Consider the following 72,089-nt stretch of genomic DNA (forward strand, 5'->3'; position numbering starts at 1 on the left):
CAGACCCAGCTATTCCCCTTCTCAGTCTATTCCCCAAAGACCTAAAAAGAGCATGCTACAGGGACACTGCTACATCGATGTTCATAGCAGCACAATTCACAATAGCAAGACTGTGGAACCAACATAGATGCCCTTCAATAGATGAATGGATTAAAAAATTGTGGCATTTATACACAATGGAGTATTACTGAGCACTAAAAAATGACAAAATCATGGAATTTGCAGGGAAATGGATGGCTTTAGAGCAGATTATGCTAAGCGAAGCTAGCCAATCCCTAAAAAACAAATGCCAAATGTCTTCTTTGATATAAGGAGAGCAACTAAAAACAGAGCAAGGAGGAAGAGCATGAGAAAAAGATTAACATTAAACAGGGACGAGAGGTGGGAGGGAAAGGGGGAGAGAAGGGAAATTACATGGAAATGGAAGGAGACCCTAATTGTTATACAAAATTGCATATAAAAGGATGTGAGGGGAAAGGGAAAAAAACAAGGGAGAGAAATGAATTACAGTAGATAGGGTATAGAGAGAAGATGGAGGGGGGAGGGGGGATAGTAGAGGATAGGAAAGACAGCAGAATACAACAGTATGGCAATATGTAAAAATGTGGATGTGTAACCAATGTGATTCTGCAATCTGTATATGGGGTAAAAATGGGAGTTCATAACCCACTTGAATCAAATGTATGAAATATGATATGTCAAGAGCTTTGTAATGTTTTGAACAATCAATAAAATAATAAATAAAAATAAAAATTAAAACTAAAAGTGCTGAGATATGGCTCAGTGATAAAGTACCCCTGGGTTCAACCCCAATATCCCCAAAACAAAATAAATTAATATGAATGTTGGAAGAGACATTCAAATGATAGCATATGGCTGAAATAAAGAAGCCAGCCCCCATGCAAAAAAAGAATAACATTTTGTGATTTAATTATATAAAATTCCAATAATTTCAAATCAATCTGCAATGACAGAAAGATCAATGACTGCTTGAGGATTGGGCTCCAGAGAAGGATGGAGGGATTATAAAGGGAAATGAAGAAATTTGGGGGACTTGTGGATCCATTCACTATCTTAACAGTAACATTGATTTCTTGAATGTAAAAATGTGTCAAAATTCAGCCAATTTTATACATTAAATATGTTTAATATCTTATGTGCTAATGCATTCAACAAAGCTCCTCTTAAAATCCCTCTGGCTCACTCCTTCTTTGCCATTCCATTGACACCACCTAGGTTGAGGCCCCCTCACTGTAACTCACCTCTGCTATACTGTTTTGCAATTTATGTGTGTGTGTGTGTATGTGTGTGTGTGTGTGTGTGTGTGTGCTATAAGGATCTAGCTTCACTTGACTATATTCACCTTAGTTATAACCACCATTTTGCTCTCAGGTGACCCTGGCATGCATCCAAGACCCTATAGGACAAACCACATCATTAAGATACCTGAGCATATGGTGCTGGCCTCTGATGCCTGAATTATTTTTTAAAATGATGTTGTATATTTTAATAGTTTTTGAGAAAAGACTGGTGCATTCCAGTGGTCATGGCCTCTCTTTGTCTAGCTTAGCATTTCCCCCTTCCTCCTGCCTTGGGATGCAGGGATTTGCCTGCACTGCTTCTACCCCACACATGCTTCTGTCCATGAATCCTTAATAAATTACCTTTAGTGCAACCCTGGATCTGTCTGCCTCTTTGTTCTCATGGCATCTTCCACCTTTGGTAGCCTGTTGTCATACACCGGGACTAGGTTTTCCTGAAGTACACATACATGCATGCGTATGTATATGGGTATATCCTATATGTATGTGTCTATGTGCTTGCATATATTGTGTATCAGTAGTTCTTGTCCAAGGTGATTTTGCCCCCACACCCTTGGGACTCTTGCAATTTCTGGACACTTTCTTCTTTGTCATAATTGGTGGCAGATGTGCCACTGACATCTATTGGGTAGAGCTCAGGAATTTTTTACAAATCCTTAAAATGTTAGACTCTGCCTATAACAAAAGGTGATCTGACCCAAAATGTTAATGGTGCTGTGACTTAGAAACCCTTTTCTAGTGAAGCAGAACTGTTGATGCCTCTTCCCTAGAATGCTTGTTTCTACCATGTGTACCTCCTGATAACCTGCTGACCCCCTAAGTCCCCTCTCAAAGTCCTGCTCCATTTACATCTTTTTTTAAAAAAATTTTTATTGTTGGTTGTTCAAAACATTACATAGTTCTTGATATATCATATTTCACACTTTGATTCAAGTGGGTTATGAACTCCCATTTTTACCCCGTATACAGATTGCAGAATCACATCAGTTACACATCCATTGATTTACATATTGCCATGCTAGTGTCTGTTGTATTCTGCTGCCTTTCCTATCCTCTACTATCCCCCCTCCCCTCCCCTCCCCTCCCCTCTTCTCTCTCTACCCCCTCTACTGTAATTCATTTCTCCCCCTTATATTATTTTTCCCTTCCCCTCACTTCCTCTTGTATGTAATTTTGTATAACCCTGAGGGTCTCCTTCCATTTCCATGCAATTTCCCTTCTCTCTCCCTTTCCCTCCCACCTCTCATCCCTGTTTAATGTTAATCTTCTTCTCATGCTCTTCGTCCCTACTCTGTTCTTAGTTACTCTCCTTATATCAAAGAAGACATTTGGCATTTGTTTTTTAGGGATTGGCTAGCCTCACTTAGCATAATCTGCTCTAATGCCATCCATTTCCCTGCAAATTCTATGATTTTGTCATTTTTTAATGCAGAGTAATACTCCATTGTGTATAAATGCCACATTTTTTTTATCCATTCGTCTATTGAAGGGCATCTAGGTTGGTTCCACAGTCTTGCTATTGTGAATTGTGCTGCTATGAACATCGATGTAGCAGTGTCCCTGTAGCATGCTCTTTTTAGGTCTTTAGGGAATAGACCGAGAAGGGGAATAGCTGGGTCAAATGGTGGCTCCATTCCCAGCTTTCCAAGAAATCTCCATACTGCTTTCCAAATTGGCTGCACCAATTTGCAGTCCCACCAGCAATGTACAAGTGTACCCTTTTCCCCACATCCTCGCCAGCACTTGTTGTTGTTTGACTTCATAATGGCTGCCAATCTTACTGGAGTGAGATGGTATCTTAGGGTGGTTTTGATTTGCATTTCTCTGACTGCTAGAGATGGTGAGCATTTTTTCATGTACTTGTTGATTGATTGTATATCCTCCTCTGAGAAGTGTCTGTTCAGGTCCTTGGCCCATTTGTTGATTGGGTTAAGTAGCAGCCACAGGTGTGGAGGGGACAGCTTCCGGGTCTCGGCAGCAGAAATACTTTACAGACTGGTCAAACCACAGAGGAAGCCAGTGGCCACCATCTTGGAGAGCTGACGTGACCATCCCTGTTTTCGACTGACCGCAGCTCAGTCCATTTACATCTTGACCTCATCGAGAGCTATCCTAATTCACATTCTTGACCCTTGGTTGCTTTATCTGGCACCCCATTTCACACTTATAACATACTTTGAGTTACCACCATTGGTAACTCAAAGAAGTTGTTTCTGTCTGAAATTTGCAAAGAGACTGACAATAAGCTCTTTGAGGACAGACCCACTTCTTATTCATCTTTGTATCTTTTTTGGATCCTGGTAATTTAACTAAAATATGAAGCATACCATGAAAAGTGCTATAATAACCCTTGTTTCTTGGCTCATTCTTATCAGGAGAGTTCTCCCAGGAGATAGTATTGAGGATGGCTGTTATTAGTGAATTTTTTCTCTGACATAAAGTATCAACCTTTCAATTACAATGTGTAAGTGTTTAATTTTTTTTTTTGTAAAAGGTTAAGGACCACACCTAAATTACAGAGCATAGCAATGTGCCCTAGAGATTGCTTGAGCCTGCATCTGTTGGTAATAAATAGCATTGACAACTGGGAATTGTTGAGGCCCATGGCATCAACTACATTATGATCATTGTGAAATATTCCCTGTGTATCTCAAAGGGTCACTCTCTCATGGATTAAGAAAAGCTAACACCTAGGACAGTTGGCAACCTGCATTTATGTAATTGTTGCCTCTCTATAAGTTCTTAAAGGTCCCAGAATTATTCTCATCACACTGCTTGTGAGTTTTCTTCTTTCAAAAAACTCCAAATTCTTTCATGAAAATCCTAGCAGAGAATAAGGGGAGAGAGTGACAAGTCAACTCCCTGGTTTGAAAGCTCCCAACCATGCCTTATCTCTTCTCAATTACTGTCACACAATGACACTTTACCCCCAAGCTAGACACTTGTGTGACCCTTTGATTCCCATGTCTGCAGATTCCCAGGTGTCTCAACCACCACCCATCCTCATCCCATCATGAAAGATCCATTTTCTCTGTTGGCATATGATAACATCCTATTCAACCCCACATTTTTGTCATAGTTTATTTTAGAATTTTAATCTGATCAGGTTTCTCTCTCTCTTTTAAAAAAAATTGTTCTAATTGATTATAAATGATAGTAGAATGCATTTTAACACATCATACATAAATTGAGTATAACTTCTCATTCTTCTGGTTGTACATGATGTAGGCTCACACTGGTTGTGTACTCATATATGCCAATAGGTTTTTAGTGTCTGATTCATTCTGCTATCCTTCCTTTCCCCATAACCCTCCCCTTCCTTTCACTGCCATCTGCCTAATCTGAAGTATCTCTATTCTTCCCCAGCCCCCTTCCTGCATTGTGAATTACCATCCATATATTAGACAAAACATTCAGCCTTTGGTTTGGGGGGGTTGGATTATTTATTTAGCATATTCTCCTGTTCCATCCATTACCCACAGATGCAATGATTTCATTCTTCTTTACGGCTAATATTCAATTGTGTATATATACCACACTTTCTTTATCCATTAATCTGTTGAAGGGCACCTAGGTTCATTCCATAATTTAGCTATTAAGAATTGAGCTGCTGTAAACATTGATGTGACTGCATCACTGTAATATGCTGATTTTAAGCCTTTTAGGTATAAACTGAGGAGTACAATTGCTGGGTCAAATAATGGTTGCATTCTAAGTTTTTTGAGGAATATCTATTTGGCTTTCCATAATGGATGTACCAATTTGCAGTCCCATAAACAATGTGTACCTTTTCCCCCACATCCTTGCCAACATTTATTGTTGCTTGTGTCCTTCATAATTGCCATTCTGACTGGAATGAGATGAAATAGTTTTGATTTTCATTTCTCTAATTGCTAGAAATGTTGAACATTTTTGCATATATTTGCTGATCAACTATATTTCTTCTGTGAAATGTCTGTTCAGTTCCTTAGACGATTTATTGATGGGGTTATTTGTTTTTTTGGTGTTAAATGTTTTTTGAGTTCTTTATATAGCATGAAGGTTAATGTGGGCTGGGCATGTGGCTCAGTGCTTAAGTGTACTTGAGATCAAAAACCCTGGTAAAAGCACAAAACAAAATGAAACAAAGAAACAAACTAACAAAGCCACATAGAAACCTAGATTCTGTTTTTATATCCCGAGGATTAAATTATCAGTTTTGAAAACACTGCAAATAATTCCTCTTAGTTATAGCCAGCATAATTACACATACATTTCCTTTTAGAACATTTGTCCTTCACAGACCTGCAACCTGCTTAGACTATCTGCAACTTATTTAAACTTTTAGCTTTTGAGCTTTTGGCCTATTTTTTTTTCCTATTTTGAAATAATCCAGTCATTTTACTTTAGGACAAACATCATAATTTATATACAAAATCTTTCCTAATTCATAAGCACTTTCTAAAAGATATATCCTCATCCTTTTAACTTTCTTTGTATTTTTCCCCTCAACATTTTGTTTGAAATAAGAGAAAAACTTGTTCTGTCTTTTTTCTCTCTTAAATTTAAATTTACAGGTTGAAACAAACCATATAAATATTTAAAATTTAGAGAAATTCCTATTTTTAATAAGATACAATACCACATTTTTTCATATTGTCATCAAAATGCACGTTAAGAGTGTAGGTCTTTCTCTCTTTCTCTTTCTTTCTGTATAGAATTGCAGATGTTAATTCAAACATTAACTCTTAAAAGCCCCTTTTTATTGAACCCAGGGACACTCAACCACTAGCCACTAATCCCAGCCCTTTTTATATTTTATTTAGAGAGAAGGTCTCAGGAAGTTGCTTAGGTCCTTGCTAAATTGCTGAGGCTGGATTTGAACTTGCAATCCTTCTGCCTCAGCTTCCCTAGCCACTTGTATTACAGGCAGGTGTCACTGTACTTGGTAAAGCCTTATTTTTTAAGTAAATATCCAGGAAAGAGCAAAAGTAAGTTGTTTTCCTATATATCAATCATTTATAAACATATATTTAATAGATATTATTATCAGGAAGCTAAGACTACTTGAATTTACATTTAGCAATTGATTTGTCATTGTTGATATATATATAAATGATTCAGATGTTTTGTCTCCATTTATAAACTTTTACCTTCTCATATTTACCTAATTTGCCTATTTTTTTAATTACTCATGAAAACCAAGATATCAGACCAGCATAGTTAAGAAATTATTTCTTTGTTATACCTAAAAGTTGATATTGTATTTGTTGGCATTGCCCCGGCTCCAAAGACTAACTTCCCCATCCCCCAAGAAGAGCCTCCCAATAGTGAGCCCTGCTGGCTCACATGATCCTTACCCACCAATCAGACTAACCCTGCTGGCTCACATGATCCTTACCCACCAATCAGACTAGCCCTGCTGACTCACATGATCCTTACCCACCAATCAGAAAGCACCCCATGCCAACTGACAAACCTTTCAACCATTAAACTGTCTTAACTGTCAAACCACCCCCGGCTCTATAAATATGCAGAGCTGTTCCTCAATAAACAGGCATTTTCTCTGATGACAAGCCTTGTTCATTCTTTCATTGGTGCCAAAACCCGGCAGGGGGAATGCGTCACTGCTCGAGGGCCCCCTCTCTCAAGGCTTGCCATCCTCCTCCACTTTTTTAAGCACTGCTACTACTCACACAACACTGGCTCTTCAATAGGTGAGTTCCTCTATGGGATATCCAACTTCAGTCGGGCTACACAAGGGCTTTGACTGTGATCATCCAGCAAACCTCTGACACCCAACCTGGAGGAGAGAACGCACCCCACCACGACCTTCATGGTCACGGTGGACTCTCTGGAGCCTGGTTCATGAGCAGGAAGTACTGAAGGGTGGAAGAACAGGTACTGCTTCCTCTCTCTCTCTCTCTCTCTCTCTCTCTCTCTTAACCACCCTTGTCCCTCTCCTGACCTATGGGGGCCTCTTCTTCCCTCCCTGCAGACTGCCCCTTATTAAATTCTGCACACAAGATTGGCCTTACTATCAATTAGATAATCAAAGACAATGGCCCCTAGGAGGATCCCTAGATTCTGCAATTCTCAGAGATCTGTTTAACTTCTGTGAGCACTCGAAATAGTGGAAGGAGATCACCTATGTTGAGGCTTTTTCTCTTCTTCATTCTCACCCCGACCTATCTGGCAGATGAACCCCCTTCCTACCGACCTCCCCCGTCGACTCTGTCCAGCTTCTCAGGTGCTCCTCCTAACTTGGCTGACACCTTTAGTCCCCTCAAACTAGGTCCCGCTCCCTAGTCCCACAAACCATGGCCCCCTTAAGAGAGGTTGCTGGACCTGAGGGCATTATCTGGGTACATGTCCCGTTCTCTATGAATGACATCACGCAACTCAAGTGAAGGTTGGGCTCATTCACCACAGAAGAGAGTTTCAGTGGGTCCTCCAGGCTTATAGCCTCACTTATATGTTATTGGCTAATACTTTCCTTCTTGAGGAACGTACCAGAGTCTGGGAACTTGCCAGAGCCCATGCGGATGAAACTCACTGAGTTAATCCCAATCCCCCTCTGGGGCCACTTGCTGCCCCAGATCAAACTCCCGACTGGGATTATAATATACAAGCTGGCATACAGAGTAGGGACTGATTCTCTGCATGTATTATTGCTGGGCTCAAAAAAGCATTACATAAGGCCATCAATTTCCAAAAATTACAAGAGACCCCATCGGAATTTCTGGATTGGCTTATGAAAGCCCTTCAGCAGTAACCTAGATCGTGAAACCCCAGATGGCCGTCATGTCCTTATGACATTTTTCCTCTCGTAGAGCTACCCCGACATCCGGGCCAAACTAAAAAAGCTCAAACAAGTTCCTGCCACCCCCAGACTGAGAAATTTCAGATGCTCACCCAGGTCCTGCAGGATGCTTCCTCAGGTCGCCGCCCATCACTAACCCCCTCCCCCCCGGGTGCCTGCTTCAAGTGTGGCAAGGAGGGACATTGGGCCAGGGCAAGCCCTGCACCATGCACTCCATGTACCCCATGCCCTAAATGTCAACAACAAGGTCATTAGGGCTCTGACTGTCCTAGATCCTGTAGGAGGTCTATGGCCAGGGAACCCTCCGACCTTCTGGGCATGGCAATCAATTGATGGCCTTGGGTCCTTGTCCCTGGCTGTAACCATCAATAGACAGGAACCCAGGGTGTGGATTCAGGTGGATAGGTGCAAGGTTGACTTTCTCCTTGAAACCGGGGCTACCTTCTCAGTCCTGACAGAATTCTGGGGCAAACAGAGCCATCCACCTCTCCTATTGTCGGGGTAGGAGGAAAGACCATCTAACCAAAAAAGACTCCCCTATTACTCTGTTCCATAGACAACTTCCCATTCTCTCAGACGTTCCTACTTATGCCCCAATGTACAGTTTCTTTGCTCAACCGAGATATTCTCTCTAAATTCAATACAACAATCAACATCCGGGCTCCTGGCATCAGTCAGGCCCCAGAATTTGCCTGTTCATCTTTTCTGGCCCTTTTGGCAGAAGACTGGCCATTCTGCTCCACTTGTGAGGCTGACATGAAGCACCATACTAAAAAGGACCCTTTCCCTATGAACCTGGTTGACCCGATTGTATGGGATACCCACACCCCCTCCACCATTTCCTGCCCACCAGTTAACATTTATCTCAAAGATCCTAACACCTTCCCCAATCAGGCTCAATACTGCTTGTCCAGAAAAGCTCTTCTGGGCCTACAACCTATTATTCAGGACCTTCTTAGCAAGGGGTACCTCCATCCTTCTCATTCCCCTTACAATATTCCCATACTCGCAGTAGAAAAGCCCAACAGGTCCTATTGCTTAGTTCAGGGCCTACGACTCATCAATACTTCCATTAGGCCCATACATCCTTTGGTTCCCAACCTGCTGTCTCAGATCCCCCACACTGCCACCCACTTCTCAGTCATAGATTTAAAGGATGCTTTCTTCTCCATTCTCCTTGCCCCTGAATCACAAGATCTTTTTGCCTTTACCTGGACAGATTCCACCACCAGACATTCTCAACAACTAATCTGGACTGTCCTTCCTCAGGGATTTCAAAATAGTTCACACCTTTTTGGATAAACCTTGGCCTCTGACCTCCAATCTTTTCACCCCCAGTGCCCCGAATACCCCTCTTGCAATATGTTGATTATTGTCCAGCAAATCTCTTTGCCTACCTGCAGGGAGGAAAGCATCCCACCACAGCTTTAAGGCTACCGTGGCTCTAAGGGACTCCTTCCTTGGGCAGATTCGAAAGTCCCAGTCCTCTCACCTTCAAGACTCGGCCGCTAGAGAGACACTTACCCTCCCCTTCCTCTCTCTTGCCCTGCCTCTCCCCTCTTTCTGGTCCTGGGAGTATCTGGCCTCTCCAGGAGGGGTCCCAAAAAGCCTTGGCCAAGGTCTTCCATGGCTCTGGCTCCGTCCAGGATGAGATGTTCGACTGCCAGGATTCAGTGACGACCAATCTCTGCAGTTCGAACCTGCCACTTAGGCACTCCTGATTTTTTGGCTCTAGCAGGGATGCACCTTTTGCCAATAAATCAGTTTCCTCCTTCTCTGTATCCTCTTCCCTCCTCCTTACATGGGTAATGTGTCCTCTCTGCCGGTCGACTCTACCCTACAATCCCTCTTATATCAAATATAACACCCATACCTGGCCCACTTATCCCTTAGACAACCAAAGCAGATGGACCCTTTTTGGGTCCCTGGATCTCTCCATTCTAAGGGATCTCTACAATTAAAAAAATGGGTAGAGATCACTTATGTCCAGGCTTTCTTCTTGCTCCAATCCAATCCTGCTCTCTGCACCTCTTGCAAATCTCTACAAATTCGTCTAGCCCATCCAAAGGATGCTCAACAGATGATACAGTTCTCCTACTTTCTTGGCCTTAAAGGGATATCGGGCCTCTACACAAAAGGCACAAATAGCATGTAAAGAGGTCACATATCTTTCAAGGGAAAAAGGCCATTACAGTAGACAGAAAACAGCTTATTGTGTCTATACCTACACCAAAAACCAAAGATGACATACTCTCCTTTTTGAGTTTGGCTGAGTACTTCAGGGCCTGGATTCCTATCCCTCCATTCTAAGGGAATTTATCCCTCCTCATCAGGCTGCTATATAATCTGGCCGAGGGCCTCCAAGATGAACCCCTACTCTCAGTGGTAGAGAAGCCCTTTAAAAAGACCCTCCTCCAGGCACCTACCCTGTATCTCCCCGACCTCTCCCAACCCTTCACCCTCTATGTACATGAGAAACAGGGACAAAGTCTGGGCATTCTGGGTCACAATATGGCCTCACATTTGCATCAGTGGCCTACCTATCCAAACAGCTCGACCCCACCATCAGGGGCTGGCCCCCATGCCTCAGAGCCCTAGCAGTGGCCCATGACCTCCAGAAAGAAGCATACAAGCTTACCTTTGGCTCCCCACTAACCATCTCATCTCCTCACCATCTAAAGCATTTCCTCACTTACAAGGGGCTACAGTCACTTCCTCTTTCCAGGGTTCTACCCCTCCTTGTCTCATTCCTTGAAAATCCCTCCATCTCTTTTAAGTCCTGCTCTCCATTAAACCTCCCTCCTCCCATCTTCTCCCTCACAAGATCCTTTCCACAAATGCCTGGAAATATTAGAGATGATTTTACCCTGCCCTACCACCATTTCTGAGGGACCTCTGCCCTCTTTGGACCTCGTCTGGTCCTCAGATGGTAGCTCCTTTATATACAAAGGGGTTAAAGTGGCAGGGTATGCTGTTGTTTCCCTCTCATCCATCATAGAGGCAAAACCTCTCCCACCCAATACCACCACAAGCTGAACTCATAGCTGTCACAAGGGCGTGCGAGCTAGTGGAGGGAAAAACCCTCTCCCTATATACAGATTCCAAATATGTCTTTCATATCCTGATCTCCCACATAAGCACTTAGAAAGAAAGGGGGCTATTGACCACCAGAGGGATGGCAGTCATTAATTCCACACTTATTTCTGGCCTATTACGAGCCTCCAGGCTGCCTTTGCAACTGGGAATAATCCATTGCAAGATCCATCAAACTGACTCCTCCCTTACTACTATGGGGAATTCCAAGGCTGATCAAGTGGCTCGATCAGCCGCCCTACAGAGCTTTACCCACCAATCAGACTAGACCTGCTGGCTCACATGATCCTAACCCACCAATCAGACTAACCCTGCTGGCTCACATGATCCTTACCCATCAATCAGACCAGCCCACTGGCTCACATGATTCTTACCCACCAATCAGAAAGCACTGCATGCCAACTGACAAACCATTCAACCATTAAACTGTCGTAACTGTCAAACAACCCCTGGATCTCTAAATATACAGAGCTGTTCCTCAATAAACGGGCATTTTCTCTGATGACAAGCCTTGTTCGTTTTCTCAGTATTTAAAACAGAAAGCAATGGACATTGCATCTTAAACACCTAACAGAGATAAACATAATCCTAAATGGCCAGCAATCTGGGAAAAATATTAATAATTTTAGACATTTTATTAACTTATTTATTTATTTGGAGGGGCGGTACCAGGGAGTGAACTCAATGGCACTTGGCCGCTGAGCCACATCTCTAGCCCTACTGTTGTATTTGAAACAGGATTTCACTGAGTTACTTAGTGTCTTCCCTTTGCTATGGCTGACTTTGAACTCAAATCCTCCTGCCTCATTTTTTGGAGCCACTGGGATTACAGGTGTGAGCCACTGCTTCTGGCTAATTTTACACATTCTGAATTTAATGATATCAACAAATTTAAATTAGACATTTATGAGATGTCTACTTCTAATAAATTCTACTTATGAGAGAATAATATGGTAATATATACTTACTGACTTATAAAATGAGAATTGAGAAAAATTACATTCACGAGAAACTGAATCAAGCCAGGGTCATCTATTCATATGACTGTTGTCATTTGGATATGGGATGTTCCCAAAATTCTCATGTGTCTGTTGACTCCATTTGACCAATTTGCACCAGTTTTATTCATAATGATAGATTTAACAGCACTACAAAACTTATTTTCTTGATGAAGTTTAAGATGCCTTGAATTGGGTAGGAGATTCTGTACTTAGAAAGTAAGAACTCTAAGTACCTTTCTACATTTTCTTTTCCTTTTAAAAATTATTTTCCAAAATGCCTCTTCAGTTTTATTCAAGGGAACATTTACTGTTGTACAATCATGCTCTGGTGGTCTACTTGTTTACAGGATATTCAAAAATAAAGGGACTTTGAAAGGTTTTCATTGAGTATAACCTGCCATAATATGATGCAAACTATGCTTCTCTATGATAAATATAATACACTTTTATTCCATGCAGCCTATACAATAATGCAATTTAGTCTAACACACTTGACCCTAATTTTTAACACTTCCATTGTTTAAAAATACGCATGGGAATAAAACCCTATATACTTACAATGCACCTAGAGTGCTTTAATAACAACTATTTTTTTGTTTTAGATTTTTTACATATTTGTTATTCTCATTTAGTACCCTCTTTAACCAGAATCTCATAACTCCTTCATTTTTGTAATAACATTTAATTTCCTTCTTTTACATATAGTGGCCCTGCTAAAATAGAATATAACATCTTTCATATGATAGGAACCAACAAAGAAATTTTTCTTTAACTCCCTCTTTACATTTTATGGTAAGTAGCCAGTGGAAAATGCATTTATAGATCATTTCTAGGAAAATTGTAAAGCTAGTGACTGACTTGTTTCTGCCTATATGCAGTCTCTTTGTTTTATTAGCAATGGGCAAAGTTACTATTCTGTATTTAGTTGCATCCATACTACATATGATCAAATTATTTATTACTGCACTATATCATGTAGAATATAATCACAAATCTTAAAGACTTTAAGGCCTAGTCAAAAGACTAATAATAAAAATAATTAATAAATAAGCAATGAAACTATCATGGGCAGTTATTGTGAAAGTTCAAAGATTTACATCTGGTTATGAAAAATGGGAAAATGTCTTGAAGAAGATGACATTTGAACAGAACTTTAAGGGCTAATGGCATTTAACTGTTTGGGTTGGAGGTAGAGAAATGCACAGGCAAGGTATCCTAGCTGCAAGGGGGCTACATGGTAGTTCAAAGATATTCAACTGTCAAATCCGATTGTCATAAACAAATCCAGTTGGGAACACACATTAAAGAGCATGTGTCAAAGGACCGTGACTCTATCTCCTTGTGTTCCTAGTATCTATTGCAATGAAGAACATATATGGTGAATGGTGAATGGCAATGATAGACAAAATTAAAATGTGCATTAAAGGTTTTTTTTCTTTTAGTTATAGATGAACATAATATCTTTATTTTATTTACTTTATTTTTTATGTGGTGTTGAGGGTCTAACCCAGTGCCTCACATGTGCTAGTCAAGTGCTCTACCACTGAAACACACCTCCAGACTAAAATTGTTTTCTCTTTAAACTAGAATGGTAGTAACAGTATACACCAACATTTATTATTATTGAGGCATTTAGGCTAAGGCAGGTGTGTGACAAGTTTGAAGTTCCAGGAAAGCAGGAATTGCATGTGGAATGAGTGGGAAATGTGTTTGGGGCCATCTAAGGGAAAGTTTGCAAGCTATCATATGGCCTCTATACTGCACACACCCTAAGTACAACAGGGAATAGGACATCCTAAGTACAACAGGGAATTATTGGCCATGACCTAGTTCTATGGTACAAATGAGTGGGCAGTATGGGGACAGCTCAGTGTGGTGCATCATGAGATCACAGTGGCAAGTGGTTCAGAAGACTTAGGACCCTGCCCTCATTTTTCTACTTGGTGTTCACCTAAAGGCTCATCCTTGTGAACTGTAGAGGGAATTGGGGGGACATGGAAAGATGGAAATTCTCCATGGTGGGGAAGTACAACCCTTAGGGACATGAGAACCTGCCACAGAACAGAAGAGTGTTGGTTCTGTTATGCCTGATGAAGAAAAGGAAGGGATGGTTAGCACAGAATGTTGGTGAACATGATGTGCAGTCAAACACTTCGTCTATGTCGATGGCTGCTGCAGCCTCAGTGCCTTCTTCATTCACCTCCACCACACTTTTGTGCAGAACTTTGGATAGACATAGGTCTGTCTCAGTTGACATTGCAGAGAAATCAGCCTGGCCCTGTTGGAAGGCATCAACCATTCCCAAATGCTGAAGCACAGACTCCATGTCATAATCCCCCTGCAGTTTAAATCTCAGAAGGAGAACTTCTAATTCAATATTCTGCAAAGAGGCTGCCTTGGTCCAGGCTATGAATTTCTCAAAAGTAAGGTTATTTTCCACCTGAAAGTCCAGAATCACAGGTTCATATTCAGACTACGGCATGTATCTATGGAAACACAGACATTTCCTTGAACACTCCATGTTGACTGTCCACACAGTATGGGCAACTCCTTCAGCTGCCCAGAAGCTTGTGAGGGTTCTGACTTGTCAACCACCCCGTGTGCTATCCCATATGTGATTTCCCTGCAGGAAGACTGTGGCTGCCCCTCCTTATCCATCCACTAGCAAACCATGTTTATTGTGAAAGTCATCTAGACAGGTCAATGATGCTTTTCTAATTGTATTTATTGGTTTGAAGGAGGCTTTAAGTTTTAACACAATGAACCATTGCTGGCAAGCTAAAGAGACTGGGAAAAGGAAGGTCTCTCAGTGTGAGTCATTCCAGGAGGCCTAAGGTGGAATGAGGCACTGTTTGTGGAAACTCATCATCACAGGTAGGGACCTAGAGAGAGGGAAAGCCCATGGGAGCTGCTCTGCTCACAGAGACCCTTTAGGTCATCACAGTGCACTGCCACCCTTGAGAGGACAGTTGACTCTCTTGCAATAAGGATCATACCACAAGGAAACAAGGAGGACAGGAATGGGCCATTTGGGCTTTGAGTTGGAGATACTGTGAAAGAAAGGGCATGGGGTATACCTGATTCTTCCCACCAAAATTCTGAATTCAAAGGTATGCAGCCCCTCCTGACTCACCACACTGAGGTCCATGTGCTCATCTGGAAGCAGGATGATCATGCTCAGCATCTTGACAGCATAGAGCAGCTCCACCACCTTTGTCTGGGCCTCACTGTTGTAGATGAAGTTAAAATTGGCTTCTGGCCACATCATCTGAACTGTCCTTTCCTCCTCCTGAGAAGAATGACCACATGAGCACAGCATTTATAACAGTATGAAAAGGAGAAAGAAAACTCTCAACTTTTCTGTGGTCCAGCACTGTTAGAAATTAATAAATAGTTATCTGAAACATGCCTTATAAAGAAGAGGGGAGTTTAATACATACAAGCTTCCTTATTGTATTACATTGTATTTCAAGGGATTAGAGAATTTAGTAAATATTATAATATCTGTTTTAATTAAAATTATAGCTCACAGTTGACTAGGGCCTTTGCTACTCATGTTTAATGATACAACGCGGTGAATGCTGAATCAATAATTAGTTATGATTAACAATAATTCAAATGTGAGTTTTTTTTTAAATATATTTTTAATTGTAGTTGGACACAATATCTTTATTTTATTTATTTATTTATATGTAGTCCTGTGGATTGAACCTAGAGACTTGCATGCACTAAGAGACCACTATATCATTGAGCCACACTGGTTTGATGTTTGAAGCAGTCCCTAAATTCTGATTCAGGAAGTGTGTTTTCACACTCCCTGTTTGCACCCTGCCTTGTGTCTGATATATATATATATATATATATATATATATATATATATATATATATGTAGCTTCATTTGCTTTCTATGTAAGCAACTTGTGTCTATAGGAAGATATTTGTGTCCAGAATGAGATTTAACCATTACATGTATGAGAGTTCATCAGAGGCAGTTAGAGTGCTAATAGGATGTAAAACATAATAGATAGCAAGTATTATTTATTTGCATCATTTTTTCAATGAGTTTATAATTCATTAAAAGAGATAATAAGTTTTAAATTATTATTAAACACTTATACCTTTGCAAAGTTAAATTTTCTACTCAATTTCTTCATCAGACAAGCATAATTTTTGAAAGTCTCTCCCTACCTGGTTTATTTGAAAGCCATTTCTTCCATGCATGAGTTGTCAAAAGGCTTGTCCCACATTCCTTGGAAGTAGATGGCATTGACAAGAATAAGCCTGACCTGCTCATCAATCGAGTTCGCTGGTAGTTACTCTGGAATTTTACCTTCCAAGACAAGCACAAACTCTCTCAGTTGGTTCTTCTGAATCCATGGTGAATAATCATGACACGATGTCTTGGAGATCCAAACATTCTGTTTTCAAATGTGCTGAGTTTGGATGATAGGTATAAAAGTCAAAAATCCCAGCTATGAGTGGTATTCATGATGACAGACACTGGAATAGCCACCAAGTTGATGATGGTGAAAGACTTCAAAGTCACTGGAGGAAAGCAGGTTGGGACAAAGCTGAAGCTTGACACAAGGTTAGAAAAAAAGACAAGCAGCAAAGGAGAGAGGGGCTGGGTAGGAGCTGACACTACCTGCTGTGGTTAAGAGCAGCTTCAGGTCTAAGGCCCTTTGGTCAGGGCCTAACATTGTACAGCTACAGTTCTAACATTGTACAGCTACCTGCAACATTCCTGAGGCAGCCAGAATTGAATAGCTCCAGATCAGAGACATAGGAGGAGTTTCTGGAAACTACAGAAGAGATTTTATGATTGCACCCTCCTGGCACCTGGAATCCCTGGAACAGATAATGATTAGGGTAGGTGAAGGTATGTCCTTCTTTCCCTGTATATCAAGTGGTATGTTTCCAAGGAACTAAGAGCATCCCTGCCAATTAGCTGTCCCTTGAGGGCATAAAAATAAAAGTTTCCAAGAGGAAATACTGGAAAGAAGTATCTGTATTTTTTTTACTATCTCATATGTTAGCTAAAATATGTTCCTGTTGGTGTGTAAATGCCTGGATAGTTCAAACATCAAACCATTATTGATCTTGAGGACCAAGGTTAGAACTTGTCACACTCTAAAACATAAATGAGTATGTTTAAACCTCACAAGCAGCATGTTTTCAATCTGTGGAATGGATCAGCCCTGAGAGAGGCTCTGTAGTTGACTAATCAAATCTAGGCTTCTCAAGTCTGATGAAGGGCACTTAAGTGAGAGATAGGAAAGAAAAAGTAGGAGAAGTCATATTAACATGTAAAAGTGGGAGAAATGAAGTACAAACTGACCCCAGGAAGAAGAGGGCCAAGGGCATGACTTGGGAAGATTTGGCCATTGATCTGTTCCCATAGAAGACAGTCACCTGCTGTGTGAACAATACAGGCCAGTGACATGTAAAGTATTACATGGGAAATCTGACCTATGAGTTTCTGTTGACACTTGCATCAGCCATTCTAGCCCTGGGAAAAACAGACAGTATTAATTGTCTGGTTTTGAAAACCTGAGCATTGATCAGATCTTCTGTGAGACACTAAGGTTCACAGGCACCAAGAAGCTCAGCCAGGCAACCTTGCTCTGATGGTTCTGCAACACAAGTGACATTAGCAGTGAGGAGGAGAGGTAGAGGAGAGAAGCAAAGAGAACAGAGGTGGGGTGGGAGGAGAGTGAAATAACTTATAATCCTGACCTTTTGTCTCTTTTGAGACCCAAGTATTTATATGCTCCCTGGACTTCTCTGTGTCTTTGACAAAGGACAGCAGTTCTAGCTCCGAGTGGTAGATCTGAGGACAGGACTCCTTAAATGTCTTTGGAGAGAAATAATTCAGGTGGCCAGGTTGCTCAATAAAATGACAGTGAGCTTCAAAGCATTCTGAATGCTAGCTTTAGGCTATTCTTAAAATTAAAAACATGATAAAATCTTAAGCTACTTGATGGTGAAACATTTTAGTTTGTTAGGATGTATTTTTTAAGCCTTGAAAAACCAGAGATAATAAATGAAATTTGAGACATTGCCTAAATTGAAATAATATAAGTTATGATTGTAGAATTGGGGTCTTTACCAAAAATAGTTTACTGTGAGTTTCTCAAGTTCTCTAGAATATTGTTCTTTTTTTTTTTTGCTTGATTTCTCAGTACTGGGGATTGAGCTCAGGGCCTTGAGCATGCTAGGCAAATACTGTACCACTGAGCTATGTCCCAAGGCAGTTTTCCATTTTTTTTTTTTTGGGACAAGGGTGTCACTAGGTTGCCCAAGATGGCCTCTAACTCCCCATCCTCTTGCCACAGCTCCCAAATGTGTTATCCTGTCTGGTCTCTAGGGTCTCTCTTCTGGGTTGTACATTTCCAGGTATTTTAAATACCACTTTTATTGTTCTGTTGACTCAACTTGATGAGAGGAAATCATAGGTCTTCTCTCCAAAGAGCCTGTTGGCTGTTGTAAGCAAATACTTTGAACCAGGGTTGTTCACTTGATTGAGAAGCATCTGGAAGCCCTAGGGATGTCTTCCTCTGTGTTTAAAGACATTGCTTATGAAGGAAAGCAACAAAATTCTCTCAAGTTGGATCTTGGTCTCCAAAAGAATTTGTAAGCATTTTTTTTTCTTCTCAAATACTGCATAAATTTATCCTTTGAGAGGAAGTTGATTCTAATTCAGAAGTGTCACTGGTGGGATAGGTGGAGAGAGGGGCCAGGAGCCTGCTGAGTAAAAGATACAGGTTTTGCACCTGCACAGAGCTCTCTGCATAGTTTAAAGATGAGTGATAGAAAAAAAGTACAATGGGCAAGAGAGATTCAGAAAAGGGACTATTCTTAAATCCTGCATCCCACACACACCATAAATTAGTCAGAAGTAGAGAAAAACTTGCCTCTATTTATGTGCAAAAAGATGCAGTTCAAAATACTAAAATAACTTGCCTCTATTTATTTACAAAGAAGATGCAGTTCAAAAAACTAAAAGTCCAAGAAAAATTTGGACAGGAATGCAATCACCATGATAATATTTGAAAGGAAATGAAAGTATAAAATGAGCAATATGATTGATAAGAATAAATAAGTTCTTAAACAGTATCCTAGAGAGAGATATAATATATGTATTATATGATATTTATATTTCAATAAAGGTCATATTACGTCACAAGAAGAGTTTCATTGACTCTGAAATACACAAATGACACAATTCATATTCAACGACGTTAGTGATGGAAATAAAAAATCAACAACACTATAAATAAAACCAACAACATGGAAATCAACCTACTAACTAATTATTAAAAACAATTTCTAAAGAAATAACTCTCTATGTAACAATAAAATAACTAACATGCTGTCTATTTTTTTCTTTAGGTTTGCTCAGTACTAGCTTTTGATATTGTATAAATAAACGACAGAGCAACACAACTTTGGGACTCAATCTTAAATGACAGTACTAAAAAAAGCTATAAAACTAACTTTTCTAGAATTTGTAAAATGACTTCCATTTCCCAACATAATTAAATTTAAACTACATATATTTTCTCAGTCTTCCAGTTGGTCAGCATACCTGCTTTCTTAAGTAGATATTGGCCAGAAAATAACAAGAAAAGGCTTATCACCTTGTAAAGATGTACAATCAAATTGCCAAACCTGTTGTATCAGCTGGACTGCCCTCTGCTGGATTATATAAGGCATTCAGCTAATAGGTCAATGTGACTTGGTCTGACAAGTTAATTCAACAGAAAAAAAAAAAGTAAATATCTTATATCTCACACAAATTTTAGTTTCCTGAATAATTTACAACCAAAAGGAAAAACCTTTTAGTAAATTAATTTTTACCATGAAAGAAATTGGCAGAATTACAATTCTGTAAGTCACCAATTTGAATCATTTTGGAAATTGGTAATGGAGGTTTTTGTAGTTTCAGTCTTTTCAACTTTGGAGGCAGATCTGGAACAACAGTAGTAACAGGCAGAAGCAACAGGCATAATGGAATGGCAATCTTTTGGTAATTTTTGTGTATTAACATACTCATATTTTTGTTAGTCTATTCATTCCATAGATGTTTTCTCATGCATAAACATGAGTCACAGTGGACACATGCGGAGTAGCTCATATCTGTTAAGTCTCTTGTCACAATAAGCATTAGAACTTTTTGCTATTTTGAGTAGCAAGTTGTTTTTCCTCTGTGGCTCATGCCCAGGCCTGAGATTTGCAGTACTGTAGGACCAGTTTACCATCACTGCCCAAACATCCCTCATCTGGGGGAGGAGCAAAGGACTGATTTCCATAAGTGAACAACTGTTCCAAGGCCACAAGTTTAAGGAACTTCTTGATGAGTCAATGCATCCTTACATGGTTCAGGTTCTCTCTACAACCCACATTTTGTTTTCATTATAGGGATGACCCATAGCCTTTAGTAGGATGTCCATTTTTATCTTGTTGTCACAGGAAGGCTCCTCTCCCTGAAAAGACTGCAGCAGAATATGGGGGCTCTGGAGTGGTTGTATCTGGAGTGACATCCATATGTCCTTCATGCCAGCAGCAGCAGTTGAAGAGAGTTTCCACACTGACCTTGATGATTCTAAATAACTTAAACAATAAAATGTTTCTTCTCTTTTAAAGAATGATTCTAAGTAAATATTTAATATTATATTTAAATATGTGACTTATAATTTAGAAAATAAAATGTTCTATTACCAACCCAAATAATTTCATCAAAAATAGTCAAACAGCATTAATTATTATAATGATACAAAGGAAATAATGATATAACTAAATTCCCAATGCACAATGTTAGAAAAGAGCAAGAAAAAATCCTAAGGAATTTAGGGAAAAACGCAAAATGCTCAATGAGTCCAAGACTTGATCCTTTCAAAGAAAGCACACATATCTACCCAACATAGACAGATAGCAGCAATTTTAAGACAAAAGAAACAAATACTTACAAGAAAAGTTATAAATGAAAAAGGGATTACACAGTAACCCCTGCAAACAACCCACACAACATCTCACTGGAGGAAACTCCTCACCTCTCTCCTTCCCTTCATTCTATACCTCCTCCCTGAAATGTTCCAGGCTCACCACTCCTTCCTTACAGACCAGTCCCTCCTTCTCAATGACAGGCAGGCTTACCTGAGCCATCTGGACCTTGGTATTGCCCTTTGCCCTGAGGAGGACCATGGCCAAGGCAGAGGAGATGCTCAGGGGAGGAAAAAAAACACATTTTGTGAAGGTCTGTCTTGACACAGCATCTTCAAAACCTGGATGGCAAAGGTGCCATTTGCTTTTGAAAGAGAATCCATGATGCAGGGTCTGGGGGCAAAGAAGACAGAGAAACACAATGAAATGGGGCTGAGGACACTGTGTGTGGTCTCTGCTCCACTTTCATTTTTCTTGTGAATTCAGAAAATTTCTGAGTACCAGCAAAAGCCATGGGAGTAGATTAGACATGTGAGGAAGGGGCTGGTGTCTGTAGAACATCAAACTGTCAAGGAAAAGAAGAGCAGAAAAGCATGCAGAGAAGAACAGAAATTGACAGGTCAAAGAAAGAAGAATGGATGACTAGTCAAAGCAAGAGCAAGGAGGTGCTACTTGTAGACAGAGAGAGAGAAGTGTAAACACCATGGGGCAGCTCTATGCAGTGAGACCCTCTCTCACCAGGGGCTGGCCTTAGATCCTGGAAAACCTCTCTGACAACATCCCATTTCTCAGAGATCCCCCAAACCCATGTCCAAGCCTGCCTTCAGCCCCCTCCCAAATTATTCTACCCCACTCCACTTCTCCAGCCCCTGTAATCCTGTGCCTAGTACAGACCACATACTTCCTCTGCAGAGCCTCCAATGTCCATGACCCTGAGATCCCCAGTACCATTAGCCCCTGCTCACTAAAATGAAAACCAAGTGGGATGGGGAGTCTAAGAACATGGTCTTCCCCCATCAGGACCCCAGATGGATAGACACACAGAATACTGAAAGGGAAGATGGAAGTGCTATCTTGATCCTTTAAGCTCTCCCTTAAATCTCTAGTGGCCCTGGGGATAAGCTCAAAAATGCCTTTCTAAATGACTTCCCATCTGCCTGGCCCCATACCCTGCTCCAGCCTCCCACCTCTCACAGCCTTCACCTCTACCCACCCTGACCCTGTTAATCACCTCTGAGCCTTGGTAAACAGTGATATCCAACTTAAAAGGCTCCCTACTCCATGCCTGTCACCAGGCTCCAATCACTCCCTCCTCCCTCCTAGGCTCAGCACCAGGAGACCTCTGATGTCCTAATCTAGTTCTCCCTCCTCCCCAACCCTGACTCATCTCTCCTTATTATAATTCCTTGTCTCATCCATTGTTGGATCCATAAGACTGGCTGCTCTTTGCAGGAAAGGTGCCTGGAATTCTGATTCTAAGCACCTGCAAGTATGCTCAGAAAACAGCAAGAGCTCCATCGATTAGGGGGAATTCTCAGATAAATAAAGGGTGCACTGGTTTTGAACTGGACTCTGGAGATTTTAAAAGCACAGAGAAGAGGTAAGGCAGAAGTCATGCTGTGACTCCCTGAGGAGAGAGGAGAGGTGAGAAAATAGGGCCAGTAGGTGGGAGTGGTGTTGGAGCATGAACACCCACTATGGTGAGGGCCAGGACCAGCCAGGGGCAGGAAACAGGTAAGCAGAGAAGCCAGGATGCTGTGCAGCACATTTGTCTTCTTGGAATCCTACTAACCTTCTCTGCGACCATGCCCAAGCAAGGTCCAGCAGCACAACTGACTCCTATGATCTCCCAAGAAGCTGTTTTTCTAAACACAGAAATGACACTGCCTTTTGGGATTCTCTTTTCTCATCTCAGCCTCTGGCATCCCTTCTCCCAGTGGTGGCCTGAGGTTTCTTACACTTGCCTGTCTTGGTCCACTGTCACTTCAGCCCCTGCACAGAGAAGTTCTCACCTGCCACCTCCCACACAGTTCTCTCCCTCAGGTTTCAGTGTTGCCAGCCTGGTGCTGACTTCTGAATCACAGGACCAGGATCTACAGCTGTGCCTCTCTCATGTCCACTCTGGGGCCTCTGCACTCCCAGAATCCTTTATTAGGCATGTTTAGCTGTCGGAATTCCTACCTTCCAATCAGCGAGTCACTGCCCCAGGGAAGAAATTCAGTATGAACTGGGTCATGATGGGATATGGTCGCCTCCCTGCCCAGGGATGGGTCACTAATCCCCCTGTTCTTGTTCCCCTAGCCTGGCCTATGTCACCCACTGGTTTGCACTGAAACACCAAGGGAGACACAGCATGTTTTCTAGAGGATTCTGAAAGTGAAAGTACTCTAAAACTGACCACCAAAGGCAGGCTGCAAGTCTCCTGGGAAAAACACAGTAGTGACTGGGGAAGGACACAAAACCTACAAATCTGGGCTTCCCTACTGACAGAAAGCAAAGACAGAATGACAGGCTCAGGTTTTAGGGGAAGAAAGTCCTGTAGGTTTGTGTTCTGAGCCTTCTGCCTGACACAAAGGAGAGATTCAGCTAGGTGGAATGTGTCCCTTTCCCTTATATGCTGTTGGTGGGAATGTAAATTAGCCCCATCACTGTAGAAAATGGTAAGGAGTTTCCTCAGGAACTAAAGGTAGTGCTACCTACCACATGATCCAGTTATACCACTCTTCTTTGTGTACTTGTGAAGGAATCAAAGTCAGCATTGTACAGAGACAACTGCATACCTATGTTTGTCCCAGCACTGTTCACAAAAGCCAAGTTATGGAATCAGTGTAGGTGCTCATTAGGAGATAAATTGATCAAAATAAAAAATTTGGTAAGTATATATTTAAAATAGAGTTTTATTTAGCCATAAAAAGGAAGGAAATGGGATTTGCAGGAAAATTGATGAAACTTGAAAACTTCATGTTAAGCAAAATAAATCTCAGAAAAACAAGTATCTCATGTTTTCTTTCATATGTGGAATCTAGGGAATAATACAAAGTGACATGAAAGTTGAAGATGGACTAATTGGGAAGGTAATGGAGGGAATTGTACAAGGGGGGACAAGAGGGTGTTACAGGTAGGGTGGATTCAGTTAGAGTACTTTATATGCATGCATGAAATTGCTACAATTACACAACTTTTTTGCATAATTACTGTGCACTCATAATTATTTAAAAACAAATTTTTAAAAATGTTGTTTCCAAAGGCTGTGTATATAACTTAGTTTTAATGTGCTTGCCTCATATGCACAAGACCCTGGCTTAATCCCCAGCATCACAAAAATAAAAATATCAACTTTGTTTTCCAGTTTCTCCACCACTCATTATTACCAGTGCAGCACCCTCATACAGAACACAGTGTCCTAAATCTGAGCAGTTGATCTCTTTTCCAACTTCTGGTGCTTAGGCTGTGGAACTGGTGTATAAGCAGTCCTACTCCTCATTGACCATATGACAGAAACAGAGACTGAATCAAAATGGCTCAGGACCTCAAGTGTGTCCATCAGCAGGTTCAGAGGCAGGGACCACCTGGAGCACATTGGTTTAGTAGTTCATGTCATCCAAGGTCCACACTCTTCCCCAACCCTCTTTGTACCAGCTTCAAGCACTTAGAAATACTACATGTTGACATGTTGTTCCAAGAAAGAGAACAGACCAAATGTCTCTTCCTCTGAAGCAGGGAGATTTTCCTAGAAGCTTGTCTATCAGCAGATACCTTTTTTTCAAATTAAGAAAAATTGAAAGTTAGTTTTCTCTCCTGAGTGCCTGAATTAGGGTGAGGCAAAACATTTATCAGGCACACTTTCTTAGGTGCTAACCCTCCATTTACATGACCCCGAGAATAAGGGCTTCTATAAATTTTCACTGAAGGTGCCATGGCATTTTTTAAAATAACAGCTTTATTCCTTGGCACATACCTGTAATCCCAGCAACTAGGGAGGCAGAGGCAGGAGGATCTAGAGTTCAAACCCAGCCTCAGCAAATTAGCAAGACACTATCTCAATAAAAAATATAAAAATGTCTAGGGATAAGTTTCAGTTTTTAGGTGTCCCTGGCTGTAATCCCTGTATACAAAAGTAAATGAATGGATAAACATGCAACTAAAGAGATAAATAATGCTTGTCAAAAGATAAATATGTATAGTATAATATTGATAAGAGAAGGAATCTGAGACATTCTAAATACAGTTACCAGCAGGATGGAGGAAAGAAATGATAAGAGTTTAACTGATAGTTTCAAGCTAAATCAAGAAAGAAAAAAAGAACTGCAGCATATTTCTTTCCCATATTTTTAAGACCAGCCATCTAGACAAAATTTTATTCTGCTTATAAACTCAACCAACCAAGAGGTTATAGAAATGTGTCTCTATTGACTCTCTTCCTATCCCAGGTCATATCCCTCTTCTCTCTATCCATTGTAGATTTAATGAAAGTAATCTGCACCTCCTGATCCCTGGATTTTTATGACAAAATATCTTTAGATCCAGTGGACATTTTTCTAGTGTCTTAGGGAATTTGCCCTATCACCAGGCTAGCAACATGCACAGCTTGACAAACCCATGTATTTCAGAGATCTCTTCATCTCAAAATTATGGTTTAACAGTATTCACCCCTTTAAATCCTACAATTCAGAATATTCACAGAGCTGTACAACTGTCACTACTGTCTGAGTCCAGAACATTTACATCACTTCAAAAACAAATGGGATACTCATTTATAATTATTCTCCAGTCCCTCCTTTCTCCCTGCCAACCTCTGGAAACCACTAATCCATTTTTGTTCTCTATATATTGGCCTATTGAGAGTATTTCATGTAAGAAATAATGTAATATGAGGTATTTTGTTACTGCCTTCTTTCACTAACCTGATATTTTCGAGGTTCATCCTTGTTGGTTCAAGGTATGGGCATTTATCTCTTTTTGTGTTGGAAAAATATCCATAATAATATTGAATGTATATACGTTTATTTTTAAGTTCATCAATTGGTAGGCCATCAGGTTGTTTTCATCATCTATCTGTTAAGAATAATGTTGTTATGAACATTTGTGTACAATTTTTTGTAGACCTATTTTCTTGAATTTACCTTGAATATAGACCTAACTCTGAAATTTCTTGTTCATATGATAACTCTGTATTTACTTCTGGTGGAACTACCAAACTAATTTGCAAAGCTACTGCACACATTTAAATGCCCACTAGCAATGAGAGTTTTAGTTTCTCCATGTCTATTATCTGATTGTTGCTATTCTCGTGGGTGTGATGAGATGTTTCATTAAAGCTTTCACAATTGTATTTCCCTGATTTGTCATGATGTCGAGCTTCTTCTCATGTGCTTATTGGTCTATTAAATATCTTTCTCAATGAAATGCCCATGCAAATGCTTTTGCCTAGTTTTAAGTTGGGTTAATATTTATTTTACTACTGAGTTTTTGAACACCAAATTTTTAACTACATGAGTTCTGGTTACTTCCTCATCTCTGGGTGAGTTCTAAATTTTCCCAAGGTTAAAATATTTATCCACTATGTAACATGTCAGGTGACTGTACCATCTCTGTGAGACAGAGACTGATGGACCCATCTTTTCCTGACTCATGCACTTGAGATGCCCTTCCTAGATTGGGTGTCTCTTTTTCTACCAACTTTACATGTTAAGGAAACTACTTCTTTCACATTTCCTATTTAAGATCCCTTAACTGGACTTGAAATAACTAGATTTGGTAGATTAACTGCAGACTCTTTCTCAAGATTGAGCAGTTCTACAGACTAAAAATACCCTTCTTCTGGGTTCAAACCTCATTTGTTTCTTTTTCAGAGAATGACATGTTCTAATTGTGTCCCCTGAGATTGATGATGGCCTGATGTTTGAACCATTTAGATATTCTGCACCAGTTGTACTGAGTACTATGTCTTAGTCCAACTTCTGTTGCTAATAATACAAAAACATACCGTGTTTGTTATGAAAAAAAGAGGGGGTGTACTTTGGGTCATATCTGATCAGGGGTCAAGTGTTCTTATGTGGTTATGATGTACTTGCTGGCAGAGTCCCAGTGCAATGGAAAATGTCACAGAAATAGCCCAATATATATGATGCATTGATTTTTGGCCAAGTTGCAATTGTAATTTAGGGGAGAAAGAATGGTCTTTTCTCACATGCAAGTACTAAATATGTATAATTACAAAATCTAATAATAATATTTTTATATGTAATAATAAAAATGCAATGAGAAAACAAAAAGATCTGATAATTGGAATTCAGTAAAATTATCAAAGAAGAAACTTGAAACGCAATGCCTACCTCATTTTGACGCACTTACACTCCTTCTCCCTTTGCGTGTGTATCCTGCTCTATTGTTTGCTTCCTTTGAATAAATCTTCCTGCTTTCCTAAATCATTTTCTACTTGTTTGTCTTTTTATGCATCCTGAAATTTCTTTCTGTGGTGTAAAAAGTCAAGAACCTGCCTGAGCTGAGTTGAGGTCCCCTTTTCCCTGATGGGGATATTCTTAGGGCTTATCCTGTGACAGTTGCATGATTTCTGAAAGTATGTGAGTGGGTGATGCAAAGAAGGTTGGACAAAGCAATTGCAAAGAAGGAATGTTTTGAGTGTAATAAATATACTCATTATCTTGATGGTGGTGAGGGTTTTATGGAGAATGCAATGTTGAATTTTGTGAAATTAGACATTTAAGTGTTTATCATGTCAATTATACCTTAATAAAATTTTAGGAACATGTTTTAAAAATTAGAGAAGAAAATGAATTAAAAACTTTGTTACAAGCTTTGTGGTTCTGTGGATTTATTTCTGCCAAATCTACTTGGCTGTCTTCTCTAAGTGCTTGAAATGTGTGTACCCTAAAATGAATGTGGTCTAAGTGGGAACATGGTCTAGCTTGGTACATTTTGAGTGAGAGCTGTGTTATGAATGGCTTATTTAACAGGTTGTAAACTGTGAGTCCAAAGTAAGAGCCAGGAGCAGATACTGCAGAACAGTTCAGGAAAAATGTCAGGCTGCTATTAATAGTGTAAATGGTAGTGTCCATGGGAGTGAAAATTGGTACAACATTTTGGAGACCTGCTTGGGAGAAGCTTCAAAATGTACCCAATTTTTATCTCCACAACACCATTTTCAAGAATATTGTTTTAAAAATGGAAAGGATATGAGAAAATATTTAGAATATTAATAATGGTCTAGCACCTAACACATTGTAATTAAGTTTTCTATAAGTAATTTATAGATGATGAAAAATTAGGAGGAACAGAGGAAAGTGGGAGGAGCCATGAGGAGAGCTAGGAGGTCCACTGCTCCCCTCTTGTCCTTCCTGCTCCCTGTGCCAGAGACTTCAAGCATGTGCCAGCAATGTGTTAAAACATTGTGTTGGTAGGAAGTTCCAGGTGTGCAGAGACATGACTCAATCAAAGGTATCCAGAAGGCATGTCAGAAACTGGCACTAATGTGACATCCAGATAAAAACCCTGAGAATAAAGAGGACCTAGAGAGAAAATTCCAACAAGTGGCTGAGACACATGGGGAATTTTTCAGATGCTAAAAATGAGACATGTATGTCAAATGTGGCAAAGAAGGACATGGTGGAAATCATTTTCATAGTTCATTTGAACTTGAATTTATAGTTTGAATCCAGATGCCAACTTCAGGCAATATTTTGGTGGAAGGGACCCATTTTTGTTATATTCATTTGAAGGCCATTTGAGAATTTAGGGGGGAACAAAAAGGCTGCCTTGGAAAACAGAGGCCACATTGTGGCTGGTTTTTTTCTCTGCTTTTAGGGGATTAACACCATTTGTACATGGGTTTTTATGGATATTATACAGCCTATATTTCACTTGGCTCTCTAGGTCAGGGGGACCTCATTCATTTGCTTCCATGTCACTTGGAGGCATGGGATGGGCAACTTCAAATTCATATCAACTCCTGCAAAACTAATAAATGACATGATAATCACCACAAAAAGATTTGTAAAGAATGATGAAGAAAAAGTAGAAGTTAGAGAAGACGGCCACAGTTCCTAAAGAGCATTGAGAAGGAGTAGCTGCTATGCTAGGACAACAGGTAGTTCACATGCACTAACAGAAATATGAAAATATCACCAGCACCATTTGAGGATTAACAGGAATTATTTTTGGAAGATGTTGTTACAGGACACTGGCTTGCTGAGAAGCTGAGGCAGTCTCAGAGTCCCCTCTTCAAACCCCAACTCTTACAATTGTGCCAGAAAGATTTCAGACATGTGTCTCAGAGTAACAGGTATGAGTTCATTAGAAGGAACAGAAAAAAGGAAAAGAAGACACTGTTTCTTGTGAAGGGGGTCCTCTCAAGGAATGAGGATGGCACTCTTCTCTTGCCCTACAGTTGTATTGAGGGTATCTCAGGGAAGTGAATAGAAAGTTCTACCCAGGTCCACCTCTTCAGTTTTCACTGAAAATAGAATAACATCAGATTTTAAAGTCCCCATGCTTACAATTCTAGGTCATTTGGTCCAGAAGTCATGGATAGGGGGAATGATCCTTATCTCCCTGAGTTCTGCAAACTGGCATTGCAAACTGAGTTCTGCAAACCTTTATTGGCATTTCTGGCCTGTATTTCTCCTACAGATAACAGATAGTATTCTGAGGAATGTAACATATTCTGACAACTTAGGCCAGGCAGAACTGGAGGCAAATTGCTTTTTTAAAAATAAAGCACTTGGAAGTTGGTACTGTGGACACACATAATAGAATTATTCCCTTAACCTCATGTTCCCACTGCTCACGTCTCTCTGTTCCCTATCAATTTCAAACAAACTTGAGTTTTAATGTAATTATACCTAATGTATTTACAAGCATCTCATCAGAGCCCCTGCTCCTCCAAGAATCCCTGAGAAGCTCCTGAGAATACCCACATTAATGTGCATAGCCTGGGAAGTGTGGTATGTAGGTGTGGTCAGAGCCACTCAGAAGCAACACAAATACTCCCAATGGCAAAGCCTTTGTTATAGTTAAAGCAACATCCCAGGGATTCATAAACTGACTTCTAGACCACTCATGTATAATCAATTCAAGCCTTTATCAAAGCAAAGTGGTGGCGACTGACTGGAACATAAATCTCTTCCCCTGATCAGCGCCGAACAATTGTAAGGGTATCCCTTTTAAGCCTAAAAACCACAAAAGGGACATTTAGGGGTTTAACCAATGCAAGCAAGCCAAGTTACAGAAGCTGGAGATTGCAATCAGGTGGTGGGAAGCTTAACCAATCACAATTAACCCAGTTATCCCAATTACAGAAACACAGCCCCATTACCCTAGTTACAGAAACAATGCCCCGCTAGGTAGTTTCGTGTTCTTAAGGGTTTCTGTAGCAAAAGGAAAAGAACAACTTGCCCCAGTCATGATCTTTCTATTTGGCATGATTGTGTTACAAAATGGAGTTCCTAAACAAAATGGAGTCACTTTGGCTTAACTATCACACCTTCTTAGCTTACACTTCACATAATGCTCAGTACAGACATTCACAAACTACCTGCTGCATAAATTTGAACCTCTAAAATTTAAATTCAGGCAAGGTATTCAGAAGGGACAAGGACTTTTGAATAGGAGTCACACCTCTACAAGGAGAAGAGATCCCACCATGGGATTTGCCCAGTGGAGAAAAGGAAAGGTGGCCAGCACCAAATCTTGTCCTGTTCTGCTTCCCCTGGACATTCTGGCAACTGTGATGGCTCAGTACACTTTCCAAAATAGTCAGCCCTGGTTTCCCCCAAAGTGCCAGTCATTCCTAAATATTAAAGACAAACTCTGAGTCTACATTTTTTTTCTTTACCATGGAAAGGAAAAATTGAACTTTATTTAGTCAGCTTTTCAGGACTTTTCCAGACTGAAATTCTCACATATAAGTGTTTTTGTTTTTTTTTTCCTATCCAGAAAAAGTCAAGTCTTAGAATCCAGACAACACCACATCCCCTGCCACACACACTGATTACCCACTTCCAGGCTCCTAATCAAGTGGATGATGAGGCCTCCCACAGTCTATAGATTTTTTTTTCTTATGAACACGCCAAGATTCTTTGCAAATTCTTGTGCCTCCCCATCCACTGTAATCTTATGGGGAGGTGTAAAAAAGCAGTAAAAATGCCTGATACCAGCATAGATTTTTTTTTAAAAGAACTACTTGCCCTAAATTTGTTTCAGGTGTTTATTTTTTAATTTCAAAAAAATAAAAAAAAACACTGGTTATATTTATATTATATTCATGTAATATATATACCCCCATATACAAAATGTACAGTGATATAATACACATCATTGTAAGGGAAGAACTAGTTTGGAGAGCAGAGACAAAGATCACAGATCAAAATTCTGCCTATTGAAGAGGAAGAGATCAGTAATCCTCTGAACAGGAATGGAGCCATGCTTCTGGGGAGAGAACAGAAGAAACGGAGAGTTTTTAGGTCATTGCTTCAGAATCCCTGTTTGCCACCACACATCAGGCCAACTGCCCACTGTGGAGCTGTCTTGAAGTTCTCTGAGATCTATGTTCATTCCACTCGTACATAAGGAATAAAGGAGAGAGAGGAGGCTTTCACTTGCATCTTCCCCTCCCTTCCCCTCATCACCTGGGCCTTCACACATACAGCATTACAGGGACAGCTTCCCAGACATTAACTATGTCCCCAGCCTCTCCTAATTCTCATAAGTAGCTATGGCAGATCTCATATTTGTCTTGTGGCAAAAGACTTTTGAACTCATAGGAGAAACCAGGTAAATCAGACTGTCCCTACTTTAGTGTCCTGTGCAGTAGAAAAACTCAGGCTAAATCCCAGACCTACTGAATGAGAACCTACATTTTCAAAAAAACCCAATAGAATCCTGGATAAGTTTCCTAGGGTTATCACAACAAAGCAGCACAGACTAGATGCTGGTTTAGGTAACAAAATTTTCTCAAAGTTCTCGAGGCTGGAAGTCTGAGATCAAGGTGTTGGCAGGGTTCCTTCTAAAAGCTGTGAGGAAGGATCTGTTCCATGGTTCTCCCCCGGGCATGTAGCCTTCCTGCTGTGTCTATACATGGTCTTCCCTTTCTATTGTTCTATGTCCAAATTTTCTCTTCTTAAAAAGACAGCAGTTATACTGGATGAAAGTCCATCCTGCTGACCTCATTTAAACTTAATCACCTCTCTTAAGACCTTAAGGCCAAATACAGTCACTTCCTGAGGTACTACAAACTAGGACTTCAATATATGAATGCTGGGGGACAGAACTAAGCCCACAGGGATTCATATGTACATTAATGTTTGAGAAACACACTTGCTCAACCCCTACCTTCTCTTCCAAGACTCATGTTCATTAATTATTGGGCTCCAAACTAGCCTTTTGCTTTAGCATAAAGGATAATGTTCTGATATATTTGTAGTCAAGTCCTTGAGATCTACTCTCATAGGCCTCATCAATATTTGTTCTGACCAACAATTCCACTACGAGACACTCTACAAACAGAGGCTCTCTGAAGACAAATGGCATTCAACCATTACAATAGTTAGAGCATACCCTCTCTGAAATCTGAGATTCTCCAAATTTCAAAACTTTTAAAGCACCAACAGGGTACCAAAAATCTGATGATTCAATGTATATAAAAACTGTTTCATTAATAAAATTATTATAAAATATCGTATTAAATTACCTTTAAGCTGTGTGTATAAGACATTCATGAAACAATTGATTTTCATTTTCAGACCTGTGTCCCATTCACAAGACACTTCGTTGTATATAAGAAAGTATTCTAAAATCAGAAAAATATCTGAAATTCTTAAGATTTCTGAATGCAAGAATTTCAGATAAGGAATATTCAACATGTAATAATCCTAAATTGGAAACTCTTCCAATGTTTTTAGGTGGATAGACTTGAGCTCAGCTAGAAACCACACAGGGACCTATTGCTCAGGGCTCATAATGGCAAGTTGGGTCATTGGGATTTTCACAGCAACACAAAGTAACCATACTCAGTTTTTTCCTACATGGGGCAGCTCCATGACCTGGTAGAACATTTAAGAGCTGAGGCCTGCTTGGAGAAAGTTAGGTTATTGGGGTCATGCCATCCAAGGGGATAGTGGAAATCCACCCCCTTTCTTGCTATTTCCCACTATCATGAAGTTAATCACTTTCCTTCCCCATATATTCCAGCAAAGCACCTAGTGAGAGTTAGACCATGGCCTGCTCCCCCCAGGCCCTCTGTGGTCCTCCACCTCTGCTTCCTCAGGCCTGCACTGGCTGGCTCAGGCCTTGAAGGACCCTCAGTTCTCCCCTCATCTGGATGACCTGATGGTGGTGAAGACCTATGGGACCTAGCAACCTGGACTGCCAGTTTACTGCCCCAATCCTGCCCTTCCCAACCTAAGCCAGTGCTGAGAACTTGGAGCCTATGGGTGGTGTCAAGTGTGTGGTGTGGGGTGGCATGGCATGCCATGGCATTGCATGACATGATGTTGTGTGACATGTTACATAGTGGAAAAATATTTTAACCCTGGGAAAATTTAGAACTCACCCAGAGATGAGGAAGTAACCAGAACTCATGTAGTTAAAAATTTGGTGTTCAAAAACTCAGTAGTAAAATAAATATTAACCCAACTTAAAACTAGGCAAAAACATTTGCAGGGGCATTTCATTGAGAAAGATATTTAATAGACCAATAAGCACATGAGAAGAAGCTCACTCGACATCATGACAAATCAGGGAAATACAATTGTGAAAGCTTTAATGAAACATCTCATCACACCCACGAGAATAGCAACAATCAGATAATAGACATGGAGAAACTAAAACTCTCATTGCTAGTGGGCATTTAAATGTGTGCAGTAGCTTTGCAAATTAGTTTGGTAGTTCCACCAGAAGTAAATACAGAGTTATCATATGAACAAGAAATTTCAGAGTTAGGTCTATATTCAAGGTAAATTCAAGAAAATAGGTCTACAAAAAATTGTACACAAATGTTCATAACAACATTATTCTTAACAGATAGATGATGAAAACAACCTGATGGCCTACCGATTGATGAATTTAAAAATAAACATATATACACTCAATATTATTATGGATATTTTTCCAACACAAAAAGAGATAAATGCCCATACAGTGAACCAAGGAAATACCTTGAAAATATCAGGTTAGTGAAAGAAGGCAGTAACAAAATACCTCATATTATTTCTTACATGAAATACTCTCAATAGGCCAATATATAGAGAACAAAATGGATTAGTGGTTGCCAGAGGTTGGCAGGGAGAAAGGAGGGACTGGAGAATAATTATAAATGAGTATCCCATTTGTTTTTGAAGTGATGTAAATGTTCTGGACTCAGACAGTGGTGACAGTTGTACAGCTCTGTGAATATTCTGAATTGTAGGATTTAAAGGGGTGAATATTGTTCAACCATAATTTTGAGATGGAGAGATCTCTGAAATACATGGGTTTATCAAGCTGTGCATGTTGCTAGCCTGGTCCTAGGGCAAATTCCCTAAATCACTAGCAGCATTACCATGTAGCAGCTTGAAAAATGTCCACTGGATCTATTTTGTCATAAAAACTCAGGATATTTTGTCTTGAAAATTCAGGCAGCAGGAGGTGCAGATTACTTTCATTAAGTGTACAATGGATAGAGAGAAGAGGGATATGACCTGGGATAGGAAGAGAGTCAGCAGAGACATGTTTCTGTAAGCTCTTGGTTGGTTGGGTCGATAAGCAGAATAAAATTGTCTTGATGGCTGATCTTAAAAATATGGGAAAAAAATAAGCTGCAGTTATTTTTTTCTTTGTTGAGTTAGCTTGAAACTATCAGTTAAACTCTTATCTTTTCTTTCCTCCATCCTGTTGGTAACTGAATTTAGAATGTCTCAGATTCCTTCTCTTATCAATATTATGGTATGCATATTCATCTTTTAACAAGCATTATTTATCTGTTTATTTTCATGTTTATTCATTTATTTATTTTTTGTATACAGAAATTAAAGCCAGGGACACCTAACCACTGAAACACCTCCCTAGATATTTTTATTTTTAATTGAGACAGGGTCTTGCTAATTTGCTGAAGCTAGGTTTGAACTCTGGATCCTCCTGCCTCTGCCTCCCTAGTTGCTGGGATTACAAGCATGTGCCAAGGAATAAAGGTGTTATTAAAAAAAAAAGGTGCTATGGCATGTAGGGCCAAAGTTTATGGAAGCCCTCATTCTTGGGCCTAAGAAAATGGCCTGTTAAATATTTTGCCTCGCCATAATTCAGGCACTCAGGAGAGAAAACTAATTTTTATTAATTTGACGACAGGTATCTGCTGATGGACAAACTTTTAAGAAAAGTTCCCTGCTTCAGAGGAAGAGACATTTGGTCTGTAATCTTTCTTAGGACAACATGTCAACATGAAGTATTTCCAATTGCTTGAAGCTGGTACAAAGTGGGATGGGGAAGAGTGTGGACCTTGGATGACATGAACTACTAAACCAATGTGCTCCAGGTGGTCCCTGCCTCAGAACCTGCTGATGGACACACTTGAGGTCCTGAGCCATTTTGATTCAGTCTCTGTTTCTGTCACATGGTCAATGAGGAGTAGGTCTGCTTATACACCAGTTCCACAGCCTAAGCACCAGAAGTTGGAAAAGAGATCAACTGCTCAGATTTAGGACACTGTGTTCTGTATGAGGGTGCTGCACTGGTAATAATGAGTGGTGGAGAAACTGGAAAACGAAGTTGATATTTTTATTTTTGTGGTGCTGGGGATTTAGCCAGGGTCTTGTGCATATGAGGCAAGCACATTAAAACTAAGTTATATACACAGCCCTTGGAAACAACATTTTAAAAAAGATTGTTTTTAAATAATTTTGAGTGCATAGTAATTGTGCAAAAAAGTTGTTTAATAGTAGCAATTTCATACATGCATGTAAAGTACTCTAACTGAATCCACCCTACCTGTAACACTCTCTTGACCCCCCTTGTACTTTCCCTCACCCCTTATCTTCCCTATTAGTCCATCTTCTACTTTCATGTCATTTTATAGTATTCTCTAGATTTCACATATGAAAGAAAACATGAGATACTTGTTTTTCTGAAACTTGTTTTGCATAACATGATGTTTTACAGTTGCATTTGTTTTCCTGCAAATTACATTTCCTTCCTTTTTATGGCTAAATAAATCTCTACTGTACATATATACTTACCACATTTTTTTATTTTGATGAATTTATCTGTTAATGGGCACCTAGGCTGATTCCATAACTTGGCTTTTGTGAACAGTGCTGGGACAAACATGGGTATGCAGCTGTGTCTGTACCATGCTGACTTTGATTCCTTCACATGGACACAGAGAAGAGTGGTATAACTGGATCATGTGGTAGGTAGCACTACCTTTAGTTCCTGAGGAAACTGCTTACCATTTTCCACAGTGATGGGGCTAATTTACATTCCCACCAACAGCATATAAGGGAAAGGGACACATTCCACCTAGCTGAATCTCTCCTTTGTGTCAGGCAGGAGGCTCTGAATACAGACCTATAGAAATTTCCTCCCCTAAAATTTCAGCCTGTCATTCTGTCTTTGCTTTCTGTCAGTAGGGAAGTCCAGATTTGTAGGATCTGTGTCCTTCCCCAGTCCCCACTGTGTTTTTCCCAGGGGACTTTGCAGACTGCCTTTGGTCATCAGTTTCAGAGTGCTTTCACTTTCAGAATCCTCTAGAAAACATGCTGTGTGCAACTTCACCCTAGTGTCTCCCTTGGTGTTCCAGTGCAAACCAGTTTGTGACAGAGGCCAGGCTAGGGGAACAAGAACAGGGGGATTAGTGACTTGACCCAGGTCACACTGGATTTCTTCCTTGGGGCAGTGAATGCTGATTGGAAGACAGGAAGTTCCACAGCCAATCAGGCCTGATAAAAGGCCTCTGGGAGTGCAGAGGCTCCAGAGTGGACCTGAGAGAGGCACAGCTGTGGATCCTGGTCCTTTGATACAGAAGTCAGCACCAGGCTAGCAGCACTGAGACCTGAGGGAGAGACTGTGTGGAAGGTGGCAGGTGAGGACTTCTCTGTGCAGGGGCTGAAGTGACAGTGTACCAAGGCATGCAAGTTTTAGAAACCCCAGGCCACCACTGGGAGAAGGGATGCCAGAGGCTGAGATGAGAAAAGACAATCTAAAAAGTCAAAGTAATTGCTTTGTTTAGAAACAGCTTCTTGGGAGATCATGGGGGTCAATGGTGCAGGACGAACTTACTTAGGGCAGGTCCCTGAGAAGTGAAGCAGGGTTCCAAGAAGACAAAGATTCTGTGCAGCCTCCTGGCTTCTCTGCTTGCCTCTTTCCTGCCCCTGGCTGCCTCTGGACCTCACCATGGTGGGTGTTCATGCTCCAATACCACTCCCACCTACTGGCCCTATTTCCTCACCTCTCCTCTCTCCTCAGGGAGTCATGGAATAACTTCTGCCTTACCTTTCACTGTGCTTTTAAAATCTCCAGTATCCAATTCAAAACCAGTGCACCCTTTATTTATCTGAGATTTCCCCCTGATTGATGGAGCTCTTGCTGTTTCCTGAGCATACTTGCAGGTGCTTAAAATCAGGATGCCAGGTACCTTTCCTGCAGACAGAGGCCAGTCTTGTGGGTCCAACAATAAATGAGACAAGGAATTACAATTAACAGTGATGAGTCAGGGTGGGTAGGAGGGAGCTCTAGACTAGGACATCAGAGGCCTCCTGGTGCTGAGCCTAGGATAGAGGAATGAGTGACTGGAGCCTGGTGACACAGATGTTGTAGGGAGCCTTTTTAAATTGTATATCAGTGTTTGCCAAAGCTCAGAGGCGATTGGGGGATCAGGATGGGTAGAGGTGGAGACTGTGAGAGAGGAGGACTGCAGCCAGGAATGGGGCCACGCAGATGGGGTGCCATTTACAAAATACATTTTGAACTTCTCCCTAGGGCCACTGGAGTTTTAAGGTTGGGGTCATAGGATCAAGATAGCACTTCCCTTTCAGTATTCTGTGTGTCTATCCATCTGGGTACCTGATTGTGGGAGCCCATGTTCTGAGGCTCCCCAGCCCACTTGATTTGCATTTTAGTGAGCAGGAGCTCATTGTACTGGGGATCTCTGGGTCAGGGAGGTCAGAGGCTCTGGAGAGGAGCCAGGTGGTTCAGACTAGGCACAGGATCACAGGGGCTGGAGAAGTGAAGTGGGGTAGAATTATTTGGGAGGGGGCTGAAGGCAGGCTTGGACATGGATTTGGGGGAATCTTTGAGAAATGGGATGTTGTCAGGGTGGTTTTCCAGGATCTAAGGCCCTCCCCTGGTGAGGGAGGGTCTCACTGCATAGAGCTGCCCCATGGTGTTTAAATCCACTGTCTCTGGCTACAAGCAGTACCTCCTTGCTCTTGCTTTGACTAGTCACTCTTCTTACTTTGACCTGTCAACTTCTGTTCTCCTCTGCATGCTTTTCTGCTCTTCCTTTCCTTGACAGTTTGATGTTCTACAGACACCAGCCCCTTCCTCACATGTCTAATCCACTCCCATGGCTTTCGCTGATACTCAGAAATTTTCTGAATTCACAGGAAAAACGAAAGCCAAGCAGAGACCACACACAGTGTCCTCAGCCCCATTTCATTGTGTTTCTCTGTCTTCTCTGCCCCCAGACCCTGCATCATGAATTCTCTTTTCGAAGCAAATGGCACCTTTGCCATCCAGGTTTTGAAGATGCTGTGTGAAGACAAACCTTCACAAAATGTGTTTTTTTCTCCCCTGAGCATCTCCTCTGCCTTGGGCATGTTCCTCCTGGGAGCAAAGGGGAACACCAAGGTCCAGATAGCTCGGGTAAGCTCACCTGTCACCCAGGACAAGGGACTGGCCTGCAGTGCTTCTCTCCTATCCCCTCTTTGAGTTTTTCCAGAACTGTTGAGGAAGGAGGGGTGAGCCTGGACCATTTCAGGGAGGGGATACAGAATGAAGAGAGGTGAGGAGTTTCCTCCAGTGAGATGTTATGGGGGTTGCTTGCAGGGGTTACTGTGTAATCTCTTTTTCATTTATAACTTTTCTTATGAGTATTGAAAATTTTTTTCTTAAAATTGGTGATTTCTGTCTATGTTGGGTAGATAAGTGTGCTTTCTTTGAAAAAATCAATTCTTGGACTCGTGAGCATTTTTTGTTTTTCCCTAAATTCCTTAGGATTATTTTCCTCCCTTTTCTAACATTGTGCATTGGGAGTTTTGTTATATAAGTATTTCCTTTGTAACATTAAAATAATTAATGTTGTTTAACTATTTTTTGATGTAATTATTTGGTTTGGTAATATAACATTCATTTTATTTTCTAAATTATAAGTCACATATTTAAATATTATATTAAATATTTACTTAGAATCATTCTTTAGAAGAGAAGAAACATTTTTAGTGTTTACCTTATTGAGAATCTTCAAGGTCAGTGTGGAAACTCTTTTCAACTGCTGCTGCTGGCAGGAAGAATTTACGGATGTCTCTCCAGGTACAGCCACTCCAGAACCCCTTTCTTCTGCTGCAGTCTTGTTAGAGAGAAGAGCCTTCTAGTGACACCAAGACAAAAGTGGACATCCTACTAAAGGCTGCCGGGCACCTCTATAATGAAAACAATATGTGGATTGTAGAGAGAACCTGAACCATGCAAGGACTCATTGACTTCATCAAGAAGTTCCTTAAACTTGTGGCCTTGGAACAGTTGTTTCCTTATGGGAATCAGTCCTTTGCTCCTCCCCCAGATGAGGGATGTTTGGGCAGTGGTGGTAAACTGGTCCTACAGTACTGCAAATCTCAGGCCTGGGCATGAGCCACAGAGGAAAAACAACTTGCTACTCAAAATGGCTTTTCACAGAGGAAATGGTTCCAAAAAGTTCTAATGCTTATTGTGAGAAGAGACTTAACAGATATGAACTACTCAGCATGTGTCCACTGTGACTCATGTATATGCATAAGAAAACATCTGTAGAGTGAATAGACTAACAAAAATATGATTTGTGTTAATACACAAATCTTTGTAAATATTGCTGTTACATTATTCCTGTTGCTCCTGCCTATTACTACTATTGTTTCAGATCTGCCTCCAAGGTTGAAAAGACGGAAACTTCATAAACCTCCATTACCAATTTTCAAAACAATTCAATTGTTTACTGGTAGAATTGGTACTCTGCCATTTTCTTTCATGGTAAAAATTAATTTACTAAGAGGTTTTTCTTTCTGTTTTTAACTTATTCAGTAAATTTGAGTTTGTGTGGGATATAATGTTTACATTTTTTTTTTTTCTGTTGAATTACCTTGTGAAACCAAGTCACATTGACTAGCTGAATACCTTATATAGTCCAGTAGAGGGCAGTTCAGCTGGTACAAAAGGGTTTGGCAATTTGGGTGTACATCTTTGCCAGGTGATGAGACTTTACTTGACAATTTGTGGCTAATATCTATCTAAGTTAGCAAGTATGTTGACCAACTGGAAGACTGAGGAAATATATGTAGTTTAAATTTAATTATGTTGGGAAATGAAAGTCATTTTTTATACCTGTTTTTCAGTGTACTTTCATTTAAGATTGAGTCCAAAGTTGTGCTGCTATGTCCCTTATTTAAACAATGTCAAAAGGACTTGCTGAGAAAACCTAAAAAAAAAAAAAAGACAACATGTTAATTATTTCATTGTTACATATGGGAGTTATTTCCTTAGAAAGTGTTTTCAATAATTAGTAATTAGGTTAGCTTCCATGTTGTTGGCATTTTAGTTGTAGTGTTTTTGATTTTTAGTTTCCTACACTGAAGTCATTGAATATAAATTGTGTCATTTGCATACTTCAGAATCAAATGAAATTCTTCTTGTGACCTAATATGACACCTTTGAATTATAAAGTATCATATAATACACATATATTATCTCTTTCTAGGATACTGTTTAAGAACAGATTTATTCTTATTAATCATATTGCTCATTTTATACATTTATTTTCTTTTAAATATTATCATGCTGATTGCATTCCTGTCCAATTTTTTCTTGGATTTTTAGTGTTTTTAACTGCATCTTTTGTTGAAAATAAATTATTGAGGCAAGTTATTCTCTATTTCTGACACATTTATGGTGTCTGTGGGATACAGGACTTAAGAATAGTCCCTTTTATGAACCTCTCTTGCCTCTTTTATTTATTTATTTTTTATTGCTCATCTCTAAACTATGCAGAGAGTGCTGTGCAGGTACAAGAGCCATATCTTTTATTCACCAGCTGGCCCCTCTCTCCACCTACCCACCAGTGTAACTTTTCAATCAGAATCAACTTTCTTTCAAAAGAAAAATTTATTCAGTACATTAGAAAAAAATTGCCTGCAAATTCTTGTTGAGACCAAGATCAAAATTGACAGAGTTTTGCTGATTTCCTTCACAGGCAATGTCTTTAAAGATACAGGAAGACATCCATAAGGGCTTCCAGATGCTTCTCACCCAAGTGAACAAGCCTGGCTCAAAGTACTTACTTAGAACAGCCAATAGGCTCTTTGGAGAGAAGACCTGTGATTTCCTTTTGGTAAGTTGAATCAGCAGAACAATAAAAGTTATATTTAAAATACCTGGTGATATACAACCCTAAGAGAGACTCTAGAGACCAGGCAGGATGGCATATTTGGGAGGCTGTGGCAAGAGGACGGAGAGTCAGAGGCCATCTTGGGCAACCTGGTGACACCCTTGTCTCAAGAACAAAATTAATTGCCTTGGGACATAGCTCAGTGGTACAGCATTTGCCTAGGATGCTCAAGGCCCTGAGCTCAAACCTCAGTACTGCAAAAACAAGAAAAAAATGAACAATATTCTCGAGAATTTGAGAAACTTACAGTAAACTATCTTTTAATAAAGACCCCAATTGTATAACTTGTATTATTTCAATATTGGCAATGTCTCAAATTTTATTTATTATTTCTGGTTATTCAGGGCTCTGGAAATATCTCTTTATAAACTATAATGTTTCATATCAAGTAGTTTAAGATTTGATCATGATTTTAATTTTAAGAACAGCCTAAAATTAGATTTCAGAATGTTTTGAAGCTCAATGTCATTCTATGGCCAGCATCTGAACTTTTTCTCTCCCAAGACATTTAAGGAGTCCTGTCTTCAGTCCTACAACACGGAGCTGGAGCTGCTGTCCTTTGCTAGAGCTATAGAGAAGTCCAGGAAGCATATAAATTGTTGGGTCTCAAAAGAGATGAAAGGTCAGAATTATAAGCTATTTCACTCTCCTCCCACCCAACTCTGTTCTCTTCTCCTCTCTCCTCTACCTCTCCTCCTCACTGCTAATGTCACTGGTGTTGCAGAACCATCAGAGCAAAGATGCCTGGCTGAGCTTCTTGGTGTGTGTGAAGTGACTCACAGAAGATCTGATCAGTGCTCAGGTTTTCAAAACCAGACAATTAATGCTGTCTGTTCTCCTAGGACAGGAGTGACTGATACAAGTGTCAACAAAAACTTGTAGGTCAGATTTCCCATGTAATAATTTACTTGACACTGGCCTGTATTGTTCACACGGCAGGTGACTGTTGGCTGTGGGAACAGATCAATGGCCAGATCTTCCCAAGTCATGCCCTTGACCCTCCTCTTCATGGAGTCAGTTTGGACTTCATTCCTCCCACTTTTACATGTTAAGATGACTTCTCCTACTTCTTCTTTCCTATCTCTCACTTAAGCACCCTTCATCAGACTTGAGAAGCCTAGACTTGATTAGTCAGCTACAGAGCCTCTCTCAGGGCTGATCCATTCCACAGACTAAAAACACCTTCCATGCATGGTTAAAACTTACTCATTTCTGTTTCAAAGTGTGACAAGTTCTAATCTTGGTCCATAAGATCAATGATGGTTTGATGTTGAAATCATTCAGATAATTTATGCACCACTAGGAACATACTTATTTCTGCTAACAAATGAGACCATAAAAAATAGAGGTAGTCCTTTCCACTGTTTATTCATGGAATCTTTATTTCTTGTGTCCTTCTTAGGCAGCAAATTAGCAGGGATGCTCTTAGTTTTTTGGAAACATACCACTTGATATCCAAGTTAAAAAGGGCATAACTTCAACTACCCAAATCATCATCTGTTCCAGGGATTCCAGGTGTCAGGAGGATGCAATCATAATCTCTCTTCTGTAGTTTTCAGAAACTCCTCCTAGGTTCCTGGTCTGGAGCTATTCAATTCTATATGCCCCAGGAATGTTGCAGGTAGCTGTACAATGTTAGAACTGGGTCTGACCACAGGGCCTTAGACCTGACACTGCTCTTACCCACAGCAGGTAATGTCAGCTCCTACCCAGCCCCTCTCTCCTTTGCTGCTTGTCTTCTTCTCCAACCTGGTGTCAAGTTTCTGCTTTGTCCCAACCTGCTTTCCTCCAGTGACTTAGAAGTCTTTCACCATCTTCAACTTGGTGGCTCTTCCAGTGCCTGTCGTCATAAATACCACTCATAGCTGGGATTTTTAACTTTTATACGTATCATGCAAACTCAGCACATTTGAAACCAGAATGTTTGGATCTCCAAGACATCATGTCATGATTATTCACTAAGGATTCATAAAAAGCAACTGAAAGTGTTTGTGCTTGCTTTGAAAGGTAAAATCCCAGAAGTGCTACCAAAGAACTCAATTGATGAGCAGGCCAGGCTGGTTCTTGTCAATGCCATCTACTTCAAAGGAACATGGGATGAGCCATTTAACAAATCATGTGTGTGCAAAATGCCTTTCATAATAAACAAGGTAGGGAGAGACTTTCAAAAATTATGCTAGTCTGATGAAGAAATCGAATAGAAAATTTAACTTTGTAAAGGCATAAATGGTTAATAATAATTTCAAACTTATCATCCCTCTTAATGAATTTTAATCTTAGTGGAAAAAATTATTTGAACAAATAATACTTGCTCTCTATTATGGTTTACAACCTATTAGCATTCTAACTGCCTCTAATGAAGTCTCCTACATGTATTGGTTTAATCTCATTCTGGAAACAAAGATCTTCCTATTGACATAAGCTGCTTAGATAAAAAGCTAAAAGAGGTGATATATGTATATATGGATGTATATGAATGACACAGGGAGAATGCAAAGAAGGAATGTGACAACGCATTTCTTGAATCAGAATTTTTTAAAAATGTTTTTTCGCAATGAGAGATCAACCTCAGGTCTTGTGCATGTTAACCAAGTTCTGTACTCCTGAGCTACTTCCCAGATTTTCCATCTATTACTTTTTAAATTAAAGTAATCTCTCATTTGAATTGTTGTTAATCATAACTTATTACTGATTCAGAATCTGCATCTTTATACCATTAAAAATGAGTGGCAAAGGCCTTAATCAACTGTGAGCTATAACTTTAATTAAAACAGATATTAGACTAGTTCGCTAAATTCTCTAATTCTTTAAAATACAGTGTAATGCAATAAGGAAGCTTGTATGCAGTAACCTCCTCCCCTCTTTATAAAGCATGTTTATGATAACAATGTATTAATTTCTAGCAGTGCTAGATCACACCAGAGTTGAGAGTTTTCTTGCCCTTTTTATACAGTTTTAAATGTTGTGCTCATGTGGTCATTCCTCCTCAGGAGGAGTCAAGGCCAGTGCAGATGATGTGTCAGAAAGCCAATTTTAACTACATCTACATCAGTGAGGCCCAGACACAGGTGTTGGAGCTGCCTTATGCTGGCAAGGAGCTGAGCATGATCATCCTGCTCCCAGATGAGGACGTGGACCTCGGTGTGGTGAGTTGGGAGGGGCTGCACTCCTTTGAACTCAGAATTTCTGTGGGAAGAATTGGGTACACCCTGTGCCTTTCTTTCACAGTATCTCCAACCCAAGAGCCCAAATGGCCCAACCCTGTCCTCCTTGCTTCCTTGTGATATGATCCTTATAGAAAGAGAGCCAACCGTCCTCTCAATGGTGGCAGTGCACCGTGATGACCTAAAGGGTCTCTGTGAGCAGAGCAGCTCCCATGGGCTTTCCCTCTCTCCAGGTCCCTAACTGTGAGGATGAGTTTCCACAAACAGTGCCACATTCCACTTTAGGCAGATGTCCCTGTCCTGGAGAAGCTCACACTGAGAGCTCTTCCAGTCTCTTGTGCTTGCCAGCAATGGTTCATTGTGTTGAAACTAAGCTTCATTCAAACCAACAAATACCACAAGAAATGCACCACTGACTGGGCATAAATGTTTTTCAGAAATAAATATGTTTTGCTAGTGGATGGATAAGGAGGAGCAGCCACAGGGAAATCACATATGGGATAGCGTGTGGGGTGGTGGACAAGTCAGAGCCCTCACAAGCTTCTGGGCAGCTGAAGGCACTGCTTATCTTGTGTGGATGTTCATGGAAATGTCTGTGTGTCCACCGATACCCACCATAGTCTGACTATGAACCTGTGATTCTGGTCTTTCAGGTGGAAAATAGCCTTACTTTTGAGAAATTCCTAGACTGGACCGAAGCAGCCTCTTTGCAGAATATTGAAGTGAAAGTTTTAATTCCAAGATTTAAACTGCAGGGGGATTACAACATGCAGTCTGTGCTTCAGCATCTGGGAATGGTTGATGTCTTCCAAGAGGGCCAGGCTGACTTGTCTGCAATGTCAACTGAGACAGACCTGTGTCTGTCCAAGTTTGTGCACAAGAGTGTCTTGGAAATAAATGAGGAAGGCACTGAGGCTGTGGCGGGCTCAGGCATATACGATGAAGAATTCAGCTTTTCATATTTACCATTTGTCAGTGCTGACCACCCCTTCCTTTTCTTCATCAGGCATAATGAAACCAACACTCTTCTATTCTGTGGCAGGTTCTCATGTCCCTGAGGGTTGTAATTCCTCTCCATGGGGAATTTCCCTCTTCCATGTCCCCAAGTTCCCACTACAGTTCATAAGGATGGGCCTTTAGGTGAACACCAAGTAGGAAGATGAGGGCAGGGTCCTAAGCCTTCTGAACAACTTGCCAGTGTGATCTCATGATGCACACACTCAGCTGTCCCCACACTGCCCACTCATTGTACCACAGAACCAGGTCATGGCCAATAGGCTGTCCTGATTCCCTGTTGTATTAGGATGAGTGCAGTACAGATGCCTAGGATAGCTTGCAAACTTTCCCCAGATGGCCCTGAACACATTTCCCAGTCACTCCACATGCAATTCCTTCTACTTATCCTGTGCTTTCCTGTATTTTAAACTTGTCACACACCTACCTTAGCTGAATGCCACAATAGTAATAAATGCTGGTATATACTGTTACTATTATTCAAGTTTAAAGAACAACAAGTTTTAGTCTGGAGGTGTGTCTCAGTGGTAGAGCACTTGCCTAGCATATGTGAGGCACTAGGTTTGACCCTGAGCACCACATAAAAATTAAAATAAATAAAGACATTATGTTCATCTACAATGAAAAAAACCACTTTAATACACATTTTAGTTTTGTCTATCTTTGGCATTCACCCTTCATCATTCAGCACATATATGCTAAGAATTGTAATAGATAACAGGGACACAACAGGACAGAGTCATGGTCCTTTGATATCTGCTCTTTAATGTGTGTTCCCAATTTATATAGAGTTTATGACAACCAGATTGGACAGTTGAATGGCTTTGAACTGCCATATACCCCCCTTGCAGCTAGGACACCTTGCCTGGTGGTATTGCATTTCTCTACCTCCAGCCCAAAGAGTTAAAAGCCATTAGCCCTTAATGTTCAGTTCAACTGTCATCTTCTTCAAGACGTTACATCTTTGAACTTTTACAATAACTGCCCATGATAGTTGCATTGCTTATTTATTAATCATTTTTATTATTAATCTTTTGACTAGGCCTTAAAGTCTCCAGGATTTGTTATTATATTCTACTTATCTTCATGTTATAGTGCACTAATAAATAATTTGATCATATAACCACTGTAGTGTTTTTCTAGTTGTTGAATATCACCAAGTTTGTTGTTTCTTTTAGACATTTTTATCCCAATGACATTCACATTTACACAGTCCAGTGCCATCTAATACATGGCTCAAAGATATTGTGCAACCATAAAGTTTACTGTGTACCCGAAGGTTTTCATTGCCTCCAAGAAAAACCCATGTTCGCTAAACAGTGAATTCTCATCCCCTCCTCCCTGTAGCCCCTGGCAACCATGAATCTGCTTTTTTGTGTCCATGGATTTACCTGTTCTGCATATTTCATGTAAATTGAATCATAAAATATATTACCTTTTGTGTCTGGCTTCTTCACTTAGTGTGATGTGTTCTAGGTTGAGTCTTATTGTGGCATGTATCAGTATTTTATTCCTTTTTATGACTGAATAATATTCCAGTACCTGAATATGACACAATTGTTTTATTTACTCATCCATTGATGGAAATTTGGATTTTTACTCCCTTGTGGTTGTTTTTAATAGTCCTTCTATGAAACTGCATGTATGTGAATTTGCTTGAATAACTATTTACACTGTTCTGTGTATATACAGATTTAGGAATAGAATTGTTGTTCATAAGATAATTTTATTTAACTTTTTGAAGACTCACCAACCACAGTGGCTGAACCATGTCACATCCCTACGATCAATGTATGAGATTCCAATTTCTCTGTATACCTTTATTTAAAAATCGCGAACACACTAATGGTGATTCTTTCCATGGTGTCAGATGCTCTGCCTCATCTGTGGTCCAGTGCCCTGTAGCTGGCCAACCATGGATGGAGACTCTGCAACTGTGAGCCAAAAGGAAATCCCCTTCTCCTGGTCATTCTGTTCAGATGATTTGGCTACAGCAATGAAGAGCTGACTAACACAAAGGCCCACAGCTGATTGAAAAATGCCTAGAATAAGTGGTCCAGCTACATTCCTGCTAGAGGTAGACCTCTCTCTGGTGTTCAGAATTGATAGTTTTCCATTCATTTTAGGATAAAGATTAAGCTCCCTTTTGAGAACTCACCAGGTAGTTCCTGATATAACCTTTTCTCCTGTCCCTCTTTGCCATTTCTCGATGTCAATCCTTCACTCCAGCCTTATAGAATTATTTGCAGTTTCTGACTATTCCACGCTCTGCCTTTTCTTTGGGGCTGTACAGTTATGACCAATGATAGTTAGCTTCCCATTACTGTGACAGAGTACTTGTGATAATCAACACAAAAGGAGGAACCACTTATCCTAGGTCACAGTTTCAGAGGTTTCAGGCTTGGTTGGCCTCTTTGGTTGCTCTTGGGCCTGTGTCAGGACAGTTCATCATGGTGGCAGTAAATGATGGAGCAAAGATGCTCACTCACTGTGGCCTGGAGAGCAATGGAGGAGGTGGCTGGTGTCCTGAATATTCCATTCAAAGACACACCACCCATGGCTTAACTTCCTCCACTAGGCCCCACCTCCAAAAGTTCCCCCATCTCTCAGGAGCCCCTCAGGCTGGTGAATACACTTTCAACTCATGCACCTCTGGGAACATCCCAGATCCAAACTACAGTGCCATCTTCTTATAAAACCCTTCCTTGAGATGTGGCTCAAGCGGTAGCATGCATGCCTGGCATGCATGGGGCGCTGGGTTCGATCCTCAGCACCACATAAAAATAAAATAAATATGTTGTGTCCAACAAAAGCTAAAAAATAAATATTAAAAAATTCTCTCTCTCTCTCTCTCTCTCTAAAAAACAAACAAACAAACAAAAAAACCTTCCTTTCCAGTAATCCTCTCCCACCACCTCCCTGCCCCGCCCCCTCACTGGCTAAGCTTCACTGGTCCTTTCCAGGGTTAAAGACTCCCCCTGAGTGCTTAACTATTTTGCAGCAGAAGCATTTAGCACAAGGCGGGCAGGGGAGTTTGAGAGCAGCTTTATCCTATTATACACACAGGTCGTCTACAAAGGGCACTAAAGCGTCCCAGCAGGTGGTAGGCATTTCCCATTGGCCAAATAGGGTGTGTTCCTCCGGTTCTCTGTGATGGAGAAGGAAGAGGTCCTGCCGGAGGGTGGCTGCTGGTTGCAATCTCCTTTTTCAGGGGCTTCTCTCACCTTCCAGAGTGGTTAAGGCCTTTGCCTTGTTGGACAAGGTGTGGTCTCCAGGAGCCAGCAGGAGTGGTCACTGAGGGCCTGGTCTGCGCGGCTCCACTCCCTAACATGTGGGTGAGCTCTTGGGCATCCACGCACCTTCTTGAACCCTGCAATCCCTGGCCGGCCTCTGTGGAATGAGCGCCATCCACGCCCTGCCTGCTACCTCCTGAAGGCGCCAGGTCCTCAGCATCAGCTTTGTTTGGGATGGGCAGGAGTGGGCTAGGAGACCAGCAGCCCACAGGGTCCTGGGTCCGGTTCCTGGGTCAGACCAGTCACCGCCACCATCAAGTTATCCAGGGAGGGTGGGGGAAGGAAGGGGAGGGAGGGGGAGGGGAGTCTCGCCAAACCTTCAGGGCCTTGGCCAGCCTCAGTTTTCAGCCTCCCTTCCTTGTCCCTGCCCTGCTCACCCATCATGGCTGACTAGCTACTTAACACCCTAGTCCCTGGGCTTGTCTTTTCCTTTCAATATTCTAGGCAACTGGTTCCTAAACCAGTAAAATCATCCCCCCCTCTTTACTGACTCCACTTTCTTCTCTAGCTCCCCAAGCTCCATCTATGTCCCTTTCATTAAGGATCTTCCTTCCCTCACTCCTGAGGGAACCAGCTGGGGAGACCCATCACCTTTATCTACTGGTCTCTGTCTTAACTGCAGCTTCTGGTAAGTGGTGGTTCATGTCCATTTACTTTCTTCAGAGCCTCTCTTCCTGTGCACTCTTCTGAGTCCAACCCTGGCTCCCTCTGGCCCTTGGCCATGGTCTTCTAAGAACATTCTCTTCCATCCCCCACCCCCTCATAATGAGCAGCTGGTTCTCAGATTCTAGATCTCTTTGTCTTTATCCTTTTCTGATAAATCAGAGGCAGACAGAAGAACATCTGGGCATTTGTAGGATCAAAGCCTACACCAAGTACTCAGGCAGAAGAAATTCTCTTTTCAGGGTCTTTCCACAGAAGGTCCTTTGATTTGCAGTGCCACATCCTACCTTATGTCATGTCACACTCTGAGATATTGGGATATCTTGTGTGTCCCTGATGTGACCTTGAAGTGCATTCTGGCTTAATGTCTTCATTTTTTGTGTTCTTATTTTAACATCACAACATTGTTTATTATGTAAACTTTTTAATACAACAAAAATACAGCAACATAATATATGGATGCAACTAAATACAGAATGGCAACTTTTTTTTTCTCTTTAAGAGACCACAATGCCCAATGCTAGTAAAACAAAAAGACTCATTATAGACAGAAACAGGTCGGTGATTAGCTTCACAATTTGCCTAGAAATGATCTATAAATGCATTTTCCACTGGCTACTTACAATAAAATATGAAGAGAGAGTTAAAGGAAAATTTCTTTGTTGGTTCCTATCATATGAAAGGTGCTATATTCTATTTAGCAGGGCCAGTATATGGAAAATAAGGAAATTAAATGTTATTACAAAAATAAAGCATTTAAGAGATTCTGGCTAAAGAGGGCACTAAATGAGAATAACATGTATGCAAAGAATCCAAAACAAAAAGCAGTTGTTACTAAAAAGCTCTTGGTGCATTGTGAGGATATTGGGTTTTTTTCCATGTGTATTTTTAAACAATGGAAGTGTCAAAAATTAGGGTCAACTGTGTTAGACTAAATTACATTATTGTATACGCTGCAATGAATGGTACTGTATTATAATTATCCTAGAGAAGCATAGTTTGCATCATTTTTGGCAATTTATCCTTGATAAAAACCTTCCGGAGTCCCTTTATTTTGAAATATCCTGTAAACAATTAGACCACCAGAGCATGATTATACAACAGTACAATGTTCTATTGAATTACATTGAAAAGATCTTTTGAATAAAAAATTTCAAAAGGAAAAGAAAATATAGAAAGTTACTGTAACTTTCTAAGTACACAATCCACTACCCAATTCAAGCCATCTTAATCTCCATCAACAATAACAACAACAACAACAACAAATTTTTGTCTGCTGTTAAATCCATCATTCTGGATAAAAGTGGTGCAAATTGGTCAAATGGAGCCCACAAACACTGATGTCCAATCTGGCATATCAGTAGAGAGTTTAAAAGATCTTCCCTTTCTTGGTCTTTTCCAAGGTCCCTGAGGAGTTATGTTGCTCTAAAGTACATTGTTGAGCTTCCCAGTTTGCTTTCTCCTTCACAAACTGACATCATTTCCTCTCTAGTTCCTTATGTTGGGCTTCCAAATTCTTTTTCATTGGCTCATGGCGTCACTACACCTCGGCTTCAAAGTCCTTCAGTTTTTTAACTTTTCCTTCACTTTCATCTCAAACACCTGCTCCATCTCCATTTCCACCTTCTTCATCTTGGCTACACACTCCCTCCTTTCTCCTTCCCTTTGTGCCAGAGAGCTCTTCATAAGCTGCCCTTTATTCTTATTTTATCAACTTCATTGTAAGTTCCAGCTGCAAGTATTCTGCTTCTGTCATTCTCATAGTGTACATTATTATTAACATTTTTCAAGTCCTGCATCTATGTTCTTATCAACATATTTCTTAGTATTGTAAAATCAAAATGCTCACCATTTTCAACTTCAGCCACACCCCAAGGATATGCTGCCTCCTTCTGACCCTTTTGCCACTAACTTCAATAATAGTATTACTGCCTCCCACAGCAAGAAGTAAATGGTCCTTTATCTTTTTAACCACTTATTTTCTTCCTCATCATTTGTTTCTGGAAATTCATATGTTTTGATTTTATGTTCCTGAATTTCTTTCATTATCTGTTTTTTAAACTTTTGGCATTCCTCAGTGGAAGTGTGTCTGCTTTGGCAGTAAGTGGAATGCTATTCACTTTTTCATGCAAACACTTCATAAACTCAGTATCCAGTTTTTAAGGAGCAAGGAAGTGTAACCATACTGTACTTCTGTTATCAGGCATCTGATGTCTGTTCACTAACATTCTGCATTTAGGTAATCCTCATTTTTACTATCAATGTCACCAATAACAGGCTGCCAGCAATGACTATGTCCACAGCATCTCCAAGCCCTGGGGTATCAATTATTGTGAGCAGCAATTGAGCACCACCTACTTTGATTAAAACTTTGGGTTGTTCCACCAGCAGTCTGGATACTCTGGAGAATACAAATCTGTGAGGAATAATGAGTTGATTAATGTTGATTTTCCTAGTCCAGATTCACCTACTACCATATGTGAATTCAGACCCTCTCTTCTCTGACTTTCTGTAAACTTGATTTGGGAGATTGGCAAAGTCCACATAGCCTTCAAGGTTCTTCATTTGAGCTACTCCCCAGTTGTGAATAGTTGGGCTTCTTTGTATGTTCCTTCAACAGTATCTCTAATGCTTACTTTATTTCATTTGTCTGTGAAAATCCTGGAGACATGGAGGGAATATTCGGTGGGGTACGAGGGTAGGGGTTTTATGGGTTTTTATCTATTAGTTTGGATCTGTGTTTTTGATAAGGGCTAAGAGATGTATTTGATGGCGGCAGTGAGAGTTCTGTTATTTCACCGACTCTTGCTGCAGCACCCAAGAGCCCTCTCACAAAATGAGTTCTGGAGATAACACTGAACACATCCTAATCAAACATTCACCCAGGTTAATTGCCCCTGGAATTCCTAGGGCTAGGATATACCCAGCTGTTTTATTTTTGACAGATTTTTTTCCCCAGAATTATTTTTTAGTGAGCTCACCTTCTATTTTATGGCCCTTCTTATCACAAATTTATTTTTGTGTTATGCACACTTAAGTGATACTCTTTGTTTGACCAGCATGCCTAAGTTGAAACATTTCTATGTGCCCTTCAAAATTATTTGTGTGTGTGTGTGTGTGTGTGTGCGTGTGGAACTGGGGATTAAACCCAATGGTGCTTTACCACTGAGCTACATCCTCAGGTTTTTTTATTTTTTATTTGAGACAAGGTCTCTCACAAAGTTGCCCAAACTGACCTCCAACTTATGATCCTCTGGCCTCAGCCTCCTGAGTTGTGGGGATTACATATGTGGTCCACCACTCGAGGTTTAAAATGATTTCTAAACTGCAATCTTAAGCATAACATGTAAAAGCTTTCGGCTTTATAGCTATCTACCTATATTTATCTCTTTGGCTTTCTGTTTATACTAAGATAGGAAGTTATTTGTGTTGCTTGGAGGTTTTTTGGGTTTTGGTTTTTAATCTCAGCCCACTTGCAAAATGCAATCAAAGAATTAACTCTTTACCTTATTTGAGACTGAAGTAATTAGAGGTTAGATTAGAAAGTTTTTCTCTGTATAAGCTGTTTCATGTGGAAATTTTGACTCAAAGCTGAGATATGGTGTGCAAACAAAAAAATCATAATGTTTAGTTGTTTTATTAGTTTTTTATTGTTATGATCAAAATATCCAAAAGAGGAAGAAGAATTTATTCTGGCATATGATTTCAGAGATATCAGTCCATGGTTGGCTTGCTCAAAGCAGAAACATCATGTTAGAAAGGCATGGCAGAGGAAAGATGCTCAGCTCATGGCAGCCTAGAAAGAGAGAGGGGGTGGGAGGGTCAAGGATAAGAAGTAGTTTCCAAAGGCACATCCCCCTCCCACCCTCCCAACCTTCCTATAGTTTGTAACTCTTCCCAGTAGTTCATTCATGTCATGAATCCATCAAATGCATTAATCCACTGATAAAGTCAGAATGACTATGAGTACATCACTTACCCAAAACCTGACCTCTGGACAATGTTTCATTGGGGACCAAGCCTTCAACATGTGAGCTTTTGGGGGACATTCCTGATCCAATGACAACAGTCATATAAACATATGACCTTAGCTTGGTTCAATTTTTTTGTGAATGTAATTTGTATTCAACTCTCATTTTACAAATTAATAAGTACATATTAACATATTATTCTGTCTCATAAATAAAATTTAATGTAAGTAGATATATCACAAATGAGCTAATTTAAATTTGTTGGTAAAATAAAATTCAGAATGTCTAAAATTAGCCAGGAGCAGTGGCTCACATCTGTAATCCCAAAGGCTTCGGAGAATGAGGCAGGAGGATTGTGAGTTCAAAGCTAGCCTCAGCAAAAGTGAGTCACTAAGCAACTTAGTGAGACCCTGCCTCTAAATAAAATAAAAAATAGGGCTGAGGATGTGACTAAGTGGCTGAGTGCCTTGAGTTCACTCCTCGGTACCCACCCACAAAAATAAATAAATAAATACATAAAAAGATAAAAAGTCTAAAACTTCTAACCTTTTTTTTCCCCTCATGTTCCTGGCCATTCAGGATAATATTTATTTATCTTTTAGGTGTTCAAGACACAATGTCCATTGCTTTCTATGTTTAAAATACAACATCAACTTTTAGGTTTGACAAAGAAATAAGGTGTTAACTATGCTGGTCTTATATGTTGGTTTTCATGAGTAATCTAAAAATGGGCAAATTAGTAAATATAAGAAGGAAAATGTTTATATAGATGGAGATAAAACATCTGAATCATTTACAAAATACTGATAAATCGATTGCTAAATATAAATTCAAGAAGTCTTAGCTTTCTAAATTATACCAGGTATCTATCTGTTAAATGTATTTTTATGAACTGTTAATATATAGGAAAATAACTTTTCCCTGGATCTTTACTTAAAAATAAGACTTTACCAGGTGCAGTGGCACCCACCTGTAATCCAAGTGGCTAGGGAAACTGAGGCAGGAGGATTGCAAGTTCAAAGCCAGCCTCAGCAATTTAGCAAAGACCTAAGCAACTTATTGAGACCCTGTCTCTAAATAAAATATAAAAGACTGCTATATGTGGCTCACTGGTTGAGTGCCTCTGGGTTCAATCTCAGTTACAAAAAAAAAAAAAAAGGCTTTTAAGAGTGAATATTCTAATTAACATGTGCAATTCTATACAGAAAGAAAGAGAAAGGGAGAAAGACTTTTAAGCTGCATTTTAATGAAAATATTTAGGAGTGTAGAATTTTTTCTTAAAAAAGAAGTAATTTTTCTAAATTTTAAAAATTTATATGTTTTGTTTCAACCTGTAAATTTTAAAAGAGACAAAAAAAGTAGAACAAATCTTTTCTCTTATTTTAAACCAAAAATTGGGGTGAAAAGATACAAACAAAGTTATAAGGATTAGGATATGTCTTTTAGAGAGTGTTTTTGAATGAGGAAAGATTTTGTATGGTAAAGTATGATGTTTGTCCTAAAGTAAAATGACTGGATTCTTTCAAAATGGGAAGAAAGATAAGCCAAAAACTCAAAAGCTAAATGTTTAAACAAGTTGCAGATAATCTAAGCAGGTTGCAGGTTTGTGAAGGACCAGTGTCCTAAAAGGAAATGTACTTGTAATTATGCTGGCTATAATTAAGAGAAATTATTTGCAGGGTTTTCAAAAATAAAAATTTAATCCACTGGTTGTAAAACCAGAATCTGGGTTTCTACATTTTTTTTTTTTAATTTGTTTTGTTCTGTTACCAGGGTTTTTGTTTTGACCTCAAGTGCACCACTGAGCCACATGCTCAGCCCACATTAACCTTCAGGATATATAAAAAACTCAAAACACTTAACACCAATAATAATAAAATAACCCACTCGATAAATAGTCTAAGAAACTGAATAGAAACTTCACAGAAGAAGAAATACAATTGATCAACAAATATATGAAAAAATGTTAAACATCTCTAGCAATTAGAGAAATGCAAATGAAACTACTTTAAGATTTTATTTCACTGCAGTCAGAATGGCAATTATCAAGAATATAAGCAACAATAAATGTTGGCAAGGATGTGGGAAAAGGTACACTCATACATTGTTGGTGGGATTACAAACTGGTGCAACCATTATGGAAAACAGGAAGATATTCCTCAGAAAACTTGGAATGGAACCACCATTTGACCCAGCTATTCTACTCTTTGGTTTATACATAAAAAACTGAAAATCACCATAAGACAGCAACACAGCTATTGTTTATAGCAGCTCAATTCATAGTAGATAAGCTATGGAACCAATCTAGGTGCCCTTCAACAGATGAATGGGTAAACAAAATGTATATATACACAATGGAATATTACTTAGACTTAAAGAACAATGAAATGGCATTTGCAGGTAAATGGATGGAGCTGGAGGATATCATGCTAAGTGATGTAAACCAATTCCAAAAAACCAAAGGCTGAATGTTTTCTCTGGTATGTAAATGCTAATTCACCATAAAGTGGGGGAATGCTAGGGAAGAACAGAGTTTCTTTGGATTAAACTGGGGACTGAAGGGAGGGGAGTGGGCATGGGGGTAGGTGAGGGTAGTTAAATGAATCAGACATTTCTATATGAGCATATATGATTACACCACAGGTGTGATCCTACATTATGGCAACAGAGAAGAATGAGAAGTTATTCTCCATTTATGTATGATGTGTCAAAATGCATTCTCTGGTCATATGTAACTAATTAGAACAAATTAAAAGTTTCAAGAAAAAGGCTTTCTCTCTTAAAAAGAGTGAAAATACTTTAAGGGATTGTTATAAACTGAACCATGTCCTACCAAAATCCATATGTTGAAGCCTTAGCTCCTATAATCTCAGAATGTGACTGTATTTGGAGAGAAGCCCTTTAAAGAAGTGATTAAGATCAAAAGAGTTTTTTCTATCCTTTTAAATTTAATTTTCTAATTTTGAGAGAGGATGTTGCTAAGTTCCTGAGATTGGCCTTGAACTTGCAATTCTCCTGCCTCAGGCTGCCATATCGATGGGATTTCAGGCATGTGCCACCATGCCCAGGTCAAAGAGAGCTTGATTGGGCCCTAATTCTATAGAACTGGTGTACTTATCAGAGGGAATTGGGATCTACAGAGAGACATGAGGGATGTTCAAGCCTGGGAATAGTTCATGTGAAAATGCTGAGAAGCAGCCCTCTGCAATCCAAGGAGACAGGCCTCAGGAGACTAATGCTGCTGACCCCTTGATCTTGGACTTCTAGTCTCCAGAACTGGATAATATACATTTCTTTTGTTGAAGTCACCTAATCTGTGGTATTTTCTATGGTATCCCTGGCAGCTAACATGGTGGCTTAAAACAGTTGAGTGCCATTTGGGTCCACATTAACCTTGCCCTTCCTGTGAGGCCACCCTCCCTTGCTCATTGCTCTCCAGTCACATGGGTGTTCTCTGGTTTCCAGGATTTTGGCCTTTCCATGCACCATTTCTTCTCCCCAGAACTCTGGACTTCCTGCTTTTTAAGTGGCTGAATCCTTGCCCCACAGTCTCAGCTCATGTATCATTTCTGCAGAGATGAAGAACCACCCCATATAACAGAAGTGTCCCCCTGATATTTTCTACCCCTGGCCGTGGTGTGCTTCTTTCCTAATTTTATCATGATTTTCAATAATTTCATTTGTTTACTTTTGTGTCTTGTCTTTCCCAGTAGAAGATTTCAGCACCACGAAGACAGGAACAAGTCTGTCTTATTTATAGTTGTGTCCAGTGGCCTAGCAAAACCTAGAGCTTTAATAAATAATTTCTGAGAGGAAAAAATATGTTGTCGAGGATGTGGGGAAAAAGGTACACTCATACATTTTTGGTGGGACTGAAAATTGGTGCAACCAGTATGGAAAGCAGTATGGAAATAATTCAGAATACTTGGAATGGAACCACCATTTGACCCAGTTATCCCATTCCTCAGTTTATGCCAAAAGGACTTAAAAACAGCATCCTACAATGATGCAGCCACATCAATGTTTATAGCAGCTCAATTCATAGTAGCTAAATTATGGAACCAACCTAGATGCCCTTCAACAGATGAATGGATAAAGATAATGTGGTAAATATGGGCATATAAAAATATTACTCAGCATTAAAGAAGAATGAAATTATGGCCATCTCTGGGTAAATGGATGGAACTGGAGAATATGCTAAGTAAATAAGCCAACCCCCAAACCCAAAGGCTGAATGTTTTCTCTGATATGCAGATGATAATTCACAAAAGGGGGGGACTGGAGAGGAATAGAGGTACTTTGAATTAGGCAGAGGGACTTGAAGGGAGGAGAGGTGTGATGGTGGGGGTAGGAAGGATAATAGAATGAACTGGACACTAATACTGTGCATAAATGATTACACGACCAGTGTGATCCTACATCATGTATAGCCAAAAGAATGAGAAGTTATACTCCAATTATGTATGACGTGTCAAAATGCATTCTACTGTCATGTATAACTAATTAGAACAAATTTTTTAAAAAAGAGAAAACTGGTCAGATTAAAATTAAATATTGTGAACTGTTGGCAAAGTGTGGGGTTGTTATCATATGTCCAATAGAGAAAATGGGATCTCTTGTTATGGGGTGATTATGGGTGGAAGTTGAGACACCTGGGAGTCTTCAGACATGGAAGTCAAAAGGTGACACAGGTGTCTAGCTTGGGGGGGGGGAGTGTCATTTGTGAGAGAGTAATTGGGAAGGGGCAAGGCATTGTTGGGAGGTTTCTGACCAGGGACTTGACCTGTCACTCCCCACTCTCTTTAGTCTCTGCTAAGACTTTCATGAAAGAGTTTTAAGTTTCTGAAAGAAGAAAACTCCCAGAGAGTGTGATGAGTATAATTCTAGGAACTGTAAGAATCTATAGAGGCCACGATTATGTAAATGCTGGTGCCAACTGTCCTAGGTGTTAGCTTTTCTTAATCCATGAGAAGGCAACCCTTTCAGATACATAGAGACTATTTCACAATCATCATAATGTACTTGATGCCAGGGGCCTACAATTCCCAGCTGGGCAATGCTATTTATTACCAACAGATGTAGGCATAAAATGCAGGCTCAAGCAATCTCTAGGGCACATTGCTATGCTCTGTAGTTTAGTTGTGGTCCTTAATCTTTTATAAAAATTTTTTTTAAACACTTACACATTGTAATTTAAATACTTTATGTCAGAGAAAAAATTCACTAATAACAGCCATGCTCAATACTGTCTCCTGGGAGAACTCTCTTGATAAGAATGAACCAATGAACACAGGTTATTATAGCACTTTTCACGGTATGCTTCATATTTTTATCAAATTACCAGGATCTGAAAAATACCAAGATGAATAAGACATGGTTCTGTCCTCAAGGAGCTTATGGTCAGTCTCTGCAACTTTCAGACAGGAACACCAAAGGTATCTCAAAGAAGTATGTTATAAGTGTTAAAGGAGGTGCCAGATAAAGCAACTAAGGGTCAAGAATGTGAATGAGGATAGCTCTCAATAAGTCAAGATGCAAATGAAGCAGGCCTTTGATAGGGGACTTAGAGGGTCAGCAGGGTGTCAGGAGGTACACATGGTAGAAGCAAGAATTCTAGGGAGAAGAAGAGGCTTCAACAGTTCTGCTTGTCTAGAACACTGGGTTTTTAAGTCATAGCACTATTGGCACTTTGAGTCAGATCACTTTTTGTTATAGGCAGAGTCTAATGTGTTGTTGATTTGTAGCAAAATTGTGACCTCCACCCACTAGATGTCAGTGGCACATCTGCACCCAATAATGATAACCAAGAATGTGTCAGGAACTGCCAAAAGTCCCCTAGGGTTTGGGGACAAAATTACCTTGGACGAGAACTATTGATATGGATATATGCTATTGGTGTAGGAGCAGGCTCCTGATAAAAGGGTAAATTCAGAATCCTTCCTGTCCCTGTGCTCACTTGCCCTTATTCATATTAGGATGCAGCATGAAGGCCCTCACCAGAAGCCAGCACCAAGCTCTTGGGCCTCCCACTCCCAGGACTGTGAGCCAAGTAGACTTGTATTATTTACTAATTACCCAATGTGTGTCACAATGATATAGTGACAGAAAATGGACTAAGATACTTTAGTTTGAGATTCATCCTTGTTATTGAGTGTGTTAATAATGGACTATTCTTCTGCATGGATATACCAGTTTGTTTATTCCTTTGTCTGCTGATTTGGATTCATTCACCTATTGATAAATTCTGTTCAATTTTTTGCTATTATAAGTAAAACTTACGAACTATTGTCTACAAATCTTTGTGTAGGTATATGCTTTCCTTTCTAGTAAATAGCTAAAAGTTAATGGCTGGGTCCTATGGCAGGTATATTTTTAACATTTTATTATTTTTATTTTTATTTATTTATTTGGTACTGGGGATTGAACTCAGGGGCACTTGACCACTGAGCCACATCTCCAGCCCTATTTTGTATTTTATTTAGAGACATGGTCTCACTGAGTTGCTTAGTGCTTCACTTTTTGCTGAGGCTGGCTTTGAACTCTCAATCCTCCTGTCTCAGCCTCCCAAGCCACTGGGATTACAGGTGTGTGCCACCATGCCTGGCTATTTTTATCATTTTAGGAAATTGCTTTCCAAAGTAGTGCACTAGTTTACATTTCCACCAGCTGTGTGATCAATCCTTTTCATTTTAATCATTGGTTTTAATGAGTAATGGTATTGAACATTTTTAGTGTGTTTGTCATTTCCTTGTTTTAGGGCCTGTTCACATCTTTCCTCCACTTCATGAATTTTGAGTATTTGTCTTTCTACCCTGAAATATGTTTTATATACTAGGGAAAATCTTCGTTTGCAAAAATATATGTTTTACAAGTATTTTGCCCTGGCCTTAGGCTTGCTTTCAAAAAGCAAAGAGTGTTTGTTTTGTTTTCATTTCTTTTAATGAAACCCAATGTATTGTGCTTTTATTTATAATTTTATCCTTTTGTTTTTTATGTCATGTTAAAAATATCTTTGACAAATTCAATGTTATTCAGATTTTTTTTCTTGTATTTCATTTTGAAAGCCATGAATTTTTTTAGCTCTAACATTTGGATCTGTGCTTTCTTTTGTAGTAAATTTTTTTTATATTAAAATTGCATAAAAGGAATAAACATTGAGATTCACATTTTTTAATATTTGTGTCCAGTTGTCCCATGGCTACCTGTTGAAGAGATTGCACTTTTTCCAAGAACTTGCCTTGGCACATGTGTTTTAAAGTGATTCATTGTACATGTGTGGAGTCTATATCTAGACTCTATTCTGTTCCACATGTCTACACAATATAGACACATTTGTAGGTATCTGTATATCTCCTTAATTTCAATACCACACCTTCTTGATTACTGGAGCTTTAATATGCCTTTAAAAGGATAGTTTTAAGCTTTCAAGTTTTAACTTATTTTCTAAGTTTGCTTAAATAGTATTATCCTAGGTCCTTTGAATTTTCATGCTAATTTAAGAATGAGCTTCTAGATTTCTATAAAGAAGGCTGCTGAGATTTTGATTGGAATTCCATTCATCAAAAGATTAACTTAGGGAGAATTGAAAAATTAACAATATTGAATCTTCTGATCAATAAGTAAGTTCTCACCTTTTATTTTAGTGTATATCCATTCTCTGAGCTATGATTGTAGTTTTCAGTGTGCAGGTTTTACATATATTTCAACAATATTATTTCTAAGCATTTCATGCTAATTCTATAGAAAGTGATTTTTTGAAAAATATTTTCAATTTCTAGTTATTGGTTATACCAGGACGCAAGAAAAGACCACTGACTCCAATTAAAAATCAAATTAAAGCAAGCTTATTATTTCGACCGGCGGGGCTGCCTCTCCCTCCCAAAATGGTGGGAACAAGACAGCAACCCCAGCTTTCCTGCAGCTCAGCTTTATAGCCCAGAAAGTTACACAAAGGGGGTTACAGATAACAGAACTCTGACAAGCATCAAACTAATGGTAGTTTACATTTTTTGCTGGCCCCAACATCAAAATTTATGAGGGCCATTAGAGCCTCAGAGAGGGTCGTTGTCTGGCCAGGGAAGGCCAATATTTATGAGGTGTCACTAAAGTTTCAGAGAGGGCTGCTATCTGGTCAGAGAGCCAGGCATGTGTGAGTTTAAGGCATGGGCAGGCATTCCAAGTAGGTTCAAAATTTGCAGTAATTTATAGTAAAGCCGAAATTATCTTTTCATGGCTTTATGGCGAGATGGCTCCCAATTTTAAGAAAAGATCAGGTTGGGTCTATCAATTCAGTGTTCATGTATAGATATATAATTGATGATTTTGCATACTAAAATTTTGTTAAATATTAGTTTCGGTAGCTTTTTTCATATTTCTTAGAATTTCTACATAGATGGTCATGTTGTCCATGAATAAGTGAAACTTTAGCTTTTGCTGCACAATTGGATGCCTTTAATTGATTTTTCTCGCTTCATTGCATTAATTAAAACTTCTAGCTCAATACTGAATAGAAGTTATGAGGACAGAAATCCTTGCTTTGGTCTTGATTATAGAGTGAAACTATTCAGCCTTTCCCCATTAAGTATGGTAGTTGTGGGTTTTTGTTTTCTTTTGCTTTGTTTTTTGTAGATGTCTTTTATTAGGTTGAGGCAGTCCTCTTCTTGTTCTAGTTTGCTGAGGGTGGTCTCTTATAGTTGCAAACCCTGCACCTAGCTCCAGGAATGGCTGTGTCATCTATAAGGCCCAGTGCAAAGTGCAAATGAAAGGCCTTCTATTCAGATTTCAGGATGTGAATTAAGGGGACCACATAGCTTGCAGGCTCCTGAAACAGGTTCCCTGAGGGAAAATGCTAATCTGGGGAGGTCTCTGAGACTGCCACAGCTTCTCGGAAAGCCAGTGTCCTGTAAAAACACTTTCAAAAAATTTACCTTAATCTTCAAATGGTGCTTATGATACTTTCATATTCTATCAATGCATGCATTGAATTATTTGTTATTCAATCATAGCAGCTACTCTTTACCATTGATCCTTAAGGATTTGAACATCTTCTCTAACTTTTTTTACAATTCTAGAACATTTTCTTTGTGGTGATTTTCTGTCATTTACTTTTAGAAGAAGTTGAAGTAAAGCCTGTATCAAAGCAAGGAAATCCACCTCCAAATGCTGCTTATCCCCTGAAAGCAAAGGAAAAACCAGTGGTATCAGGGCTTCTGCTTTCCAGGCCACTCTTTTGCTTCTCTGAAAAATCTTCAAATGTATCTTGAAATGAGTGTATTAAAAATGGGCCCTTTCCACCAAAATATGGCCTGACATTATCATCCGGATTCTGGAATGGGAAGTCAAATTCAAATGATCTGTGACAATGACTTCCACCACATCTTCGAAAAATTTACCAAGCTAGACCATGTTCCCCCTCAGACCACATTCATTTCAGGGGACACACTTTCCAAAGTGGATTTGGCAAAAAAAAAAAAAAAATCTAGATCTAGAGAATGCAAAGCTTATAACTGAGTTTCATTTATTTTTTCATCTCCTCCTCTAATTTTTAAAACACATTGTTACATTTTTATTAAGGTATAATGCTTGAATTACAATTCAATGAATTTTGACATTGTATTCTCCAGTAAAACATCGCCACCATCAAGATAATGAACATATTCACTACACACAAAACATTCATCTTTTCAAGTCCCTTTTCCCACTCCTCTTTGCATCATTCAACTCACATACTTATAGATATCATGCAACTGTCACAGGATGAACCCTGAGGATGTCCCCAGAAGGGAGGAGACTTCAACTCAGCTCAGGCAGGCTCTGGACTTACACCACAGAAAGAAATTTCAGGATACATTAGAAGATGAACCAATTGAGAATTACTTAGGAAAGCAAGGAGATTTATTCAAAGAAAGCAAACAATAGAGCAGGATATGCACCCAGAGGGAGGAGTGTGGTGCTCCAAAGTGAGGCACACATTGGGGTCTCAGTCTCCTTCTTTTATAATTTCACTGAATTTATTAGATCTTTTTGTTCATGCATTGTGCTGATGGAATTACAGGTGGTGCTGCCACAATGGGATCCCTCTGAAGATATTTTTGTCAACGTTGTTTAGGCTGTTTTTGATACTTTCAATTTCCCTGAGTATTTGATATTCAGCTTAACCATATGTAAAAATTCCTGATGGGGTTGTTGTAGCTGTTGTGTTGAATCTAAACTTGAAAGTGGACACAGCAGCTGTCTTAACAATATTTAAACTTCAAACCCATAAACCAGACATTTTTCTCCATTTTGTAGCATGTTCTTTAATTTTTTTCACAAAGTTATTTTGTAGTTATGTATTGATATTCCACATCATTTCTCAGGTTTTTTTCCAAGGATATCCTGCCTTTGGTGCTGTTATAAATGATGTTATTTTTTATCTGATTTTCTGATTATGTGTTGCTGGGAATATTATATATATATATATATATATATATAATTTCAACCTTGTTGACTTGCTAAAGTAACTTATAGTAGCTTTTCAAAATAGATTACGTTGGATTTCCTATATAGACAATTTTATCTCCAGCTAATATAGACACATTTTCTTCTTAATTTCCAATTTGAATGACTTTATTCCCATTTCCTGCTCTATTGCACTGGGTAGAACCCAAAGCACAGCATATAGTCTTTCATCATTATTTATGATGTTAGCTAATGTGTTTTCATATATGTTCTTTATCAGGTTGAAGAAGTTTCCTTCTATTTCTAATTTAATGTGGATTGTTAAAAATAACTTTTAAGTTCGTTCTTTCTGTATTTATAATGTGGTGCTGAGGATTGAACTCAGTGCCTAACTCATGCAAGGTAAGCACTCTTCCCCTGAGCTACAACCCCAAACCAATAATGAGGTTTTTAAACAGGAATAGATGTACAGTTTTATCAAGTGCTATTTCTGTATCTTCCAATGATCGTATTTTCTTCCAAATTGGTAATAAAATAAATTATATTGCTTAATTTCCCAACATTCCACCAGTCTTGCATTACTGAGTCACTTTTGACCTTTTGGATTTGAACAATTGGATTATGATGTACCTTGGAGTATATTTCTTCATGTCTTTTGTGTTTGGGGGTTGTTGAGGTTTTTGGATCAATTGTATGTTCTTTTTATCAAATTTGGACATTTTAGTGATCATTTCTTAAAACATTTCCTCTGTCTCCCTCCTCCCTAGCAGATATCTGTTTCATAGATATTAGGCTACTTAAGGTAGCCCCATACTGACTTTCCCTCTGGATATCAAGTCATGCCTTGTCAATGATATAAGAGCATCCAAGCTAATACACTGCCTTAAGAGGACATAAATGGTAAAGATTCCACTGAGAAATAAGAAAAATAATTGCTCAGTCCCAAGGGAAACACTACCCTTTATCTTTTACAACTCCTATGTTAATAGAAAGGTGAATATTCCTACTGGTTCTCTAGGGCTTGAGTGGGGTTTATCTGCACCCTCTGGAATTCATGTTGAATGAATTCTCCTTGTAAAGTATTAAGAAATGGAAGCTGGTGAGACATTTAGTAGGTTCATTTAGTTCCAACCTAATGAACCAAATTATTATTCCACTCAAACCAAGACAATTCTGAATTAATAGATTGTCTTGAGAGTTGGTCTGATGTAAAAGCTGGTTTGGGCATGTGTTTAGTGTGTGCCTTATTTCCTCTTATATTTCTCCCCAATGGAAAGTCATTAAATACTTTATTATATGAATTTTATAAGAGAGCACAGAAAGGTAGTATGAGCTTTAAGAACACTTGCTGAAATTTACTGAGAATTTACTTGGTGCCAGTTGTTAGTTTCTCATAAGATTTTTTAAAATGAATCCCTTATCAGTAAAATTTTAAGACATGGCATATATGATCATTAGTATCTCTATTTACAGTATATTGAATTTTTGTATTTTTCATAATTTGCTTGACATAATATTACCTGTTACTGACAAAACAGAGACTAATGTTATTTCAAATCTGAGCATAGCATCCCAGAGAAATTCAGGGAGTTACTAAAGTCACATACCATAGCAGTGGTGGCACCTGAGTTCAAGGATTCTCAACTACACCAGTATTTCCTAAACTTAAATTGGTTCTCATACTACTGTCATAATTACTGCTATATATTCACTATTCTTTATGAAATACCTTTCCTTTGATTCTCCCTTTTTAATCTAAAATATGGTTTTAAAGGAAATACAGTTTTGTCACATAGACTGGACACCAAAATTATTTTTCATAAATACACAGTAAGTGGAAAAATACATTGAATAAAACAAAGTGATCTTATTAAATTCTAGTTAGATATTGCTGTCTACTGATATTCCTGAGTATGATATTCTAGCTTTTTCCCTGTAGAGCAGAGATGGAGGTCAAATGCCTTGGGCATTATAATATGCTTGGGTGACCCAGCATACTTCCCAAGGGAAAACCTAAATCTCCATGGCTTAATATGGAGTGAATACCCTCAATTAATTCACAGGTGGCCTCCCTAAATGGTTAGACTGACTCAAGTGGATAAACTGCCTTGTTATTGATATATAATAATCCATACTGCTTTTTAGATTTCATCATGATATAATTGATAGACCCAACCTGATTTTCTCTTAAAATTGAGAGGCCTCTCACTACAAAGCCATGAAAAGCTAATTTCTTTACTATTATTTCCTAAATTCTGAACCTGCTTGAAATGCCTGCCTGTACCTTGAACTCACCCATGCCCGTCTCTCTAACCACATAGCATCCCTGTCTGAAACTTTAGTGAAGCCTCATAAATCTTTGCCTTCTCTGGGCAGATAACAACCCTCTGTGAGGCTCTAGTGACCTTCATAAATTCTGTTGCCAGGGCCAGCAAAAATGTTATGCTTGTCAAAGTTTTGTTATCTGTAACCCCCCCTTTGTGTAACTTTCTGGGCTATAAAGCTGGGCTGCAAGAAAGCTGCAGGGCTGTCTTGTTCCTGTGGTTTTGGTTGGGAGAGGCAGCCTGGCTGGTCAAAATAATAAGCTTGCTTTAATTTGATTTTAATTGGAGTCAGTGGTCTTTTCTTGCATCCTGGTCTAAAAATAATGTAATGAAAGGATGCTCAAATCTTCTCTTTTCAATTAATACAGTCATCCCCTTCGCCCCACACACAATTTTTTATTTTTGTGTGTGGCACTTGGGATTTTAACTCAGAGCCTTGTGCATCTGAGGCAAGCATTCTACAAATGAGCTATATCTCTAGTGCCCCCACCCCTGCAATTTAACTGATATAAAGCAGTTAAAAATGGGACAATGGACAGGGCAAGGTGGAAGCTGCTAATTGCAGTACTGCACACCAGAGTGCAGCACCATTGAACAGACCACCCAACAATGTCACATGGCCCATACTTTCAGCCCCATCTTTGAAAGTGGTTGTCTCCATCTTGGGACACCTCCACCACCATTTTGGGCTTTCTCTATTGCCTCCTCTTCCATCTTTAGTTAGGGCAGATTCCATCATGGGACATCAACTGGGGCCTGGAAGCATAATATCAAGGTACCTATAGGCTCAATGCTACTGCTGCCACCAGCTAGGAACATAGCTGCTTCCATCTAGTGACAAAAATCAGAACCTGGAAGACCATCACCAAAGTCCCTAAGAGCATGGTTGCATCAGAGTTATCCCTATAGGTTGTGCTAAGAGACACCATCCTGTTGTGGAGGCAACAGGGAGCCTTGCTTGGAGTTTAATTTCTCTTTTTTCTCCTGTTAATACCCAATTTCTTTTGACTCCCCTTTCTCTTGTTGTATAATCTAATACCTCTCTATTCTCACATCTTACATCGTAAAAATCACAACCTCTTCCCCATTCTCTCTTTGTCCACAATTAGAAATGGTAAACCCTTATGCAAACCTACTGGTTATATGGTAGAAGATAAACCAACTCATCATATTTGTTTAAAGCAAAAAAAAAAAAAAACTATAAATGTCTCAATAGAAGCTAATTAATCTATGGGTGCATATTGGTTGCATTGTGTCTGGGTTTTTAGCCCCCTCCTTCCCTCCTGACCTGAGGGAGAGATTGGGGAGAGCATGCTCTGACCAGGATGAGCCAAGAAAGAAAAATGTTGACTGACTGCCTGCACCCAGCCCTCCCAGTGGAACTTCCTCCCAGTGGAACTTCCTCCCAGAGGACAATCAGATGTGTCAGGGAGATCAGTCAAAGCAGGATCTCAGTTAATTGAGAAAACACACACAGCTAATATAATGTACAGGAGCCAATCAGGATAAAGGTCAGCAGGGTGGTATCTTAGCTACATGTGGCCCCACGACCGACAGGAAAGTGGGTAGCAATTAGGTTTCCTCTTTTCTGGTGCAATATGCCCCACATGTTACATCATGCCCTACAGCATTAGGTGCTGTAAAAACATTGATCTTCACTTTAAAGATGAAGTATTGGTAACCTGAAGGGACACTACAAGATTATAGGGTAGAATCTATGATACCTCACAGCTGCAAGGGAAGAGAGGAAGACACATAGAAATATGAAATAACAAGGGAGAAATTTCCCCCAAACAAACCAAGGTACTATAATAATAGAATTCATTGATAGCACAGTAGATGAAATGTTAGAAAGAGGTTCAGAATGTACATAATTAAATGACCTGCAAATTAAACAATGACCTAAGAGAGAAAAATGCAGGCAAAAATTGATTACTCCAACAGAGAGATAAGAGATCAAATAGAAGTAGCAAAAGATTATTTCAAGAAAGCGATAGAGATTCTGAAAAAAAAAACAACTCAGAAATTCTTTAAATGAAGGAAACAATAAACCAAATAAAAAAACTCTATAGAAAGAATCACCAACAGACTATATCACTAGGAATACAGAACTCAGACAAGGAAGACAAAATGTACAAGCTTGGAAAAAAAAGTTGATCACACAGTGAAGATGGTAAAAAATCCCATGAACAAAACATTCAAGAATAATGGGATAACATCCAAAGACCAAATCTAAGACTTACCAGGATAGAAAAAGGTACAGAGATTCAAAACAAATATACAATCTCATCATCAAAATAATATCAGGAAATTTCCCAAATACGGAGAATGAATTGGAAAATCAAATACAAGAGGAGCACAGGACACCAACTGTACAAAATTACAACATGGCACATTATAATGAAAATGCCTAGCATGCAGAATGAGGATAGAATTTTAAAGACTGTAAGAGGGAAGAATCAGGTTACATCTAGGAGGTGACCAATTCATATCTCAGCAGGTATTTTAACCCAGACCCTCAAATCCAGGCAATCCTGGAACAACATATACCAAGCTCTGTAAGAAAATGAATGCTAACCAAGAATATTATGCCCAGTAAAACTGGGCGTCATATTTGATGATGAAATAAAAAATATCCTTGATAAAGAAAAGTTAAGAGAATTTACAGTGAGAAAGCCTGCACTACAGAATATTCTTGGCAAAATATTCCATAAAAAGGAAATGAGAAACAGGAATAAAATTCTGCAGAGGGAGGAACTATACTAAAGAAAAGGCCAATGAAAGGAGAAATCAAGACAAGTGAAAAACCAAAAATAAATCATAATGACAAGGAGTACAACACATATCTCCATAATAACCCTGAATGTTAATCACCTAAACTCATCAATTAAAAAACATAGACTGGAATATTGTATTTAAAAAAAGACTCAACAATATGCTGCCTTCAAGAGACTCATCTTACAAGAAAAGACATCCACAGACTGAAGGTGAAAGGATGAAGAAAAACATAGCCTTCAAATGGACCATGTAAACAAGCAGGGGTTTCCATCCTCATAGCAGATAATGCAGTCTTCAAACCAAAGTTAGTCAGAGGAATAAAGAAGGTCATTTTCATGCTATTTAATAGAATCATACATCAATAAGACATAAAAATTGTAAACATCTATGCCCCAAACAATGGGGCATCTATGTATATCAAATAAAACCTTCTCAATTTCAAGAATCAAATAGACCACAGCACAATAATACCAGGCGACATTATCAAACTTCGCTCACCACCACTGGATAGATCTTCCAAAGTATAAACAAAGAAAATATAGAACTCAATAATTGACAATCAATAATTTAGTCTTAACATGTACATATATATATACATATATATATATATATATATATATATATATATATATATATATAATGTAATATTCCATCCATCAATAAGCAGCACATGGATAATTCTCTAAAATAGATCATATGTTATGCCACAACAAAAGTCTAAGGAAATGCAAAACATAGAGATACTAACCTGCATTCTATCTGAACTTAATGGAAAAAAAAATCAGAAATCACTGATAAAAGAAAAAAATAAAAGCTACTTCAACACCTGGAGACTAAACAATACAGTATTGAGTGATACGTTGGTAACAGAAGACATAAGGAAGGAGATAAAAAAAATTCTTAGAGGTCAATGAGAACTCCAATATAACATATAAAAACCTCTGGGACACAATGAAGGCAGTGCTCTGAGGAAAGTTCATTGTATTAAGCTTATTCATTGAAAGAATAAAAAGTCAACAAATAAACAACCTGATGTTACATCTGAAAGCCCTAGAAAAGAAGAGCAAACCAACACCAATAGTAGTAGAAGACAGAAAATAATTAAAATCAGGACTGAAATCAATGAAATTGAAACAAGGGAAACAATTGAACAAATTGACAAACAAAAATCTTGTTCTTTGAAAATTTAAATAAGATGACAAACCCTTAGCCACCCTAAAGAAAAGAAGGAGAGAGAAACCTCAAATTAATAAAATTCATAATGAAAAAGCAAATATTCCAACAAACACTATTGAAATAAAGAAGACAATGAGAAACTACTTTGAAAATTTAGACTCCAGTAAAATAGAAGATCCTGAAGAAACTGACAAATTAATAGAAGCATATGATTTACCCAAACTGAACCAGGAGGACATACACGATTAAACAGATCAATTTTAAGCAAGGAGATAGAAGATGTCATCAAAAGACTACCAATGAAGAAAAGCCCAGGACTAGATGGATTCTCACCTGAGTTCTACAAGACCTTCAGAGAAGAATTAATACCAATACTCCAGAAGTTATTTCATGGAATAGAAAAGGAGGGAAACCTTCCAAACTCATTCTATGAAGCTAATATCATTCTGACACCAAAACCAGACAGACACCTCAAAGAAAGAAAATTTCAGACCAATATCCCTGATGAACATTGATGCAAAAATTCTCAATAAAATTTTGGCAAATCAAATACAAAAAAAAAATATTAAAAAGACACTGCACCATGATCAAGTGGGTTTATTCCAGGGATACAAGATTGGTTCAACACATGGATATCAATAAATATAATTCATCATCACATCAATAGACTTAAAGATAAGAATCATATGATTATATCAATTGATGCAGAGAAAGTATTTGACAAAAATACAGTGTAACTTCGTGTTCAAAACACTAGAAAAACTAGGGTTAGTGGGACCATGCCTCAACATTGTAAGAGCTATCTATGCTAAATCCAAAGCAAATATCATTATAAATGGAGAAGCATTGGAAGCATTGTCTCTAAAAACTAGAACAAGACACTACTTATTTTCAGTACTTCTAATCAAACTAGTCCTTGAAACTCTAGCCAGAACAATTAGACAAAGAAAATAATTGTATTCTAATAGAAAAAGAAGAACTCAAACTATTATGATTTGCCAATGTCATGATTCTATACTTAGAAGATCCAAAAATTCAACCAGAAAATCCATACAATGATGTGTGGACTTAGGTTCATCCACTTTAGCAAATGTACCACTCTGGGGTGGTGGATCAATTTTGCTGTGGACCTAAGAGTGCTATAAATAAATAAATAAGGTGTGTCTGTTTAAAATGGAAAGCTGGGATCAATTCCACTATACTATACTATACTATACTATACTATACTATAGTGTTCACAGAACACTATAAAAGATGAAGAGAGCTCCAGGAAAACCCTGGGCCATTTCCAGCATGCACTTAGGCCCCCAAGTCATGTTATCACCCAGGGTGTTTAGTTAGGGACCTTAGCAGCCAGACAGGAAGATCAACCCTGGAATTTGAGGTCTGTTTCCCCAACGAAGGTGAATAATAAGCTTTACCATATTTATTTGGCACACTTTGAGAAGAGGATACTAAAGTGACTGACTAGCAAAACTTCAGGAT

General features: G+C 39.3%; 1 protein-coding gene and 3 pseudogenes across 1 annotated transcript; 1 reads left to right on the forward strand and 3 right to left on the reverse strand.

The window, feature by feature from the left end:
- Positions 1 to 14,253: 14,253 nt before the first annotated feature.
- LOC107133698 lies at positions 14,254 to 21,605 on the reverse strand (annotated as a pseudogene).
- LOC125614804 lies at positions 20,307 to 21,143 on the reverse strand (annotated as a pseudogene).
- Positions 21,606 to 36,937: 15,332 nt separating the features above from the next.
- On the forward strand, positions 36,938 to 47,460 carry LOC125614803 (serpin B9-like). The gene is made up of 7 exons (XM_048797687.1): positions 36,938 to 37,230; positions 38,834 to 39,011; positions 41,587 to 41,724; positions 42,286 to 42,403; positions 43,789 to 43,931; positions 44,772 to 44,927; positions 45,599 to 47,460. The coding sequence occupies exons 2-7, from the start codon at positions 38,844 to 38,846 to the stop codon at positions 46,001 to 46,003; spliced, it is 1,128 nt and encodes a 375-aa protein (XP_048653644.1). The 5' UTR covers positions 36,938 to 37,230; positions 38,834 to 38,843; the 3' UTR covers positions 46,004 to 47,460.
- A 3,824-nt stretch (positions 47,461 to 51,284) lies between these two features.
- LOC107133699 lies at positions 51,285 to 52,649 on the reverse strand (annotated as a pseudogene).
- Between the last annotated feature and the right edge of the window lie 19,440 nt (positions 52,650 to 72,089).

The sequence above is a fragment of the Marmota marmota genome, unplaced genomic scaffold (assembly GCF_001458135.2).
Source record: "Marmota marmota marmota unplaced genomic scaffold, marMar, whole genome shotgun sequence".
Lineage (NCBI taxonomy): Eukaryota > Metazoa > Chordata > Mammalia > Rodentia > Sciuridae > Marmota > Marmota marmota.

Excerpts from the sequence above, each read along its gene's own strand:
- LOC125614803 (XM_048797687.1), top strand. The coding sequence starts at position 38,844 with ATGAATTCTCTTTTCGAAGCAAATGGCACCTTTGCCATCCAGGTTTTG. Across the intron at positions 39,012-41,586 it reads CCAAGGTCCAGATAGCTCGG|GCAATGTCTTTAAAGATACA; the intron begins GTAAGCTCACCT and ends TTTCCTTCACAG. Across the intron at positions 44,928-45,598 it reads AGGACGTGGACCTCGGTGTG|GTGGAAAATAGCCTTACTTT; the intron begins GTGAGTTGGGAG and ends CTGGTCTTTCAG.